The 72,089-nt window shown below is 39.4% G+C and overlaps 1 protein-coding gene across 1 annotated transcript; it reads right to left on the bottom strand.

The window, feature by feature from the left end:
- Positions 1-29,818: 29,818 nt before the first annotated feature.
- Positions 29,819-71,792, bottom strand: LOC113446788 (chondroitin sulfate proteoglycan 4-like). Its single transcript, XM_026716597.2, has 10 exons — positions 71,369-71,792; positions 59,977-60,140; positions 54,676-58,215; positions 53,401-53,871; positions 52,484-52,660; positions 45,455-45,653; positions 43,849-43,980; positions 38,659-38,831; positions 36,336-36,519; positions 29,819-33,710 (listed from the first exon to the last, which is right to left on the bottom strand). The coding sequence occupies exons 1-10, from the start codon at positions 71,442-71,444 to the stop codon at positions 31,675-31,677; spliced, it is 7,152 nt and encodes a 2,383-aa protein (XP_026572382.2). The 5' UTR covers positions 71,445-71,792; the 3' UTR covers positions 29,819-31,674.
- Positions 71,793-72,089: the final 297 nt, after the last annotated feature.

Genomic DNA, 72,089 nt, shown 5'->3' with positions numbered 1-72,089 from the left:
GAAGTCCGACAGCTCCAAAGGAATCGAGACAGCAGGAGCGGCGATATCTTGGCCAGCGCAAACATGCCTCAGGTGGTCCACACATTGTAGGCTTGGAAAAGAAATGGCGTTCTGCGACCAAGCTACCAACGGATCGTGCAAACGCAACCAGGACATTCCGAGCACCAAAGGGAGATGAAGGTTCGAGGTGACATAAAAACTTATCGCCTCCTCATGATCCCCAATACTCATACGCACTGGCTGAGTAGCACAGCGAATGGGTCCCGACTTGAGTTCACGCCCATCTACGGTTTCCACCTTAATGGGTGGGTTCACAGGAATCAAAGGAATTCCAAAATGTTTAACAAAAGCACAGTCCATAAAGCTGGTTGTAGCCCCTGAATCCACCAGCGCAACGGCAGGAATTCCTTCCTTCTGGGACTGTAGGAAGATACAAGTGTCCAAAAGTAAATGCCGAGGAGGACCAGGATTTACTTCGGCAATTTGGGATGGGGGTGGAGAATGTGCCCGACCTAGGGTTTCCCTGAGGTCGGGCCTACCCCGTTTCCCAACGGGCCAGGAGTGGTTTCAGACACAGGTCGGCGAGTCCTTCTCCGAGTGTAGGAATTTGCAAAATGTCCCGGACCCCCACAATAAAGGCACAAGCCTTCCTGGAACCTTCTCGAACGTTCTCGCACCATTAAGCAAGGGCGGAGTGCGCCTAACTCCATCGGCTCCTCAGCATTAACCGTGGGTTGGAAAACTCTCAGTGGCGTGGGTTGTGCACGAGAAAACGAAGATGGTTCCATATCGAGCCGTTTGCGTCCACGTTGTTGTAAACGAGCTTCAATTCGTAAGCACTGAACTATCAATGCATCCAAAGTTAAAGCCCTCTCTGCATGGACCAGCTCATCTTTGATGGCATCAGACAAGCCTTCCTGGAATGCAGCCATATGAGCTGGTTCGTTCCAGTTGGAGTCCATACACAGCAAACGAAATTCTGCCACGTATTCCTGCAGGGAACATTTCCCCTGATTAATGTCCCGTAACCGTCTGTCCACAGTTTGTATCTTAATTGGGTTCTCAAACATCACTCTCATTTGTTGAAGAAAACCCTGGAAATTATTCAACAACGGGCTATCTTGAACTAACAAGGGAGTAGCCCAATTAGCAGCCTGCCCGGTTAATAAACTGATCATAAATCCTACTTTAGACTGGTCAGTTGGGAAGTCTTCAGGCCTCAGAGAGATAAACAATTGGCATTGACCCATAAATGCCGGGAACCTGTCCATTTGCCCAGAAAATTTCTCCGGCATGGATACTGGGCTTTTCCTCACAGGAGGGTCAGTGGGAACAGCAGCAGGGCTTGGTAAGCTGGAAACATAATTCAGCAATTGTGTTACCTGATTCTGAAGCGTCACATTGCTTTGCAGTAGCTGATTAATTTGTTGTTGTTGCTGCTCTACCAAACGCTGCAGTTGATTTGAATCCATCTTGCTTTAAAGATGGTTTGTTTGGGCCAGAAACAATAATGTTATGACTCCCCTTCGAAATTCAAACGAACAAAACAGAAAGCAGCCGTTTCACAATTAAATCAAACGGAAAGAAGTCTTATTAGATAACGGCTGGCAGAAACCACAGCATAAATCTTACTCTGTCCGGCAAACCAGTCCTGGCAATAAATCCTTAGCCTCAGAGCTCTTTGCTGTAACGTCCTCACTCAAATAGTCATTTTGTTTCTGGCGAAATGCACCAGCCCAGCTGTGTCCTTTTATACTCATTAAGGCAACGTGCTAATTTACTGACTTGCTCTTCTCATTTGCTCCAGCTGATTTTGCCTTTTCAACCGTCTTCTATTTTTTACATTTAACCACAAATTTTCCAAGTTCTCATCTCCACTAGAAGACTCTCTCAAAACTTCCCTGTCAGCCATTCCCGGCTGTTCATCAGATAAAGAACCAGAGGAGATCAAAGGTCCTGACAATTCTAATACATCAGGTCTGTCGTCCTTTGTCACGTCCATCTCCTCATCCTGGTTATCAGTCCAATCAGTAAGCCAGGCTGGTTCAAATTGTTCTGACGTAACCTCTTCACTTGAACTCATATCAATCACAGGAGCTGAATCCAAGCCCGGAGCCACAACATATGAAAGTGCAAAATTGGGGCATATCTAACCATGAGAAATGTGTAATACCAGGAACTGAATCACAAGACAGAGAGAGAGTGTTACAGTGGGAGGAAACACAGGACTTCTTCAGGGGAGTACAATACTGTCTGGAATGTGATTCTCGTTAATCATCAAGATGTGGTGTCACAAGCTAATGAAAAAGTTGTAAAAGTTTTGCTAACTGAATCACTTCAGTACCAAAATGTTTAATTGAGGTAATTGAGGAAAAGACTGAAAATGGTAGTAAACCAGTCATAGGTAATTTGACTGGTAAATGTAACAAGTCACAGTGTTTGATGCACATCGTATAAAGTCATGTACTGAATTCAGTCAAACACTTGCAGCTGAATTTGTTCAGTTTAGAATTATGTTGGCCCCAACCAATCTTTGTTTTTTTTAATACAAGACATGAAATCTTTTTTTAAAAAAAAATTCAAGATTCTTGGCCAAAGTTTGGAAAGGTCATATTTGTAGGGAAATGCTTTTTTTAAAAAAATGAACATATTTTGGTGGTAAATTTCAGTGGGAATGAAGAGCTTATGCACCAGAGCCAAATTCCTTGGGGGGACCAATTATACTTGGCCAACAAAAAATTATATTCTGTTCTGTTCTATTCTGTTCATGGGTGTGTTGGAAGTCCCCTGACATTGGGGACCAAGGGAAGCCCATGCCTTCCACGCTGTCAAATCCTTGCTTACATCCAACGCAGTACTAATACAATTCAATCAACAGCTGCCTTTGGTTCTAGCTGCAGACGCTTCCCCTTTTGGCATAGGGGCTGTTTTGAGTCATAGACTACCAAATGGTTCTGAGGCAACCATTGCCTTTTTCTCCAGAACCTTTTCTTCAGCCGAGCGCAACTACAGCCAGATTGACAAAGAGGCTTTGTCTGCAGTTCCTTCTGTCAAAAAATTTCATGAGTTCCTCTATGGACACCATTTTGATCTAATCACAGATCACAAGCCTCTGTTAGGCCTTTTGTCTGGTGAAAAACAAACCCCTCAGATTTTAGCCCCAAGGATGACCAGATGGACTTTATTTCTGGCTGCCTATTCATACACGCTGGTTCATCAACCCGGAAAAATCCTTTGCCATGCTGATGCCCTCAGCCGCTGCCCTCTGCCTGTTCCTGTTGAAGATCCTGCATCAATTAATGCGATTTTCAAGATCAACGATCTCAATCTTCCCATCACTGCCCATGACATTGCTACCCACTCCTCAAGGGACAAGTTCTGGACTGGGTGGGAAGGGGGTGGCCAGCAATTCCATATGCCCCTGAATTCCTGCCTTTCAAGACTCGCCAGCAAGAACTGTCATCTCTGCAGGGCTGTTTACTGTGGGGAACGAGGGTAGTCATCCCTTCCAAGCTACAGGGCCCTGTTTTGAAGGTCCTGCATGAAGGCCATCCTGGCATTGTCAGGATGAAGGCCCTGGCCCACAGTTACGTGTGGTGGCCAGACATGGATGCCCAGATCTCCAGCTGGGTTAGCACTTGCCAGCCATGCCAGGCTACCAGTCCAGCTCCACCCACATCTACTCCTGGCAGGTGGAAAGATGCTGGGTCCCTTGGTCACTGCTGCACATTGACCTAGCCGGCCCTGTGCATGGGCGAACATTCCTAGTAATAGTAGATTCCTTCTCAAAGTGGATAGACCTGGCCCTGCTGCCCTCAACAACCACTCAAGCTGTTACAAAGGCCCTAACTAGGGTATTTGTTACCCATGGCCTCCCTGACACCATTGTGTCTGACAATGGCCCCCAGTTCTCCTCCTGCGAATTTGAGGTTTACTTAGCCAATCTAGGTATCAGGCACGCCCTCACAGCTCCTTTTCACCCTGCTAGTAACGGAATGACTGAAAGGGCAGTCAGGTCAGTAAAGGAGGCCCTGGAGAGGTTTGGCCCAATTGACTGGCACTCCAAACTTTCTAGGTACCTGTTAACCCAACATACGACCCCCTGTGCCACTACCAACAAATCCCCGGCCGAGATCCTTATGGGCAGATGCCTGAGAACCACCCTGGATAGGCTACACCCTCACTATGCTCCAGTCACCCCCCCGGGGATCTGATAGTCAGGCCAGGGAGTTTGCCCTGCATGACCAGGTCTATGCGCGAAATTACTCAGGCCACCCTTTATGGGTGCCAGGGCAAGTCATGGCAGTAACTGGGCCTAAGTCCTATAGAGTCTTGCTGGAAGATGGCCGTACCTGGCGCCGGCACATCGACCAACTGAGAAGGGGCGCTGGAGAGTGGCTACCGATGACCCCTGTTACCCGCCAACCGAAACGGACCCACCGACACATGCTGAGACTCTCCTGGGGCACTCTGAGCGAGCGAGCCTATCAGGACTGCCGCCCGATCCTCTGCCAGAGTTACCTGACAACGAGGCTCCAGTTCCTTCGAGCTCCGACGTGGCCCTGGAAGCGGAGAACTTCTCCCCTGCTGCAGTTCCACCTGGACTAAGACGATCTGGCCCCCTGCGCAGACACCCGGCTGACTTGAGAAACTACGCATGTTCCTGGCCAGGGGAAAGGAGTGTTGCATTCAGCAGACTGACCCGCAGTCTTCACTCTGGTCTGTGCTTCTGGTGGGAGTGCAGACCGCTCCCATTGGTTGATGCCATGTGACAGCTGGCTATAAAAGGAGCTATCAAACGGCATCAGCTGTTGCCGCCAGCTGACTGCCTGTTAGCTCCAGCAGCCGCGGCAACCCTTTATTCGCTGAATAAAGTTACCTGACTGTTCGCTCCGTGTCTGCCTCAGTGATTACTGCCGCTCTACAACAAAAGACTTCAAGGGTACAAAATCAAAGGACCTGAAGTGTATAAGAAAGGGGTTTTCCTACTCATTTATTAGATTAATCCCAGGAACGCTGTAGGACTTTTTACTTGCCTTCCTATTAATAAACTGATTCTGTCTTCCAATGCAGTTCACCAGTCATTTTCCAGTAAAATCTCCCAGCCAGGAAATTTGAATCCACGAAGGAAAGAGCTTTGCCTTTTTCCTTAAGGTGGGCTTCAATTCCCAGATTACCTAGCCATCTTCTCATGCACTGTTTTATAAAGGTTACAGAGAAAAATGCTATAAGACTATTTATGCTAATAGAAACAAATAGTGAGCAACAGTTCCCATGCATGCCAGTTTCAGTAAGAAAACCGTTCAGTCTCTACTTGTACCTGTTATTTTAGTATTTTGCAGTTTTAATTGGGTATGTTAACCCTTTTGCTTAAAACACAAACCCTGATTTTGTCTGTGATGTGTCCTCCAATGCATTTAAACAAAGCTCACATATTAATAAAGCCCTAATCTATTCTATTCTATTTCCACAAAACAGTTTCAAAATAATTTATTTCCTTGTTCTTTCTTTCTCCTTCACCTGGCTCAGCTGCTTGGATTATGGATGAAACGTGGCTAAATAGACATTCTCAAGAACCAAAAGTGGCTAGCAAGATTTCACCAGGAAGACAAGGCAGCCCCTGTCTCAAATTTCAGGGAGATGCAGATGGGGAGGCACAGAAAGCTAAAGATTAAAGCCAGTTGGCAGGAAAGTCTCTCTCTTGGGGCTCTGCTCACTAACAAAAGCCTTGGTGCAATGCTAGTCAAAACACAGGAGTTTGTGAAGAGATGAAAGGGCTGAAGTGCGATTATCTTTGTTGCAGAAAGAGAGAGATTGTGCAAACAGATGCATTACTTAATGTGAGTCATATTTGCTATTATTGGGCTTTTCTGCAAAAATCCAGGGGTGTTTTCTGGCTCTTGGGCCAGAATCATGGAAGTAGCATGCCACATACTGCCTGCAGTCACCAAATTGGGGGCTTCACCTGGAAATCTTGCAAGATCTGTAGGCAAGAACAGGGATGGAGAGCCGCAACTATTCTTGTTCTTTAAAACAAACAACATTTTGACAGAACATTACTGTATTTCATTGTTTTAAAATGCACATAGAAAGCAAAAGGGGAAAAGTGTGACCTGAAGGCCACAGTAATCAAAGCCAGGATGTCGTGAAAACCCACAAGGCCAGTATTTGGGGCGGATGGCAAAGAGACTCGGTGTTGTAGAGCGGCGGAGGAACGAGGCTGAACCAGGGTGCAATGTAAAAGGCTTTATTACTATGAATAAAGGGTTGCCGCGTCTGCCTTCTCACTAGGCAGACTAGCTAGCGACAACGGGCTGGCACTGCTCGACAGCCGCCTTTATAACCGGCTGTCAAACGGTGCCAGCCAATGGGAGCGGCTGGTGCTCCCGCTCAAACAGCGGACCTGGTTGGGGACTCCAACCAGTTCCAAAGACATAACACTCCTTTCCCAGCTGGGAGCATGCGTAGTCCTTCAGGTAAGTTGGTTGTCTGCGCTGGCGGCCGGAACGTCGCAACCCGGGCAAGCTGCTGGCTGGCGCCAAGTCCTCGCCCCAGGCATCGTCTCGGAGGTTGTCGGGAAGTGGGTTCGGTCAGGTGTGGTGCTCTGTGAATTTGGTAAGTCCACATTTTCGGGCTGACCTTGGTGAGTCGCTTGGTCCGGCCGGCAGGCTGGTTCGCTTAGGCTGTTGGCTCGATGTCTCTTGTTGACAGCTCGGACCCTCCAGCAGAGCCTCCTGGTCGATGGGGTAGCTCGGATCCTGCAGGAGCTCCCGACTGGGCAGGCTGGTACCGGCAGGGAGTCCTCGGTGCTAGGAGGTCGGGTTGGGTTGGTATCAGTTGTGTTTTTCCATCGTCACGGAGCTGGTCCACGTGTCTGCCACAGGCGTCCATCTTCCAAGAGGACCCTGTAGGATCTAGGACCTGTGACTGACACAACTTGACCTGGTACCCACAGAGGATCCCCTGCATAATTCCTGGCGTACACCCGGTCATGCAAGGCAAAGTCCCTGACCAAACTGTCAGATCCCAAAGGGGTGTCTGGGCAATAGTGGGGGTGCAACCTGTCCAGGGTGGTCCTCAGGCGTCTCCCCATCAAGAGTTCGGCAGGGGATTTATTAGTAGCAGTGCATGGTGTCGTATGTTGGCTCAGGAGGTAACTTGACAGTTTGGAATGCCAGTTTTCCTGGCCAAACCTGGCAAGTGCCTCTTTGCTGACCTGACTGCCCTCTCAGCCATCCCGCTAGCGGGGTGAAAGGGGGCTGTAAGGATGTGTCTGATGCCCAAGTTGGCAACGTACATGCTAAACTCACATGACGTGAACTGGGGGCCATTGTCAGACACCAGTGTGTCGGGGAGCCCATAGGTAACAAAGAAGCGGGTCAGAGCCTTAACAATTGCTTGAGTGGTTGTCGAGGGTAGTAGGGCCAAGTCTATCCACTTGGAATAAGAGTCTACTACAACCAAGAAGGTCCTGCCATGCACTGGTCCAGCCAGGTCGATGTGCAGGCAAGACCAAGGACCACTAGCACTCTCCCACTTGGTAGGCGTGGCTGCTGGTGGGGCAGCCCTGGTTTCTTGGCAAGGTTGGCATGAGCTTACCCAGTTGGAGATTTGGGCATCCATGCCGGGCCACCAAACGTAGCTGCAGGCCAGAGCCTTCATCCTTATGATGCCCGGGTGGCCCTCGTGAAGTACCTTCAGGATGGGTACACGAAGAGTGGCTGGAATGACTACCCTTGTCCCCCACAACAGACATCCTTGTAGTTTCGACAATTCCTGCTTACGGGTTTTGAAAGGAGCAAAGTCAGCGGTGTATTGCGTTCCGGCCACCCCTTCCCACCCAGTCCATAACTTGGGCAATTATTCTGTCTTTTTGAGTGCGCAGCAATGTCCTCGGCTGTAACCGGCAATTTAAGTTCGTTAACTTCAAAAATGGCATGAACAGGTGCTGGGTCTTCGACTGGGACTGGTAGGGGGCAGCGACTTAAGGGCATCGGCGTGACTCAAGTTTTTTCCAGGGCGATGCACCAACTTGAATGAATAAGCGGCCAAGAACAAAGTCCACCTGGTCATTCTAGGTGATAGTACCTGTGGGGTTTGCTTATCCCCTGATAACAGCCCCAGGAGTGGTTTGTGGTCAGTTATAAGTTCAAAATGGTGTCCAAACAAAAATTCATGAAACTTTTTTACTGCAGCTACTGCAGCCAAGGCCTCCTTATCAATTTGGCTGTAGTTCCTTTCTGCAGTAGAGAAGGTCCTAGAGAAGAAAGCGATTGGTGCCTCGGAACCGTTGGGAAGCCTGTGGCTCAGAACAGCCCCAATCCCAAAGGGGATGCATCCGCAGCTAGGACCAGGGGAAGTCTTTGATCAAATTGGATTAAAACTGCATCAGATGTGAGTAAGGATTTGACTGCCTTGAAGGCATGGGCTTCCTTGGGTCCCCAATGCCAGGGGGATTCTTTGTCTAACAGTCTGTGTAAGGGTTCAGCAATAGACGCTTGTGCGGGAGAAATGAGGCGTAAAAGTTTAGTAGCCCCAGAAAGGCTTGGAGTTCCGCTTGTTGGTTGGTGTAGGCGCCTCATGGATGGCCTTTACTTTGGATTCGACTGGGTGAATGCCAGAGGCATCTATCCTATATCCCAGAAAGTCCACTTGTCTAGTGGCGATGGCGCACTTCTCCTTTTTAAGTTTGAGGCCATGCTGCCTAAACTTCTCTAGGACTGCTCTGACTCTCTGTATGAGCTGGGGTCTGTCAATTGCTGAGACTAAAATGTCATCGAAGTAAGGAACAACCCCTGGGAGACCTTGGAGGATCCTTTCCATGAGGGATTGGAATATACCCGGGGCTACACTTACGCCGAATTGGAGCGTTTGCACTTGAATGCCCCTCTATGTGTGACTATGGTTTGTAACTCAGCTGTCTGATCATCCACAGGGAACTGTTGGTATGCCTGGGACATATCTAATTTGGCAAAGATGGTGCCGGGTTCAAGGTGTGTAACAGGTGTTGAATAACAGGGACAGGGTAGGCGCTGACCTGTAGATAACGATTGAGGGTGGTCTTATAGTCTGCGCAGATTCTTAAACTGCCATCTTTCTTGAGCGGGGTGACTATGGGGGTCTCCCACTTGGCAAAGTCAGTTGGTTCTAACACCCCTTGCTTTAGTAACTTATCTAATTCTAAATCTAACTTTGGACGGATGGCGAAAGGCACCCTGCGTGGCTTAAGGCGAAGGGGAATGCCTGGGGGTCCACAGAGAAGGAGATGGGGTGCCAGAATAACAACCCAGCTCGCTGCTAAAAACATCAGAGTAATCTGAGAATAGGGCGTCTACGCCAGAAGTTGAGACAGCATGGACCCCAGTTACACTAAGGCCGAGGGAGGGGAACCAATCTAGCCCCAACAGACTGGGGAGGGCACCATTAACAACCACCAAAGGCAAATGGCCTTTAAAGGCTTGGAATTGAACTAAAAACTTGCCTTTCCCGAGGACAGGATGTTCTTGCCCTGGTAGTCCCGCAGTGTCAGGTGGCATCTCTGCAGCTTCTTCCTCGCAAATCTGGGATGGATCTTCTTTAGGGTTTCCCAGGAGATGATTGAAAGTGCAGATCCTGTGTCTACTTCCATCCTGCAGGGCTTACCTTCTAAAGAAACAGAGATAGTGATTTTATTAGGAGTCTGGGAAGTTTGGTTAGCGTGGTAGCAGGTATAGCAGTCCTCCACTTGCCTTTGGAAAGTAGTAAGTGGTGGAGGTCTTTGAGGAAAAGTTCGCCCTGCTTGGCAGATTCTAGTGAGGTGGCCTTTCTTTTGACAATTCAGGCAGATGGCGTTCTTAAACCTGCAGGATGCCCTAGAGTGGGAGCCCCTGCAAGCTAGGCAAATGGAAGGTTGCTTGGAGGCAAAGTTGTTTTTCTGCCCTGCTCCTACCTGTGAAGGCTTTTGTTGCTTAAGGCGGTTAACGTCTGTTGAGTCTATGGGGTCTTCTTCAATGGAAACTTCCTCTGAATGGATGGTGGAACTGCTGGGTTTTACAGGAGTTCCTTGAATTTCAGCTGCTGATTGGGCAGAGAGCTCAGCAGCTTGGGCTTCCTCCACGGCTAAGGCTAGGTTTAAGTCCTTTTTGCTAGCAAACGTCTTTGCAGCCTAAGGTCTCTAACCCCACAGACGATCTGGTCTAGTAACATGTCTTCTAGGTAGTCTCTGAAACCACACTGTAAGGCAGCTGTCCTCAGAGCTGCCACATACTCGTTAATTGACTCTCCCTCAGCCTGTTTTCTGGTTCGGAAAGCGTATCTTCTGGCTATCTGGGATGGCTTAGGTGAGTAGTGGTTGGAGAGGATCTCTTGGAGTTCATCCCATGGGACGCTCCTGATAGCGCGAGGCGCACTAGTGCTATAGCGGTGTCAAAACCGCAGCCCCACAGTAGCTGAGGAAGTAGGATTTTTCCTGTGCTCAGCAGCATCCGCTAAACCGATGGCATCGAGGAAGTAGCTGAAACGATTTTTATATGAGTCCCACGTTTCCTCGGCTGACTTGAATGGCGGGAATGTCGGATTGGCATTCATTCTGGAAACGGCAGTGCTCGCCTCTTCAGTCTTGATTCAAGGTTCGCGCTCTTAGAAGAGCGCTTGCGGCTGCGCTTATCCGGCGGTGTCTGCCTCTCCGGCTACGGAGGCTTTTTGAATTTCGCGCTTTTTTTTTTTTTTGAGCGTCGGCGGCTGCGGCTTCAGCGCCCGTGACTTCGCTCTAGTGACTACAGCTCAAAGCCCGGAGGCTTTTTTGAATTACGCGCTCTTTGTGAGCATCGGTGGCCTCAGCTCTTCGGAATCGCACTACTGGTAGCCTCTGATCGCATCCCACCTTCGTCGCCAGTGTTGTAGAGCGGCGGAGGAACGAGGCTGAACCAGGGTGCAATGTAAAAGGCTTTATTACTATGAATAAAGGGTTGCCGCGCCTGCCTTCTCACTAGGCAGACTAGCTAGCGACAACGGGCTGGCACTGCTCGACAGCCGCCTTTTATAACCGGCTGTCAAACGGTGCCAGCCAATGGGAGCGGCTGGTGCTCCCGCTCAAACAGCGGACCTGGTTGGGGACTCCAACCAGTTCCAAAGACATAACACTCGGGAGATCTTTGGCTTTTTATTGTGTTAATGGCTCATGCCTATATTTTGTTTTGTTTTGTTGCCAACGTCTTTTGGGAGCTCTATTTTTCAGAGGTTTGCTGAGGACTGTTTATGCTGGTCTGTGGTCTGCAAACAGCCTTGCTGTTCTTTACTGTATTTTTAATATAGGGGAGTGGAAAATGGATCTGTTTGGTGTTAACATGCACCTGAACACAGCAGTCACATTCCAACAGTGCAGTTGGTACTTGACTTACAACAGTTTGTTCAGTGACCATTCAAAGTTACAACAGCTGAACCACTGAAAAAAGTGAGTTATGACTGTTTGTCACACTGATGACTGCTACAGCATCGCTGTGGTCATGGAATTTATATCTTGATGCTTGAAAACTTCATATTTATGACCGTTGCGTTATCCTGGGGTCATGTGATCGATCCCCTATTGCGATCTTCTGGCCGGCAAAGTCAGTGGGGAAGCAGGGGAGGGATTCTACCAGTTCATACCGTGTCAGGCGAACTAGATGTTAAAGTTACAGCTGGTTCGGCAAACTGGTATTTCAACCAACCGGCTGGCCCCACCGCTCCCAGGAGTCTCCATGTGGCCCATTTTCAGTGGAGGTAAGTGCAGGGTCCTTGCAAAGGGGGAAAAATGGGTCTTCTGAAATCCGGAAACAGGCCTGTTTCCAGCTTCTCGGTGAGCCTCCAGAGGCTGGGGGAGGCTGTTTTTGCCCTCCCAGAGGCCCGGGTGAAGCCTCTGGACCCTTGGGAAGGCGAAAATGGCCTTCCCCCAGGCTCTGGAAGCCCACCGGAAGCTGAAAACAAGAAGTTCTGGTAGGCCCCGCACACAGCAACTGGGCAGCAAACCAGTTGCTGGGATTTTTGAATCCCACCCCATGGGGAAGCCAGATTTACCTAACAACCGTGTTACTAATTTAACAACTGCAGTGATTCCCTTAACAAATGTAGCAAGGGGGAAAAATATCATAAAATGGGACAAAACTCAGCTAACAAATTTCTCACTCAGCAACATAAATTTTGGGCTCTGTTGTGGTTGCAAGTCAAGGACTCCCTGTGCACTGGCTGAATTAGCTCATTTTCTGGGTTTGCATTATGCATTAAGTCATGTGTGTCTACAGCCATGTCTTGTATTCATTAAAATGGTGGAAGTAGCATTGTGCCAGCACGCGACGCGTCTGGCCTGCAGGCCACGAGCTTGACTCTCCTGGACTATGTGATTTGACTGTGCCAACTTCTGACATCAGTTCCTGCTGAGGTTAAGTGAATCACTGTGGTTGTTAAATAACCACGTGGCTGCCACTTGCAACCTTCTGCTGGTTTCCTCATTGACTTTGCTTCTTATGAAAATTACAAATAGCTAGCTGTGAAAGTTGCAAGTGGCGATGGTGTGACTGCAGAATGTTGTGTTGTAACTGCATGCCACTTGCCAAGCACCCAAATTGGGATCACTTGACAGCAACCTTGTAGACTGGAGGTGAATCTCTTTTTTCAGCACTGTCCAGACTTTGAATGATTGCTGAATGAGCAGCTGCTAAGTGAGAACTGTTACTGTTTAGTATATGGTCAGAATCTAATTGGTAAAGTTTAGTGTAAAAACTCTGCCAGCAACTGAGAATAATCTCCTTTATTTGGAATTGAGTTGATGAAATTCTAACGACATGCAAACATGCATAAGTCACAAGTTTGAATACACGATATGTACAGCACTTCGTGCATTTAGTCACACACTCAGAATAATTTTAAAAAGGTGCACATAGCTTCTTAATACAGTAGTACATCACTAAATCATTGTGGACCAGAGGTGGTACTCAGCAGGTTCTGAGTAGTTCTGGAGAACCAGTAGCAGAACTTTTGAGTAGTTTAGAGAAGCCGCAAATACCACCTCTGAGTGGCCCCATCCCCATCTATTCTCCGCCTCCTGAGTCCCAGCTGATCGGCTGGGTCTTCTTTTGTTGCCCTGCACAGCAGAAGGGAGCTGGAAAGCAGGTTAGTGGAGTGGAGAGGGAATGGGGATTTTGTGTAACCTTCCCCCAGGATTGGGGAGGGAATGGAGAGTTTACAGTATCCTTCCCCTGCCACACTCACCAAGCCACGCCCACAGAACCGGTTGTAAAAAAAATTGAATCCTACCACTTAGTGGACTCAACTTTAAGGCCTAAGAAAATTTAAGATGTCATTCTCTGATAAACAAAATAAAGCCCACCACCACCCAAAAATAAGCATCAAATTAATTACCAGCATTTGTTCCTTCACATACTATAATATGTATGTAGTATAACATCCAAGTAACATAGGTTACAGTTGTCCCTGCAAGGAATACAGTATTGCTTCTTTCTATAAATTGAGAAATAAAATAATCTGATACAGTTAATTGTTTTAATGAATTATAATTAAATCCATTATTAGGTTCTCTTTCAACATCTTGGCTTATATTTGACAAAAATTTGAATCAAGATTATTTCATGTCATGATAATATTGTCAGTTAATACTGGGAATTGCTCAAGAAATTTTATCCCATTTTAGAATTAGATATAAGATGGGACATAATTACAACATTTTCTTATATTCTTCTCATAATTTCTTATATCCTTCTTATATAACTTCATTTTGGTTCAAAAAATATATAACTAGCACAGGAGAATTAACCTTGTGTAGAACAGAAACTACATGGAGAATTGCCATTTTTACAGCAACAGAACAGAATCTGTTGCTGAATATATAAAACAGGCAGCTCTTCATTACTTCTCCTGGCATTGCAGATTAAAGTATAAGCACTGATTCTCTTTCATCAGCCTCTTCCACATCAGCAGCTAAAAACTGCTATCTTAAAGAAAACTGAAATCAAAGCTTATAAAGCGAACAAAGCATCTCACTTCGCTTAGCTATTCATACATTTGCTCAGGGATGCTGGGATCTTCCCTGGAGCTCCTTTCTACCTCTGAAAGCTGCCAGGAGGAGTAACTAGAAAGAAAAACATGTGGATGTGAACGTAGCTGGGAGCCTGTGACAGCTGTTTTGTGTATGTCAGTCCTAATAAAGGCAGCTCTCAACAATTAGTTACAAGACAGCCGCATTGTGCCTCTGAGAGAGAGAGTGAAACACAAACCAATTTGCAACTCAGATATTTTATAACTGAAATGGAGGTGTAGCCATGCTGTTATTATGAATTGTGAGGGCTGTGTATGCACCTGCCTGCTTGCCTGCCTACCTGCCTGCCTGAGTTTCAGTTAACTGGACCAGCAAAAAGTATTTTGAATAACAATAAACCAGGGTAAAAATGTGATTGCAATATTCTTCCCCCTTCCGTTCCCAATAACTGTTTCCAGACCAAAATTGCTCATTGACCTCATCAGTCCACTGTTGAGTCAAACTCCAGCATCACCAGAGAAAGATCACAGGGAAGATAATATGGACTAGTGTGAAATAACTCCCCTCCCTGACCCCCATCCCCAACAAGGCGTCCTGTTCTTATTCCAATATTATATATCAAGAACAGTTCACTAGAACAACAGAGATACATCCATCTCACATGCCACTAGCTGCATATGTAAGTCATTATGTTTTTGGCACAGGAGACTTACTCTTCAAATATTTGCTGATGTGGACTCACACAGGATATTTTTCAAAAGGAAGGCTGGTGTGTACATCAGTTCAATATGCTGAATTTGCACTGATGTGGGCTCAGCCAAGGAAACAAGTTGCCTTCAAAAAAGTTTATATGTCTAGTTTTACTGGAAATCCTTTTCCTTCCTGCTCTCTAGAAAAAGAAAATCAGACGATGAACTAAAGCAGTAATACTTTACAACCTTACATCGCACGGAACTGCAGGCTTTCTCTTAGAGATGATGCTTTTATCTCAACATATTTTGCTTTCTGTCAAGACTTTGGGATGCAGCTGCACAAATGCTTTGGAAAAGATCAGTGCAGATTGATTGAATTGCCGAATGGGTTACCAGCTTCAAGAGAAGAAAGAAGATAAAAAAATCCATAAACTTGACAGCCACCATTACATTCTCTTTCCATATCCAATTTTAAAATTGTTGGATGTATTTATTAAAAAAAATCAGTGGTGAATGAAGAAGTGATTGGGGACTTGGAGGGTCCAGAGACTAACTTGGGACTTAAAAATGTTCATCCATGCATTATTCTATTTTCAGAAATATATAAAAGTCTCTTAATTAAAGTCCTTTCATTCTTTTTGTCATAAATTCTAGGAAGTAATTTTGGTAATTTCTACTGAAGATGGACTTATTTTTTAAGGACCAATTTATTTTTTCCTTTTAAGAAGTTTAACAAATTGAAAGATAAAAGCATACATTTGGCTCTGAAATCAGTCCAAGAGGCTGTGAAGGATTTGTTCCCTACTACAGGGTATATTTTATAATGTCTCCTGGAACAGCCCTCCTCAACCTGACACCCTTCAGAAGTGCTAGGATTTCCCCTTCCAGAATTCCTATGTAGAATGAATGGTAGGCAATTTGGGAATTTCTGTTGCAACTGGAAATCACCATGTTAGAGAAGATTGCCCTGAGGCCATTACACTTCAATATCTGTTTTCAAGGAAAAAAATTTGCTTCACCTAGTCTTGGAATGGAAGTGGACAAGATTTGGAAGAATTGTGGCTGCATTCAACATTTTAGGTAAAATGGAGAGCCTGAGAGAATGTGTGGAGTGTTCCGGACTAGCAGGCTTGAAAGCCTGCAAAACGGATTGGTCCGCTGACAGCGGATCGTGATTGGTTGCCTCAGACTGATCCGATTGGCTAGTTAACGGGCTGCCGCGATTGGTCTAACCAAGCGCGGCAAACTCAAATCACCGTCATTGGCTGCCTAGCCGCAGCCAGCCCTATATAAGGGACTGCTGCGGCTGGGATATTTCGCTCAGATCTGAAGTCACTAATAAAGAGCTGTTGTTGCTATCTGAGTCTTGTCTCCATTCTTGGACCCATCCTCCCAGATTTAACATGGAGTTATAGCACCAGAGCAGAAGGTTGGAGGGCACTTAGCTTATCTCTGATAGAGCTATTTTAGAGCTTATATTTTAAGATTTCCCAGCTCAAAGCAGAAGGCTTTGCCATCTGTAGCAGCATGCATGTTAGAAGAGTCTTTGAAGTTAACAGAAAGGAAACTCGTGGACTATGCGCAGTTTTGGAACCAGACATTTTAGGGCTTAAAATTACAGCCTATAGGGTCCTGAGAATATTCTCTAGACAGCCAAAACAACCATACTGATGGATCATCGAACCAATCAACCCAGAGTTGCCTTTTGTGGTACAGATGACCAGGATCAAATTATCCTACTTCAGGCACTCAAAGCTAGGACTCAACTCTCTGGAAATATTCCAATGCTGGGAATGGTGGGAAGAAAGAGAAGAGGACAATCGACAGCAAGATGGTGAAAGAACAGGTTAGGGATGGAACATCATGGAGAAAATCTACGTATTTGCTATGTTAAATATGATTTGATGGCATATAATCAGTTGAGTAGGGATGAGCAAACGTTTTCCTGTTAAGGACCATTATACTAGTGGAGAAAGATACTGGCGTTAGACAAGAGATAACTGGGTCATTGTATGATGAGGACAGACCCAAGAATTGGTGAGATGACTCATTCTCTTCCTTTTCTCTCTGTTAATTTCTCTCCCCCCCCCCCCACAACAACTGGTGGGAAGAAACTGATTACTTTTACTAATGATCTGATGATTTACAAAGAGATTTTAAAATTATTCTGAGGGTCACAGGTTACCCCTCCTTCTTTTGAATCTTTCAGTTGGAGTACAATTAAAGAAATAAGGCTCACTCTTTTGCTGTCATTTAGTGGTTGCCGGCCTTTTGTAGCCCAGACCTGGTACTCTTACATTGAAGAATTTTACCTTTACATCAATAACTTTTCTGTCCCAAAACAGAACTAATTTACCATTGAGAAGTCACAAGATGAAGAAGCTTGTCTGAATCATAGCTTCCTGTCTGCTACTTCATAGAACAAAAGAGAACAGAACTTAAGGCTATGCATGCTCAGAAGATGATTCAGAACTGCTTCAGACTATATACAAGTACAAAAACAAGCACTTCTAGCTGTTAAATCTTTTTTTAAGACTTACATGGGAGCTTGAACACAGATGGGACTGCTTTTATTAGTAGCAGAGAGGAATTGTGCTTACACAAGATCTAAAGCAGTTCTTCCAAATTATTTTTGGAGGAAATACAAGAATATACTTTGATAATCATCTGTCTGATCCCAAACACAAAAATTGCACATTCAGCCATATCTATAGTCTGAAAATATAAACCTAAGTAGGATGAATGCAACTAATTTTCTGACTTTAAAAAAAATCAAAAGTAACATTTTATCACTTTACTCTTGAAGTTCTTTGATCTAGATATCCAGAGAGCTCTCTTGTCCCACCCACAAATATCTAAATGCATATTTTGTTTCCACATTTTAACCCTTAATGCTACTTGCTTCCTCCTTTTGTTAGGTTTAATATTTATGACATGTAAAATTGTTTCCAGGAATGACCCTCTTTAAAACAGCATTGACCTGAGGATACAACTTAATTATTCATGATGGTAAAATATGTACCTGCTTAAAATGCACCTAAAATAGTATTTAAATAGGCCCCAGTTTAAAAAGCAAGAACCCCTATTCGATCGTCCTTCTTCAGCAAGATATTTTCCAAACTAATCATATATTCAAAAATGGCAGAGTGAGAAACCTGGCCTTTTCTACTAATATTCTTTAAGGATAGAGTGACTTGGCGTGGGAAGTCTATGTAAAGAAAAATAGACTAGTTCTCAAAAAACCTGCTAGATCAGTGTTTCTCAATCTTGGCAAATTTAAAATATGTATACTCGAACTTTAAGAATCCTCCTGGCTGGGGAATTCTAGGAGTTGATGTCCACACATCTTAAAGTTACCAAGGTTGAAAAACACTGCTCTAGATACTAAGAAAAGCAGCATTGTGAATTCACACTGGTGAATGAACAGAGTAGGGACAAACCAACTGTTTCCATCAATGATGTTTTTAAATTGGTAAAATATGAAAGGAATGGCAAATATTTTCTGGACAGCTGAAATGAAAGCATTTCAAAATCCTTTGAACATTACTTGTCATTTTTCACATGAATATGTTACAGTAACTCCAGAATTTCTAAAGACAATATCTGCATGCCGTTCCATTTGACAAAGCACCTTAGTCTTGCCTAAGCTATGATTACAGCTTCCCTGTTATATTTCTTCCTGTGCTAACAAAAACCGATTATTTCCCTCCCAATTACGCAGTGATTTTGCAGGGCATCTGAAGGCATCCTCCTTCCTTGAAGGAAGTCCTCCTGGGACTTGAACTCCATGAAGTTACTTTTTTCCATCTAATTTTGAAAAGAGTGCCTTTCTCACCCAGCTTTATTCCCAACCTGAATGAGTTAATTGAGTCTTTTCTATAGCAGCACAGTGCTCTTCCAGACAAACTATAACATTAAAAATTGCTTTTGATTCCACACGACCATGTTGGAAACTCTTCTAAAATCCAGCTGAATCTCTGGGGTCTTTGATGAGGCATTAACATTTTGTTTTGCACTTTGCATTAATTGATTGACTAAACTATGCCTCAAACGAACTACGTGTTGCAGCCCCGACCGTTTTAAAAGAGGCATATGGTTCAGATTATCAGTTGTGCCATAAAGAGGAATCTTGCAGAACGTTTCATAAGAAAACAGCAGCTTTCTGCTAGAAACAAATTCAATAAATTCTAGTCAATCATGCAACTTTCTGGAAAATATCTAGTGTAACATATGCTTTATTAATGTTCCAGAGTATGTTATCCAAAAGGAAAGGATAATTGGAGGATCCTATGGGCAATTTATTGTTCACATTTTTTGCAGTTTGTTGTCTCTCTGTCCTTGTAAAACTCTTTTTTTTAGAAAGGGTAAAATATTTTTAACTCTGCAACAATGTTTTATACTGTTTTCCCAAGCTGTTTAATTTAAATGTCAATGAAATGTGGCAAAGTTTCAAATATTTCTTCCTGGTTCTGCCAACTTAAATGGGAAAAAGCTGCAGCTTGCTAACTTTACTTGGGCTCTGTTATAGATAGGATCCAAAGGTTTCTGCAGAAGAGATGGAAAACAACAGAAAAGGGCCACATGAGATCCCACAGATTACTGGCCTATCCTATCTCTGTATTCCCAACTTGAACCCATCAGATATTTTGGACCACAAGTCATATCAAACTCTATCAGCAAGATTAGGGATCAGAAATATCTGCAGAACATTATCAAAAAAACACCCCAAGATAATGGCCACAAAGCTGTGGTCCAAGTTTTTCTGTTTTTTTAGGACTGTTATCACCTCCATATTGACTCTGCGGACATCTTTTCTAGAATGATACTATAGGACAGTGTTTCTCAACCTTGCCAACCTGAAGATGTGCAAACTTCAACTTATGCTGCCTAGAGAATTCTGGGAGTTGAAATTCATATATCTTCACACTGCTAAGGTTGTGGAACAAATTTGTTATTGTTGGGAGAAATATCCTTCTGGGTTCAGTTCCAAGTGGGGAAAAAGACACTGGAAACATGGAACCTATTTAGAAAGATGGTTTAATGATGAACAGGACCACATGGCTTGGAGCTCCTGGGCGAAAAGGGAAGGGGTGCTGAGAATCCCTTGGTTTCATATCCTCTGTTGGGCCCCACCCTAGTGTTTCCTGTTCCTGTGTAAGAAATGTATCCCGTTGGCTGTCAGACTCCCAGGAGTGGGAGTCTTAGCTAACTTTGTAGACTTTGTCTGGACCACATGGTTTCACCTGAATGCTGGCTAATGCAATCTTCCCAGGTGCCATGTGGTGAGATGGGTAATCCTATCATTTCCTGAGGGCCATGTCTTCATCCCATCAACCTGGAGCTGAACTCGGGGGCAGGGAGCTGCAGGAAGCTGCTTTCTCCTTTTCTTAATCCAGGGTAATATAATATTCTGCCTTTTTAATATTTCCTAGAATATTTCATTCTTCTAGGAGAGGGGTGGATGCTAACTTTCTACATTATGAATCAAAAATAGTCAATACTAGACATTTTAATGCATGAGGCAGACATTTCCTTCTGTGTATGAAAGCAAACTTACTAACAGTTTACACTTTTAGTGGTAGAAATGGTTTATATAGGATTTTCTAATTAACCTAAAGAAATCTTGGACAATCCATATGGATCCTTCCAACCATCAACAACCGCTGGCTAAGATGAACACCTCAGAGATTGCAACATCCCTTGGCAAAAATATCTAAGTTGCCATTCCCCATCTATTTCAAACCAAAGTTCTATCACAAAGAGGTTATTATTGCAGCAAAAGGTAGACTGAAATCTCCACATATGCCTTCTTGAACACTAAAAGTGCCCCTTCTATCTATTCACATATAAGTATCATAAGAATCATATAAGTCTCATAGGAGTTTATATGAAGTATTTCAAGTATTTCAAATATATGAAACACAGGTTATTTTCTTTTCATTTTTTGAAGTTCAGGATTTTGTCTAGATTTGCAATGTACAATGTGTACATTATTCAATTTCTTTCTTTTAGAGTTCAGATAATTGAGATATTGTGCTTATGAATTATAGCACGCCACTAGAATATAAACTGAGAGAAAACCCCACTTAGTTTGGGCAATGAAACGTCTGCAAGAAAAGAACCAAGCTCAAAGACCACAAGGACCTCTCAATTACAGCCTCAGCTACTGTATGTTGGCTATGAGCAATTCCTAAAACTTAAGTGAACATAATTCAGTGATACAGTTAATTATGAAAAAATATGTTTATATCTTTTAGAAAGCAGGCCAAATGACAAAGGATTTTCATAACCTGCTACAACTCATGAATATAAGCAGCAGGCAGGAATTTCTTATGAAAGATGTTGGCAATCTTACAAGGATGTTTTATTCTGTGACTTATCAAATAATAAAAAGTCTAGTTATCCAGGACTAAGCAATACATATATATTACATATATATAAAGTCCATAGTGTCTGTTGATCCTTGGAACTAATGTTGTAATGCCTGCTTCCTTTTATGCCTACAGTAAACTTTGATCCTGAGCACTTGCTGTTTTACAGACATCTCCATAACAAGTTCAATATCAGCCAGTGGCATTCCTGGACAACAGCCAGACAATACAGCAAAATAAAGATACTCCTGTCCTCAACAGCTCTTTAAATATTTAAATTATATTCAAATCAGTGCTGGCTAATTCCAGCGGAATCAATTTTTATAATTCTTCATCATTTAGGAATCGAGAACTATGTTTGTTTCCCACAATAAGTATCCAATGGGAATTTGGAGAGATTTTAGAAAATTAAATTGTCCACTCCAAACCACAGTCTGGATTAATCGGTTCTGATGGGAGCATTGCTATGGCTACTGCTGCCAAATAAGTCCACTGAAACTCAAGGGAATTTGTGGATTGGCTATCAAAAATTCTCTTAGCCAGAGAGCTGATACTTCACTGCAGTCATAGCCTTAGATATCAAGAGGTTGGAATTTATATTGACAATAAATATGACAAGCGTGTTAGCTGTCCAATTCTATACCAGCAGAAAAAGAAATAAGAGAATATTATTGTGAGATTCTCTTGGTGTGTAAGAGTTTATGTAAAGTATGAATAATGGGGATTCTAGCATTGTTGTCTTTTGCAGTTGGGATATCTTACCTTCATACCTTTACAGTGTGAATGTATTTTATTGAGATATCTATATCCTGCTTTCTCAGATAATCTAGAAAGGGGTAAATGATAAGGAAAAACTATGCTCTACGATTGAGCAACAATAAAGCAAGATGAAATGTCAAGTTAGAAAACAAACATTAACCAATGACCAATGCTAGTTTAGATCATCCTTTTTAAAGGTCTGTGGTGAAAATATTTTCTACCTGTTGCACAAAGGCTAACACAACTCCCTAGGTAGGATTTCCATTACTGCAAAACCTCTTTCAAGAGACATCTGTCTCAAAGGGCCACCATTATATTCCTAATGTCAATTCATGAAGCATTCCTGACATGCTCTCAAGTTGCCATAGGCAAGGGGAATGGGGAATCAAGCTTCTCAGCTGCATCGAGGAACTTGCACTTCAGTCAAAACAAAGCATATTTCAACCGGCACAGTCAAAGTCATCTCCATGCAGACCCACAATGGCCAGAGGGAGTGGCTTCTACAACCCACAAAATTGCTTTGTTGGGGAATGTGACTATGACACATCTTGGGGGAGGGGGAAACAGAGTCAAAGCCAAAGTGTGAATTAAATGAGGTCAGAGTTTGCTTCACTTGGTTTGTGCCGACATGAAGCTCCCAATAAATAACTTGATTACTTTTGATGGTTGAGGTTCATGATTCAATTAAGGCTTCGGTCAGAACCCTGACACCTAGCTCTTTTCCCTTTACCATTTATAGCAAGTTGATTTGGGAATCAAGACTGAGAAATGCAAAATGTCATTTTGTCAAACAAAGACTACTTTAAATTTTACAGATAAACAAAAAAAATTAAAAGCAGGGTTACTCCGTGAATATACTGTGCATGTGTTTTTTGGTTAAGATAGTCTTACTTAGAGCTTTTTGCAGCAATCACATCATACTTATTTGCATATTGTCCATTAGATATTGTATGTATGAAGATCTGTATATTGCAAGAGTCAGAAAAAGGACTGTGAAAATATCTACAGAACCCTCACTTCCTGGACATGAACTTTTCAACTTGTTCCCTCAAGGCAACCCTGTAGGACATTGCACACCAAAACAACTAGACACAAGGACATTTTTCTCACCATGTCATCACTCTGCTAAACAACTAATTCCCACAACACTGTCTTTGCCATGAGATATCAAACCACACAGTAGGGCTGCATTGATGTTATCCTTCTCATCTTTCCTATTACCTATTCCTTTAGCATGCTTTGACTATAACTTGTTGTTTGTATTTTATTATTTATGTTGATTTATTTAGTATCCTATGATGATACTTTATTTAGTATCCTATGATGATCACTGAGTGCTGTACTTTATGATTTATGATTGCATTTTATAATTATGATCATGATTTATCACTTGTTACTTGCACGTACACTGAGAGCTTATGCACTGGAGACAAATTCCTTGTATGTCCAATCACACTTGGCCAATAAAGAATTCTATTCTATTCTATTCTATTCTATTCTGTTCTGTTCTGTTCTGTTCTGTTCTGTTCTGTTCTGTTCTACTCTACTCCACTCCACTCCACTCCACTCCACTCCACTCCACTCTACTCTACTCTACTCTACTCTACTCTACTCTACTCTACTCTACTCTACTCCAGTCCAGTCCATTCCACTCCATTCCATTCCATTCCATACCTGATGTACAGATAACAACTAAAGCCACTAAATCAACCAGGGTAGTCATTTTTTCTTTAACTGTGTGGGGTCCCACATTAGCTCAGCAATGTGACATGTGGTGGAATAGAACTAGAAGTTCAGTGCAATGGCAGGGATGCCAGTCGAACGCCATCTACCTCCATGTTGCGGTTTTGCTTTTGCTCACTTTATTTCAGCTACTGGCAATAGAAGGACCACAATTGAGGCCAAAATTTATGTTGCTAAGTGAGATAGTTGTTAAGTGAATTTTGCCCCATTTTATAACCATTCTTGCCACAGTTGTTGAGTGAATCACTGCAGTTGTTTAATTAATATCACAGTTGTTAAGTGAATCTAACTTTCCCATTGACTTTGTTTGTTAGAAGATCGCAAAAGGTGACCACATGATCCTGGAACTGCAACTGTCATAAATATGAGTCAATAGCCAAGCATCAGAATCTTGATCAAGTGACTATGGGGATGCTACAACAGTTGTAAGGGTAAAAAAGAGTCATAAATCACTGTTTTTGTGCCATTGTAACTTTGAGTGATCCCTGAACCAAGTATTGTAAGTTGAGGACTACAGAAGAAAAGTCTACATGAAATAGGTCATATCTAGTTTGGCCCTGGGTTTATATTATTATAAAGCATGCACTGTAATGTTGAGATGGTAAAGATCATGAAATCATTCCATTTGTTTTCAGTGAGAAAGTGATGCAACTCTTAATGTTAATTCCACCTTTGATACCATGGGTAATGGTATGTAGTTAACATAAATGAGATCTTTGCTGGTTAAAAATTCAACATCCTAAGGTCTCCATTATATGCATTTCCCCATATTTGTCTACTTTTTACGCATTTTCCTGTAATTGTCTACTTTTTGTGGTTGTGCTGCTCTTGTTCATCAACCCTTTTCTTAAATTCCCATTGCTGACATTAGCAGAAATGACAACATATTAGCCACAACCCAGAACCACAGAAACAGTTCATGTTTACTTTCCAGCCTTCTCTGCAGAGTCAACCTCTGTACTATAAATATAGTAGTGGTTCTTTTATTGAGTGTTATGTGTGGGTTATCTGAGTCTGAAGAAATTCAATTATCCTGATCAGAGTTATGTGGGATGATGGGAAGAGGTTTAGAGTTGATGGTTACTACAAAGAAAAGTAGATAAATTCTTTTGCTCCTAATTATTACTCCATAGAAACCTTCCTTTGTGTTCAGAACAAATGTGCTTCCTGGTCATCTTATAGGCTATGATTCTAAATGTAAAGCATTAAAAAAGCAGAGTTGATAGTTATCAGAGAAGTTCTGTTTTTGCGGGATTTGTGCTCAAGTATTTGGAGGAAAAGGTTATATTTCCTAAACTGCTGCCAATTCCAAATAATGTGTATCAAAAGCTGTTGATTAAAAGGCTGTTGTTTGGGGGCTTCAACGTTCTGTATGAAAGTTTTCAACCCTAAATATGCTACACACAAGAAGTGCGAGTTTGTAAAAGGCAAACATTTCCTGTCCAGCTATCTATGAATCACTCCGATTCTATAGACTGTATTGCTAGTTTTATCATAGCACTGATAAAAGTTGGTTTTGCTGATTTGGATATTCATGAGAAGTCTGTTGGGAGGGGGTATCTTTCCTTTATTAACTCAATAGTTTTCATGGCTATTAAGGCTATTTTGTACCTCGTATTGCTTGTGAATAGCCATGAGCTGAATGACACAGACTCCTATCATTCAAATGTCAATTCCCAGTTCTCAAACAAAGCCTAATTTACTTTGTTCTAAACAGAAGCCCTGGGCATCTTCCACAAAAGAGAATGGCTTTTCTATAAATTTGGAAGGGTGCCACTCTTCCTTTTCTTCATTGCTCCTTGACTGGAGATGGCAAAATCTATGCCTACTTTTGAGACAAAAAGCGGATTTCGTGCGTGTAAATCGTTTTGACGGCTCTGTCTGTCATGTTACTCGTCTATTCTGAGTAACTGATCCTTGGATAAAATATCTACTTTTTAAAACTGAGAAGTCCTCAATTATGGTAAGGAGTATAAACAAACTGATTTAACCTTGTAAGCTCAACATTGTGACTTTCAGTTTTTGTTTCTGATGAAAGAGTTTAAACTGGAAAAACGTGTATCTTTACAATGTTTTCAGTCATGTGGTTGTATGATGTTAGAACTTTGGGCTTCTGTTGGAGTATAATCACAGTTGCAGGGCCCTACCCACTTACATGGAAGACGTCCATGGTCCTCCAGCAATTTAATTTGGAGATACCATGCTCATCATCCCATTATATTTTTTATTGATTTATAATATAAAATACAAAAGAAAATAATAGGGAAAATAGTGGAGGGAAAAGGGAAGGGAAAATAATAGAAAAAAGGGTGAAAAGAAAGAAAAGGCATTGACTTCTGATACCCTTTGGTGCAGTAGAATAATATAATAACATCAAATCTCAACTTTTTACTTTTACATAATGGTATATAAACTAGCCATTTCTATAACAACAAAACTATCTAATTGGTAAAGCCTAAAATCAACGTTTTATTTTTTTCCACACACAAAGTCCAGAAGTAAACTAATTTTTTATTTAATCAAAACAGTTAGTTTAGCCAACTCTGCTAACTCCATAGACCTTTGCAGCCATTCAACCATTGTGGGAATCAAAATGTCCTTCTATTTTTGTGCATAAAGCAATGTTGCTGCCATCAATATATATAACATCAAAGTTCCAAATTTTTTTGCAAGTTTTTTCCCCATTAAACCCAAAAGAAAAGTTTCTGGTTTTACCTTTATATTAACTTTGAGAATCTTCTGTATTAGGATTTGAATTCTAGCCCAATATTTCTTTGGTTGGTCACATGCTCACTATAAGTGATAAAAAGTTCCTTTACATTTGCATTTCCAACATTCATTTGAAATACCTTTATACATTCTTGACAGCTTATCTGGTGTTAAATACAGTGATACATAATCTTATGGAAATTTTCTTTTAAGTTATATTTTAGTGTAAATTTTAAACCTTCTGTCCGCATATTCTCCCTTTATTCAAGCATTACATTATATCCAAAGTTCCTTGCCCACTGAATCATGCAATGCTTTACACATTCATTTTCCAAATTCAATAACAACTTATAAACCTTAGCAATAGTATGTTCATCACTACCACACAGTAGGATTTCCAATTCATTTTTGACAAAATTGTAAATATGTGAACCAATGGCAGACACATCCTTCTGATTGCACACCATCCCATTATGTAATAGTTACTGATGTAGATATGTTAACAATTGCTGCCTGTTTCCAAACCATTTCATTCATCTGCAAGAAAGAAGTGGTAGTTTGCTAGCTCATGGTATAAATATCTGCAATAGTTGCAGTAGCACAAAACAGGCAAGGTTTTTGCAGTCTTATCTATTCCCCTTTCTTGAAGGACAAGCTCTCCATACACCAACCTGACCCCTATCTTCTAAATGAGTCTACTTTTTCTGATAAATGGTACAGGGTTCCATCTCAATGACAATATTATCAACCATTACTCCTGTTGTTTCTGCAGCTACAATGGTGGAGGATTTCAAAATGTCTTGATCCCATTCCTGCTGTCAATAGACCACCCATGAATTAGTATAATTGGCGCTAAAAGACAACAATCCTGTTCGGCCATTTCTCAAGAAGGGATTAAATGCTTTAATTATTTGCATGATAAAGTTATCTCCTAGGCCAGGTAAGTATATTTCAACCTTTTTCCCCCCTTTTCTTTTTCTTAAGTGTCCATTGTCCCTCTTTTTACAAAAGAAGAGAATCTTTATCAGAGGAAGCCAAAGATTCTTAGCTTCGCATTGCAGCTACGCATTCCTACATTTCATGACAGTCTGTAATTTTATGCCATCAAAGACTAGAAGAACGCGTTAAACATTCCATAACCACGTATCTGCCATAGTCTTGCAAGCTTGAAAATGCTTGTGCCATCTAACTGCTAACAAAAAAAATCTTTGAATGCTGACTCAGTGTCTGTGTAGACTCATACAGAAACGAAAATGTTTTCAAAGGGTAGAGTGCAATGAGATAATGATTTAAAGTGGTAGTCTTGATTTCCAATATGTCAATTCTTGATATGTTAATTCTGCCTGTAGTTTCAAATAATTCGCAGATTGCCTATCTTGTGTTTTATTTTAATCACTGCTTAAGATGATGCAAACAAAAAACACTTTATCTCCCCAGATTTCTCCTAAATTTCAAAGTGCATAATTATGTGTAATTATTTCCCATAGAAACATGCAACTATCTTTCCTACAGAGGCTGCAAATTTATAATGATGTTTCTATAGTCGCAAGCAGACCACTTGACTGGAAATGTCGGAAGACAAAGCATATACAAAACAGTAGTTCTTTGGTATTCATTGTTAATTGGTTCCAGGAGGCTCAATGAGTACCAAACAAATTTTTCCCATAAAGAGTAATGCAGTGAGTCACAAGGCAGCCGACACTGACAAGTTTTAGAAAAGGTTAACAGAAAAATAAAGCAAAATGTGTAGCTATTTGGACTAACAGAAGGAAGAAGACAAGAGGAAAGAGGAAACAAGCTAGCTATCAAAGGGGAACTAATCTGACCTCAGAAAATGCACATTCTTCAGGTCCAGGGATCTCTGCAGGGTAGCTAAAAAAAAAAGTTACTATGGAAATCTTAATTATGCCGTGTAAAGAGGTTCTCGCTTTTATTCACTCCAAGTCTCCTTTAGTCAAACTTATCCAATGTGTAAGAAGTTTAGCTCTATTTTTCTATGATGATGTAATCATATATATCTATCATGTCCTTCCTTAGCCACTCTTTTCCTAAGAGTTTTCCATAAATGAGAGCTGCGCTAGTCCCAAATCTTTTTATTTGCACTATTTTGCATTGTTTTAGCACAGCAATTTAAGTGACTGAAAGCAGCATAGATAACATTTTGTGTGTATGACACGCATTGTGTGAATAGATTGGGGCAGATAAGCTGCTTCCAAACTTTGACCGAGTACCTGCACAAAGGCTGAAAAAATATAGCTCACCCTTATCCTGGATATTCAAGAGAATACTCAACTTGCTTTCGTTAACCTTTGGTCTCCTCCTAGGTCTAATGGCTAAGAGGAAATAAGTTCCTGATAAGCATTTCCTTGACTGTGAAAAAAAGAAATCAAGTGGTTTTAAGATTTGATGTAAGTAGTTTTTGCCAATTAGTTTATTCCTGGTGCTGTAATGATTATTCTGCCCCTAACAGCTGCAGGGATATTAAGTTTATTGCTTTATTAAGATAAACAATGCATTGCCTTTTCTAACTTGGCCTTGGTCTTCAAAACTAAGTCTGGTTGGATTTATTTCTTGGAAAAGAGACCACCAGGAATTACCCATGCTGTAGGCTGGATTAAGAAATAATTTTTTAAAAAAATCCCCAAAGAAAGCAATTTGAGATTGCTTCAGTATTGTTTCCATGAAGTCTGCATATTTATTTAATTATTTAAAACAAATAGCTTGTAATAAACTCTGGACAGCTCCCAATCAAGTTAAAAATATATAAAATCATATCTGAAACTAAAATTTAACAGATCAAAAAATTAAAAACCACCAAGACGTGGTGTTAACTTAAACGTCTGATGGGCAAATTATCCAATCTTATATCAACATTTGGAGGAAAAGCTAGATGTTCAAAGCGACATGGAAGGCTAGGAAGACAGAGGCCTGTTGAAGATCCATAAGACAGGAGCAGCCACAGAAAAGGCTTGCTTTCTAGATCTCATTAGATGGCAAAATTTAAGGGAAGGATCCAGGACATTTACTTGTCCTACCAGGTCCTGTTTGAGGTGGTAGGACAGTTAGATGTCCTTAGGGAAAGGAAGTCCCATAGGTTACCTGACCCTGTGCCATATAGTGCTTTGAAGGTGATGACCAGAATCTTGAATTGAACCTGGAAAGAAACTGGAAAGCAATGCCGATAGCATAATGGTGTTACATGGGCAAAACTAGGAGCCCCCAATTATTGAATTATTGTTGCATTTTGAATCAGTTGAAGACCTTGAAGATGGTCTTGAAAGGCAGCCCCATGTAGAGTGCACTGCAGTAATCCAAACAGGCATACATGTACTGTATCTATGGACTTTTACTAGAGTTCAATTCAAAGGAATCTTTATTTTTCCCTCTCCAGTTTGACATCCCATTCTGTGGAGATTATGATGTGGAAGTGTCAGGCGCAAAAGATCACGTAAAGTTCCAGTTAAATGATTTATTACTAATCATATCTATGCACAGTAACCTGGTCAACAAATTGTTAGCACTATCTTAGAGCTGGATAAGGTTCAATGGAATTCAAGGGGGATTGGACTTGGTCCATTTGTGACTTCATAGACTGATTCTAGACTGAATCCTCTTTTGATTCCGCCTCCTGGTTTTGCCATTCCTTCTCCAACAGGAAGTCCAGCAATCATGACTGCATTGTTTTATGCAATAATTACATATTTGAGAAATATATAAATCTAAGTTGATGTACACTGAAAATATATGCGAAGCACTTTAGAGTACAGGTAGTCCTCGATTCACTACTGTATGATTAACAATGGCTCAAAGTTACAATGGCTTCAGAAAAAAATGACACATGACCTATAGTGGCACTTAACAGTTGCACCACTCCTGCAGTCATATCAAACAACCATTTGCACCACCTTGTGGTCACATGATCACAACTCAGGCTCTTGACAATCGTTTCATATTTATGTCTGGTTGCAGCATCCTGTATTCACATGACCATGATTTGCAATCTTTGTCATTTCCAGCAAAATACACCTATCTGGGAAGCTGGATTTGTTTAATGACTCTGTGATTCATTTAACAGCCATGATAAAAATTATTATAAAATTGATTCTGATTGGACTCACAACAGTGAAAAATTGGGATGAAAATTCTAATCCCAACTGTGGTTGTATGTTGAGAACTACCTGGAGTGTGGAATAAATGATGAATATTTAAGTATATAATTCTGCACATTTCTTTTAGTACTGTGATTCTTTTATAAATCTCTTGAAAACATCCATTAAGCTCTACTCCAGTACTAAAAACATTCATATCTCCTTTTTTTCTGATTTGCACAAAGCTTAAATCTCTCAGACAGTGTGAAGTCAAGGAAATAACACGCAGTTTAAGCTTTTCAACTTACAAGCAAACAGCTTAATAAGCAGTTACTATTTTTCCCCCAAGTATCTATAGTGAAATGCAGCAAAAGAACAAGGAAGGAGTTCACAAAATGGGGAAATGAATAATACAAAAGGAAAAAAAAAACTTTCACCACAAAACATTCCTCATAAATCATTTTATAGCAAGGATTCCACAGACTACAGTGAAATAAGCTCGCTAATGTAACTGAACCATCTTGGCAGTTGGGCAAGAACTGCACATTTTATTTTCATCCTGAAATGAATTTTGATGAATCTATTTTCTTTGTATGGACTAGTATGTTTATAATATGCATTGACTAGATTTCAATTAAGAAAAATTAGGAACAGTGGTGAAACATTCAAGGAAAAATTATGCATTTTCAGATGAAAAGCTATGCTATACCTTTTAAATATATTTTAAAATCTCTCCTTTATTGCTTTACAAATAATTCAAGATGGCAAACATATCTAATACTCCTTCCTCCTCATATTTCCCCACAACAACAACCCTTTTATTAATCCCCAGATTGAACTCTGACACTGGGCAGTGTTAGCCTGCATTACTGCATTCTAATCACTGCGCCATCCTGGCTGAAATTTACTATTAATTTCAGCATTCTATGACATTAAAATTTTCAGTTTGCCAACACTTTTACAGACATCCATAAGCCGCACCTTATGGGACACCTGTTGTATATTTCATTCATTTCTCTTACTTCCACTGTGAACAACATAATTGGACCCAGATTAATTGATTGTGAAATTTACCATTGTCCTATCCTGTCCTGTCCTTTCCTGTCCTTTTCCTTTCCCTTTCCTTCCCTCTCCTTTTTTGGTACCTCCTAATCAGGAGTCAATTCCTGGCAACTGCCTGGACATGCTCCTGAAGTTTTTTTGGCAAGGTTTCAAAATTAACTTATGGACAATTAATTATACAACTAAAAAATTAAATAGGTGCAGTACAAGGTTGAATAGTCTTTATTGGTTTCAATGGTATATTATACCCAGTATTGATTGCATTTCAATGTTGGGTGGGTTTTTCGACAATGTTGAATAATTTCTGGGTCAAGGCTGGACCAGGTGCTTTGCAGAAGACTTACAGCTGGATCTGGAATAGCTGGCATTGGATGAGACTGTTCCTGCTGAAGGGATACGAATGGTAAAACTGATGCTTTGTCCATGCTTTTTAAGAGAGGTGTCACTGTGACAGTAGGTATTGTTAAGCTCCTCTCTGCAGAAAAGCTTGAACTGTTGAAGATTACTGGTGGCTGTTCTAAAATAAGAGGTTTTGCCTTCTTTGATCTATGGCACACTAGGAAGATACAAAGAACAATGGCAATTATAATGAATAAAGCAGCCACAGAAGAAAGGGGTACTATAATAATCAACCAGTTCCTGCTGCTCAATGTCAGAAGCCAGGTGCTTTCAGACTGTGTTTTTATTGTGGTCACAGCCCAAACAGATATTCCTCTTGTATTATCTTCATCAAACTGTGTGTCTTTCTGATGCTCCCAATGGTTTTGGTCAGGCCTGAAAGTCTGTGCTGGTACATCTGTGTGTGCACCATGCTTTGGAATAAACACATGTTCGTTTTCTGTAATGTAAGTTTCTAAAATGTCAGCAGTAGTTAAAAAAGGCACTTCTGGAGTAAACACCTGAACCAGTGAAGGATCCTGTCGCACTATGACAAAGTGGAACTCACCAATGGCAGGCTGAACATGGTCTGCTCTAAGTATAAAAGAAAAGGAATCATTTAATACATCAGTATTTGTCATATTAGCACTGGTTTCAAGGTAAATGACACCCATGTCAATGTCCCTTTTTGTGAAGAGAACTAAGTTCTTGCTTTCAACATAACTCAATGATCTCTTTGAAAGGCTTCCATGAACCGGTGACATTATGACTTCAAAATGAGGGTTGCTTTTTGTCAGGGTGGCTAACTGTGTAGCATCCAAATAACTTGGGTTGAGCTGGTAAGACATCCTGTTGGGAACAGTCACATTAAGAGCCATTTGCAAAAGAGGTTGTACTAAGATCTTCAGCACTTGTCCTGTTAGATTACTGTCTGATGAGAACACTGCAAATTCTAACGTATCACCAAAAGCAGTGAAGTCTGCCATACAGTACAACAATCTTGCTGCATATAAATCTCTCTGGTGAAATGTAGTCACCTGTTCATTCCCAATCAGAAGATTCCCATATCTAAAAGGCTTTGTGACTTCAAACCTGATTTCAGGGTTCTTCCCATTTGTTACGGCCGAAAGGTGGACATTTGTAACAGCAACTCTGTCCTGTCCCTGGAGAAGAACCACTTCTGTTAAGTTAATCAATGTGATGGACACCGGTATCACATCAAGCTGGAAGAGTTTATACTGTGGACGGTGCTGCCCATCGGTCACACTAAAATAGAAAACCCCTGAGAAAGGGCTCCCATCTTGTACAAACCAAACGTTGCCATCATTAATATCAGCTTGTGTGAAATTTTTGATAGACTCATTCAAACGAGTCCACAGTGCTAAATGTCCATTTTGGGGATCAGTTATAATGGTATATTTGATCTCTTCTGGTGAGTTATCCAAATCGTCAACATTTAGGTTATCTGGTCCCAGAACTTTTCGATCTCCTTGCAAAACATTCAAACACAGCAGTTTTGACTGTAGTTTTGGAACCTGGTCATTCACTGGTACAACAGTAATATTAAATGCCTCTTCTAAAACATCAATATTGGGTTTCACGGTAGACTTGCTTTTCTCGTTTAGCCACACAGCAAAGATAAAGTGATCAGTGAGTGATTCAGAGTCATCATGAACATAGGTAATTCCAAATTTGTTAATGATATACTGGGAGAAATGGGGTTTGTCTCTAGTAATATTTCGTTCTCCCACAACAATTCTGCCATGTTGAGGCAATGCTATGACTTCATACCACACTTCAAATGAAGAACGCTGTGTCTGGGGTAATTTAGAGAGTAGGTTTGAGCCATCCAGCTTAGTGTTGTCAATTAGAACTTTGCCACCTTCCTGGACAACAGCACCTGCAAACGAAAAAAAACCCTTTCAATAGAAAATTTGGAGACTGAATATTAAACATAATATTGTGTTGCGACATCAAGCAATCCAACTGGGCAAGGTCATCCACTGGTTACTTGTGAGTAATTCCAGTGGACAGAAAACATTACAATGCAATTTTTTTCTGAGTAAGAGCAGAACTAGTTCTGACAAATGTTGGAAAATTACCATTTGAATAGAAGAAAAAAAGCAGCTATGTTTTGCAACTGGCACAGAAGAATCAAGGAACACATGCAAAGACAGTCTTCTGATTGGTAGACAAATCTTACAATTAAAGCAGCCCTTTTCCTTCCCATTGCAGAAGAAAAGCAAATTGGGTAAATGAAAATGGGGATGCAAATGGTGGCATTTCAGTGCCAGCTGGACTATTTAAAATATACTAAGCTGGGTTGGCTCCAGAACTGGCAATCTTTTTCACCCCTGCAGACCAGGTAATGCATATTCCAGGAGACAGGTCTAAGCTATCATAGTTCCATTCTACAAACAAGGTAGGAAATGCATGCAGGACGTGGCTTTAGGAATTCTTAATAGGAGCTCTAATTTGGGTTAAGTAAAGGAGAAGAGGGGGACATTCAGAATAGAAGAGTCACCATCCTTCTGAGCCGTAACTCTCCAGCCCCACCCATAAAATGCCTTGGGAATTTTGTCCTAGAGTTGTTGTTTTTTCTGAAAATTCCCCTGCAGGGTCCAGCTCATTTTCAGTCTCACTCTTTCTTTTCCAGCTTTGTGCTTTGAAACTGTATCCCACTGGGTTGGAAAGAATTGAAAGATGAGAAAACTGGCCTCCACACTGTATTGAGTTGCCAAATATTGTAAATTGAACTTTTTAAGGAACCTGTTTAGAAAAAACAGGATTGGGAGAATAAGTGTTTTGGCAGTAGAATGTTGGAGCTCAAGAATATCTCAATCCCTTTCTGATTAAGTAGCCTGCAAGGGGCAATTTGCATAGTTATTTGTGCAGTTAAAATCAGTTTGAATTCTATTTAAAAAGCTATAAAAATTGGGTAATCCTCAATGGGTTGTTATTAATACATTGCATGAAAATACATTAAGCCAATTTGACGGAACATCTATGCATACTATTCAATCAAATCCCAATCTCCAAAGGTATTGAGCCAAATGGTGTATTGCCTCCTACTCTATTTAATTTTTTTTAATAAATGGCATAGTAGCTTTTTAATTAGAATGCCATGCCTTTAAGTTATCTCATAAGCTGCAGACCATTTAGTTTTAGGATAGTAAAGGACATATTGAAGAAAGTACATGTTCTCTAGCCTGGTAATAAAGCTTCTACAGTGAGGGAAGCCAGAGCAAAAAAAAACAAAAGAGAACTCCATTTACCAAAAATAGTGCAGGAGACATTAATCCCAGAGATTTGACAAATCTCAAGGAAGCAACTTCCAGCAAGCTTCTGACCTGAAGCTTCGTTTAGATGACAAAGTATATTATTATTTTGCTTTTATAAAATAGATTCTGTTTTCATTAATGTTTCCTGTCCAGCATCTGAATGATAGGGAAGGCTAGCAATATTGTTTAAAAAAAAACTAAGAAAGAAACATATATATTATATAAACGGAATTCAAATGAAACAGATAAAATAGTTTATATCTTTGGGGAATTACATTTTATTCTTTTTATTCTTTTAGATCTAGTATAGAAAAAAAACACTAAAAACTCATCAAATGTTTTTGATTCCCTTATGTACAATTATAAAGACTAGCATCATTTAAATGCCATTGAGTTGAGTCTAATGATGGTGACTACATGGGTAGAGTCACTCTCTCAATCTGTCTCCATTGATAATCCATAACTTTTCCAATAAAACACTATTAACCTTTTTGACCTGTCCATCAATTTTATTATAAGGATTATAGATCACCGTAAAATGTTTTTGTTTTCTTTCAAAGTCTGCCATGCGCAATGAAACAAGGATGTCATCCATTAAGGCCAGATTTCAGTTACAGATTTACAATACTTGCCTAAACTAATACTTTCCAGATTATCATTTCTAACTCTTCCAGGTGGTTTAATTTATGCTGGGGGGAAAACAGTTGAAGAAGATATGCACAAAAATGTGAGCCCTCTTCTCAGCTTTTGAGATTTTGAGACAGTGTTAAAGTTGCTGTTAAGGATGAACACTTTGGAGAATAACTCCTTATCATCTTAGAAGATGGGTAGACAAGCTAGATTTATTATCCTCCTAGTCTCCTATGTACAGTCTGTATGTACTTTAGAACAATTCAATGTTTTTCCCTATTTGGTCTACTAAAAGGATAGCATCCTTATTATTAAGTATCTTATTATTATAATATGCTTGTCTTTCTGTTTAGAAGAAATTGAATCAGTAGGCCATATATTACTTTGATGTTTATTCTGCAACATATTAATTTATATAGCTCCTTTTTATATAAAATCCAGGAAAAAGAACATAAAAAGTATAAATTATATATCTTTTTTCAGACCAAAATATGGAAGTTGTCTATAATGTTGATGAGGTTTCTTCAAAGTATATGATTCTGAGATAATTCCATGAAGCCTACCTTGAGGTTCTTGAAAGAAGATCATATAATATGTGATTACACATAACTTACCTATGTTGGCAAGTAGCTGACTGTTCTGATTATGTGCTCTAATATCATAGGATATATTAATATGGAACACCTGCTGTCCCAGAGAAGCTGGTGGAGAAGAGACCGTAAATGTAAAATAATCTTGTGTGCTCCAATCAACTGATTGTTTGTCTGAATGCTCATAGATGATCAATCCTTTATCCACCTGTACAAAGGAAAAAATGCTGAACTTGCTGGCAGTGAAAACAGTGACAAATACATTTTTATTTAGAGATTTTGTTTAGTAAGAATGAATATTTCATACCTTAATCAAAACTTGGTGTTAAAATCGGTAAACCTGTACAAGTGTTATAGGCATCCCAGAACCATAAACATCTTAATTTTGTGGATAATTTTAAGACTGCAATCACAATTACCTTGAAACAGATTTAATCTACGTTATGCGTGCTTACACCATAAGGAAGGCTGAGTGCCAAAGAATTGAGGCCTTTGAACTATGATGCTGGAGAAGACTCCTACAAGTCCCTTGGACTGCAAGGAAACCAAATCGGTCAGTCCTAGTGGAGATCAACCCTGCTTGTCTTTAAAAGGCTAGATCCTGAAGATGAAACTCAAATCTTTGACCACTTAATGAGAAGGAAGGATTCACTGGAGAAGAGCCTAGTGCTGGGAATGACTGAGGGCAAAAGGGAACCACAGGGAATGAGGTGGCTGGATGGAGTCACTGAAGCAGTCGGCATGAGCTTAAATGGACTCCGGGGGATGGTAGAGGAAGGAAGGCCTGGAGGAATGTTGTCCATGGGGTCGCGATGGGTCGGACATGACTTCATGACTAACAACAAATGTGTGCCTACAAAGCTCAGAGATTAATTCAAAATTTCTTTAAATAATGACAATTAAAACATTTTTGCCAATTATGATCATGGTTACAGAGAGCAAAAATCTGAAAAGGAATACTTTTGAGTTTTAGGGAATGCAAAATTGGATGTGGAAAGCAGTTATTTCACTGCATCTTCAGGGAATAATTGGGATGGGTGGGTATTATTGTTGTTGTTATTGTTATTATTGCCAAAAAAAATCTTCTTTTCCAGCACCTCCTAGATCAACAACATTCAATCCAGGAAGTACTGAGAAGGGGAATAAAACAACAGCACAAATTATTATATATATGAGGTAAATAGCTGAGTGGCTTGATATCTAGGCTGCAATCTTATGCATGTACTGTACCTGAAGCTGAAAATTCTTTATTCTAAAGAATTATATTTCATATTTTATACAATACTGTATTATTCTTGTGTATTGTGCATACTAAATTGTAAACCATCTGGGGATCATTGCACCAGAGAGAGAAATATCTGCTGCTACTTAGGATCAAACAGTGAGACTTCTTCACCTCTAGGCCACCACAGTGCTCAGATTGAAGTGGTATATAAATGTTATAAAAATATCTGGGACAGCCCTGCTGGTGAATATTTAGTAAAAGCAAATATTATGTACAGACTTATTGAAATAGGTTTCATAATTAAACTTCATTTCCTATTTATAAATGTGGCTCACAACAAATACAAGTTTTATTTCTAAATCATTGGCTCACTTCTAAATCTTTCTGTACCTTTCCTAAGTTTAATAATTTATTTGTTTGTATCCCACCTTTATTATTTTTGCAAATAAGTTAAGGAGACGAACTATTCAACACATCTTCCTCCTATTTTCCCCACTACAACACCACCATGTGGTGATTAGGGCTGAGCAGGAGGGACTGGTTCAAGGTCACTCAGATGGCTTTTCAAGCATTAATCAATATTGACAGTAGCCACCAAACCCACTCCATAGTAAGGAGCAGAGGTGATATTCAGCAGGTTCTGACTAGTTCTGGAGAACCGGGAGCGGAAATTTTGAATAGTTCGGAGAACCAGCAAATACCACCTCTGACTGGCCCAGCCCCCATCTAGTCTCTGCCTCCCAAGTCCCAGCTGATTGGCTGGGTCCTCTTTTGTTGCCCTGCACAGGAGAAAAGAGCTGGAAAGCAGGTTAGTGGGGTGGGGATTTTGTAGCAACCTTCCCCCAGGAGTGGGGGGGAGAATGGAGATTTTGCAGTATCCTTCCCCTGCCACGCCCACCAAGCCATGCCCACAGATCCAGTAGTAAAAAAATTGGAATCCCACCACTGGTAAGGAAGCTTTTCATATTACTGTTTTCAACTGCTGACTATTTTGAAAGTTAAAAGAAATATCTCCAAACATTTTCATGTTCCACCTAAATATCATTCTAAAAAAGATTAAGCAATGAAGAAATATTTGTAAATGAGGCGTGCTTTCAGTTTTCTAAGTAGATGAACACTTACCATAGATTGTGTAAAACTTGAAATATCCTGTGTGTTATTTTCGGAAAATATACGGATCAGTCTTCCAAGTTTGGGGGAATTTATAATTGTAAAAGCAATTGTTCTGTTTTCTACCTCAACCGCATCATTGGTGACAGCCTTCAGATTGTGGGGTGTAATTGGTTTCCTGGAACCTGAATAATTATAATAATAGTGCAGAAGGGTAATATTGTCAATACAGTTTATGATCTTCTTTAATCTTAAACTCTGTCTGCCCTTGAGCAGTTGCATCATTCAGAAGCAGTGCAATCCTCTAAACATTCTTCTAGAGGTACCAGTATTTTCAACCAAATGTATAATTTCAAATGAGTGATCTCATAACAAAATATTATCCTATACAGAAAGCTCTTTGCACCCAAACATCTAGCATCCAGAGAGAATGAGAATATATACATACTAGCTCGGTACCATACTTCACTACAAAACTATGTGGTTGGGTTAATTTTTTAAGAGGAAAATAAGGAGAGAAAAAAAAATTATGCTTTTGCCTACCAGCATCCATCAGTATTCATCTGTCAGTGTGTGAGAGAGTTGAGGGTGGTTTGGAAACTGAAACAATATTTGCTGTGTGAGCAAGAAGGAGTAAGCAAGGAGCCCGGGCATGGCTTAGCTCAACTGTTCTGTACTAAAGCTGCTTGGTGTTGTGAAACTAAAACTGAAACTGAAAGTCCTCTCCTTGTGTTTGGCATTTGGAACAGATTTCTTTTCAGGTGGGAATGGGGAGTAGAACTCCTTAGCATCAGAGCGTGTTAATAATAAGATATGAAATGCTAATGCTCTGATGGTCATTTAGAAAAATCCTATCTTATTGAGCACCTAGAAGCCAAGAGGAACATACGTGTCAAATTTCAAATTTGTAGGCTTTACAGTTCTGGAGATTTTGTGATGACGTGTAAGTGGTATTTTGCTTTTGTAGATAGATAGATAGATAGATTATACAGCACACACAAACACACACGTGTATGTGTGTGTGTGTATGTACATACATACACACAAGCTTTCCATTCAATTCCCTCATTTATATGGCCTGGGAAACATCAAACAACCTACCAGTCTCCCTATCATGACCCCAGAGCTTCTCTGGTGCAGGTAGAACTATTTTTTGGTATTTTAGACATTAGATGTGGATGGATTAAAATTCTCTTCCAAAATAAGGCTGTTCCTCTCCATTCTCAGTGTAGATATTGACATGCTATGCAGCATGCTATTCTAATGTAGGCCTCATGCTGACAGAGGTTGTGCTCTATAATTTGAAGTGGTATAATATGTAGTTTCTGCACTTCGACCCAGCTCTTTATGAATGATCAAAACAACTCTGTTATTTTACAAATTTCAATCAGGCCAGAGCTTAAAAGAATTAGATCAACAGAAGGGTTTTTAAGCAATATTCTTACATTCTTTCACTGAATGCAAAGGGTGAAATCAAATACGATCTGAAATCAAATCACAGCACAGTTCCAAAAACCTATGAGCCATAATGCATAATTATGTTGCTGCTAACATTTACATTTGTATTTATTTGGATAAAAAGTAAATGTTCTGAACTTTATGCTCAGCAGGTAGCAATAATGGAATGGATCAAAAAGGTCACCGAGGAAACTCATCCAAGCTTGGAGAAAAGACAATAAAAACAAAGAAGGTTAAAAAAAAACCAATTTCCTAACAAGGACATTTGGAAAGAATTTTTTAAAAAAACAGCAATTATTGCATTGTCTATAAATTCTGGTTAGTTATTTTTGCTTTTATATGGAGAATGGTGGAACAGACATAACACATGTCTCCAAACAGAGGGTTCCTGAGACTCTGGCTAGGAATTGTTGCAGTGCCAGCAATAGTACTGGCTGTCTGGTTCATGTTATTTATATCTATCTATATTTACTTATTATTGGATTCCTTTATTTTACAGACTTTCGGGACCCGGTGATCAATTTGACTCTAAGAGGCATACAATGAAGCAATAAAATATTGTAATAATAACCAACAGAACTCAAATACTGTACAGGAATATTATAAAAACATGACAATTATTCTGTCTCAAATGCTGTTCAAAATTATTGTAAGTTTATAATAGTTTACAAATGTAAACGGTAAATATATCAATTTTATCTCTGGAATGAAGGAATTCCATAGGAGGGAGTTTTTGCAGAAATTGCATGACTTTGTCCTCTTCTGCTGTATTTCTTGGAGGTGGGTGTTTGAAGGTAGTCCATATAACCATATAAAGATGTTAAAGCAGCAGCTTGAATTGCACCCAGAAGTGAATTGGCTATAGTATTGATGCTAAATAGTCACCTTGAATAATTCTGGATTGCTCCATTATTTCGACTTCAATCAGATGGATTTCCTATAACAGGAGTGTCAAATTCAAGGTCCACAGGGTGCTTAGATCTGGCCCACGGAGCCAGCCTGGAAACAGCAAAGGACCAGCCCAGAGTGCCTCTTCCAGCAAAAATTAAGCTGGGGAGTGTGTGCTCCATTTTCACTGGCAGAAGGCTATCAAAAGAAACTAAAAACAAAACAAAAGGAGAAATGTTTCCCCTTTTGCATTGGAGCATGCAAGAAGGGACAGGAAAGGAGAAAGAGAAAGAGGGAAGACAAAGAAAAAGAAGGGAAGAGGGGAAGGAGATTATAATGGGAGGGAAAGAGGGTCTCAGGGAAGTCCTGCCTTAGCACTTGGCCACCACACATGCCTCCATCATTTTTATTTGTTTTTTTTGTTTTTTTGTTTTGTCAAGCATGCATCTGATAATATATTTAAGTATAAACATGATAATTAATACATGAAATAGATACGAATAAAAGGGAACATTAAGACAGGGACGGCAGGCACATTGGTGCACTTATGCATGTCCCTTAGAGACCTCTAAGGAATGGGGTGAGGTCAATAGTAGACAGTCTGAGGTTAAAGTGTTTGGGGTTAGTGGAGGAAACCACAGAGTCAGGTAGAGTATTCCAGGCATTGACCACTCTGTTGCTGAAGTTGTATTTCCTGCAATCGAGTTTGCATCTATTGTGTGCTCAAGTATTGTTGAGTGATGTTGAGAGCTGGCCATGCCCCAATGGCCACGCACCCCCCAGCCCTCTGAGGTCAAACACAACCCTGATGAGGTCCTCAATGAAATCAAGTTTGTCACCCCTGATTTATAGCATATTGTAGTAATCCAATATAAGTTAATGAGAGCATGAGTGGACTATTGTCTACAGCAGGGGTCCCCAACCAGCGGGCCGTGGACCGGTATCGGTCTGTGGAACATTTCCTACTGGGCCGCCGGTTTGCTGGGCGCCGCCATCTTGTTTGACGAGAAAGTGCTTCTGGGTGAGCTATTCCGGTTGGAAAGCGGCGTTTGGTTCCTGAAGGAATCCTCGCGCCTTCGTTTCATCGAAGTGGGGGGCTTCGAACAAAACTAAGGCGTGAAGATTCTTTCAGCACCCAAGGCAAGGCAAGCCGAGTGACCGTCCCGAAGCCATCCCGAAGCGAAGCCCATCGACAAAGGTACAAAGGAGGAGTTGAAGGTGGTTGGGAGAAGTGGGGGACGGCTGGATGGCCGGTCGCTCAGCTCGCCTTGCCTTGTCATGCATGCTGATGCTGGTACCAGGCCGTGGATCATTTTGTGATGCCAGTACCGGGCCGTGGCACAAAAAAGGTTGGGGGCCACTGGTCTACAGTACCCTAGAAATGGCGACAAGGGGAATGGCAGCCAAAAATGGTCATCTGACCAGTCTTCACTTGCTGTTCCAACAAGAGGTGCATACTTGTCAAGCCCCAGATGGACCAGACCAGAAAATCCACAGGAAGACTAGACCTATACTTTACTGAGATTGTCTATAATCTTGCAAATTTGATTGTGGTGTTCCTCCCCATCCTTCTCAGTGAATTAGGGAGATGTTGCCTGAACTGCTTCCAAATATTTCCTGGGTCACAAATAATGTTTCAACCCTCTTTGTCCAGGAAATGGCTCTTGATTATTTCTTTTTTCAAAACCATCTCCCTTACTTTCTATAACACCAGAGTTTTATCAGGGAGAATAAACCTATCAAGAGTTAAAGTTGATATTGTTCCAAATTTAACTGGCTTCTGAATCAGAAGCCATTCTGTCTTGCTTGGGTTAAATCACAACCTGTTGCTTCCCAGTCCGATCCTTACAGCCTCCAGACATCAGGCCAAGATTTCCATCACTTCTCTCAATTGGTGTAATGTAGAGTGTATCTATTTACCTATCATCTTATATCTCAACACACTGAATGACCTTCAACGGCAGGTTTACACAGATGAAAATCAAACCTTATTATAGCTCTTATTATAGTATCCTAAAGTTCTACTTTTCTTTACAGTTGGAACCAACTGCTATGAAATAAAGCCAGCAAAGTCCACGGTTTTTGTTATCAACATTACTTCTGTCTCATCTGGTTTTAATTTGAGCTTGTTCTCTCTCATCCAGCCCATTACTGACATTAAGCAATATTCAAGGGTTCTAGTTATTTAGACAGCTAAATCATAAACATTCTGTGACTTTGGGCTCACTTTCTCTTAATTTAATATCATAAACATGTTATGAGACTAAAAGGAAGGAAATCACACATGCCAGCTTGAAGATAAGCAGCCAATAATAAACAAATTGTAAGGGAGAGGTCAGAAGACTATGTATGACAGAATGTTTTCATGTTTTAAAACAATCTTTAAAAGATACCAGTTTTCCTTAGTTCTCGATTATGAGTATCAACTTTGGGGGAAATGTTGGCATAAGGGAGCAAGACACAGCCTTTAAAAATGTACCAGGCCTAGCTTGCTTATAATTATTTTCACTTCCTATGAATATTCTTATAAAAGACCAAATGTCAAAATGAGGATTAAAAGCATTAAGCCACATGTCATATATGAATCACAAATTGCAATTTGCCACTGAAATTGCTAAACATGTTTTTCTACCACATCTGTACTGCTGAAATAGTTTCCTAACAGTTTTAATCAAGAAACCATATAAAATAGGTTCACGTAATTTTAAAAAGTAAATACTGCCTAATCCTGATTTAGTTGGACATAAATACATTTTGGCATTGTTTCTTTTTCAAAAAGAATAAATTAAATATTGACTAATCATCTTATTGTTTATCTTAGTTTATTCCAAATAAATCAAGAATATAAAGCCTTACCTGGAAAAATTTCTAATCTGTTATTATTTTCAAGGCGAATAACCAAATTTCGAGCTGTGATACTAAATATCTGGCGAGGTGCAAAGTTTATACCATCTGTAACTTGAAAACTGAAACCTCCAGACATTGATCCTAGAGAAAAGCAGGGATAGAGTGGTGCAGTGGTTAGAGTGCAGTACTGCAGGCTACTTCTGCTGACTGCCGGCAGACTGCAATTTGGCAGTTCAAATCTCACCAGGCTCAAGGATGACTCAGCCTACCATTCTTATGAGGTTGGTAAAAATGAGGGCCCAAATTGCTGGGGACAGTATGCTGACTCGGTAAACCGCTTAGAGAGAGGCCTGTGAAGCACTGTGAAGCGGTATATAAGAAGTGCTATTGCTATATAGTCATAAACAACAGCAATAATAATAATAATTTAAAAACATGTAGAAATTAGCTTGCAACAAATAAATACATTTAATTAAATTTAAATCAAGAATGATTTTTTAAATTATTTAAATCAGAATGATTAGATCTTCAATGCAGTCTTTTTGTACTGATAACCAACTTTGGGTCAAGAAATTATTTCTGAAAGTAGGTCAAAATAAACATTGTTCCTGTTGAACAGGAATATTTTCAATCAATACATTATGGTATCTGTATGCATTGGCCAAACCTACAACTGGCTGCTTGTTGTGATTAGTAATTAAGATGATTTTGGTTCAGTATTTGAATTTGACTGCATTTCTTTCTTGCATTAAAACAATGTTTCAGGGAGCCAGATAAATCCCATGAAAAAGTAATAAACAAAAAAACACTGGCATCTGGAAACTGTGGCTTGATTTGCATGGCTGCAGTTTGCCAAACTGTGGTTCACCGCTTGCGCTTCTTATTCATCAGAATTATTCTTCTAGAATTGCTATGTATCCTTGCATGCCTATGTGTTTCTGCACATGCAAATATTGCTCAGGGAAAAATATATACTAGTATTAGCCATAGATCTTACTTGTACAGTAATCACTTCATTTCATTTGCATTTTAGTAGAAAGAAAAATGCTTATGCATATTTCTTATCTTGGTGTTTATCTGTCTTGCTCCTGAGTTTCTGGTATGGACTTTCGTCTATTTGTTTTATTGAGTGGGGTAGGAAAATATGTAGGAAAAATTTCAGACCATATTAAATCATTTGATATTCTCTGAATTAATGAATATGAATTTCTGTTAAAACAGCTTTCTTCCTATCGCATCCACAAAGAAAACCAGTCATGGGTATAAGAGCAATGGTATGCAACGGAAATAAACTTTATTTGCATGCTTTTATGTTTCTGCTCCTACTCAAAGTGCAATCCAAACCAAAGCTCTACTTTCATAAAGTTTTATGAAGTTTGCTTTCTGAATATAAAATATAAAAGGATTCTCCTTGCAGCTAATATATTATATACTAAGTCATGGAATTACCACAAATGCCATTCAATTCTAGCTCTATGTAACTTATTTATTAAAGATCCCAGAAGTATAAAATATGTAGTTCTCCTATTGGATTTGACTCTTAACTAGGCTATTTTTAATAGAAGCAAAAAAATAATTAACTCTAGCATGAAATTTCATCAACAGTGCAAAATACCTGTATGGACGAATACCACCTGTCCTTCTTCAATATGAGCTTGGGTAAAATTAAGGATATTCTTGTTTGGAGAAGACTTGAGTGCCAAATGGCCATTATTGGGAGGAGAAACAGAATACAATAATTCTGCTGGAGAAGAATCTTTATCTTCTGCCAAGAGTTCATTCGTTGTTATTTCAGTGACTGAACCTACCCACACCTTAAAGAAAAAGAAGCAAAAAGAACTGTTACTCAGATTCTGGCTTTGTTGTTAAAATATATAGTCTTGTAAACAAAGCTGGTTGAAAAAGTAGCTGAGCTTTGCTGATATATCTTTTTTAATAACTTTTATTATAAAAGTTTTTCAAAATAATTAAAAACAGTACCAATTTTAAATTAAAGATGAAAGCTTGAACGGGAAGGGAAGGAAAAGGAAAGGAAAGGAATTGAATTCTTTTCTGATATATTTCTTGAGGATTTCCTATAAATTAGGATACACAACATGGGGTCCAGTAGAAGTTTTGTACTATTAAAGCAACTTGCTGACTCTAGGTCTGTGATGGCGAACCTATGGCACATGTGCCGGAAGTGGCACACAGAGCCATTTTTGCCAACACACGAGCCGTTGCCCCAGCTCAGTTCCACTGCGCATGTGCACATGCCTCCCACCAGCCAGCTGATTTTTGGGTATCTGCCGTGTATGCACAGGGGCGGGGCACATGCGAGAGGCGTGTGTTCATGCGCAGAGGCAGATAGGAGCACGGGGAGTCACATGTGCATGCACAAGGGGGCAGGGAGAGCACAGAGGGGGTCATGCATGCATTGCATTATGGCTGTAGGCAAGTGTGTGCGCGTGCCCGCACTATCGGCACGCGACAACAAAAAGGTTAGCCATCACTGCTCTAGGTATTGGGAACTACGTCCAGAACTTAGAGAAAACAAGTTTCTGCCTTGTAGCTAATCAACAAGAGTTTGTTACTGTAATAACAACAATGGTATCCAACTAAATAAGATTATTAAAATAAGGCAAGCAAACAATGTCCGGACCCTTGTGTGAAAGACTTGTGAACATAGTTTAGTTCTGGCACACAGAATAAATCTCTGGTCTCAAGAGGCACCTTGTTCTTTGATGTTCAGTTTGCATCTGACTATGATTAGTACATCAGTGGAAAAATCTGACAATACTGAAACCTACCAATCCCACTGTTGCATTTAAAACTCATTTCAAAAGATTTCAACTAAATATCAAACCACATCCTGCATTAATTCATATCTAAAGAAACATGGCATGGAATTGCATAGTCTGTGAGCATACAAATATTAATGAAGATATGAGAATACCTGTCTCAATAGTATCAGTACTTCCTTGCACTTTGAAGTACAGATGGACCTATGATTAAAGAAATGGAGAAATAACTGGGATAAACTGGTGTCAGCACTTAGCTGCCTTTTGCTGACCTGGCTCAAAAGAGAGACAGACGCCAGGCTCAAAGAATTTGGAAAGGTGCCCAAAAGTCATAATATCTTGGACATCCTACTGCAACTTTCAGATAGCCACTGGATATTGTACATAGTAAGCATGCACCTGCTTGCACAAACACACACACACACACACACACACATGCAAAGTAACTTTCCCAGTCTTTAATGTTTCTGCTGTAACAGAATTCTTCCTCTGTATCAGAATTTCAAGACGATTCAACAAGGTTTCGTTCCTATGTTTATATTCCATGCTTATACTGTTTATTTACAAATTCATAAACAATTTAATTGGGTAAGATCTGAATAGGTATGCATTAAGTTATCTAAATTTCTATATTTCCTGATACTCTTCTATTCACCAAACACTGGTTTGTCAGTTGGAACAAATTTGTGAACAAAGTTAGATGACTGCTAAACACTTTTTTTACCCCTTTCCAATATGTGCTTTATGCATAAATCTAAGTCTCATATCCTCAACATCGCTTATTTGGATTCCTGAGGAGCTTAGTTTACACATAAATCTACTCACACATACAAGGTACGGGTATATATTTAAATCCATTCACACCTACAAGGTAAGGAAATATATCTAAAGCATGTTTGATTTGATTGCTTCTGATGAAAAACTGAGAAAATTAGTAAAGGAAATTTTGATTAAAAATTCTGAATGTTGGACAGTTTTTTTTTATAATGTCAAAAACAATCCAAAAGAGATTTTTGTGGGGGACAATAGAAAGATGTGGAAGAAAAACAAAGTGCAATAAACAAGAATGAAAAAATAATTACTGCAACTATGGAATGTATGAGGGATAAAATAATAATTTCCCAACAGAATAAGTAGATATGGAGTTGTGGAGATTATGTGGAATAAAGTAAAAAAATGCTTGATGACATAATAAAAAAAGCTGTAAATGAGGAAAAATCATGCACAGGTAATCCTTGACTTACAACTGTTCATTTAATGATAGTTCAAAGTTACAATGGCCTCAAAAAAGGGGATTTAAATCTTGTTCTTGCACTTATGACCATCACATCAACCCCATGGTCATGAGATTGAAATTTTGGGCATTGGCAAATGACTTGTTCAATGTGTATCTGATTGCTGTACTAGACAATTGGAAGAAATATGTGACTGTTTCACTCTACGAACAGAAAGATAGTAAGAAGGAATGCAAAAGCTACTGATGAGCATTAGTTTGTAAGTACATCTGGGAAAACGTTGGGCACAATTGTGATCAAAATGGAGGGGAAAGCCTAAAAATAAGGAGATAAATTGTAATAAAAGTAAAATTATCGCAACTGTACTGAACGTTGCTAGGTGAAGAAACATATATAGATGGTTTAAGAAGTGCAAACACTGACAGAAAAGTGATGAGTTGTATGTGGCCTTGGATGAGAAACAAAGATTTGTAGAAGAAGAAACAATGGTTATATAGAGAGAATCCTTCTGTCTACTTTGACAGTGAGAGATTGGTAAATCAGGAAAAACATAAAAGATTGCATTGCAAACAGGGTACGTAAGAAGTGCTTGTCATAAAACATGAAAAGGTAATGACCTACAAGGTCCCATCCAACTCTGTTAATCTGTTAACTTATTGCCAATTACCTTGATCATAAAAACCACTGAAAGTATTGAACCAAGGCCCTTTAGGCTGCAAATAGTAGTTTGTCTGCTCTGTGGTTACTCAGACAGAGGTGATGGGAAAGGTAACCTAGTGAGAACGATATGTCAACACTGTGGATTCCACACATATGCTTGTTCTTTAGAAAGATAACTCACATGCTAGGTTTTTATCATTTCCTTTGCCATTAAATATGTCAAATCTGAAACTGAAAAAATGTTTCACGTAATGCACATATGGAAAATGACATTTAACAAATGTTATTCTCTTATTGAATTTTTTTTTTCTTTAAGTCACATGTTACAGGATGTTGACCTTCCTAAAAACTTGTCAGTGGTTACATTTGATCTCTTACTCAGCACAAGACAGTACGGTACCCAGAAACTGAAAGCAAGCTGCAACACAAAGAGATGGAGATCCATTTAAAATCCATTTTAAGTTATTCAAAGAGCCATGGGGGAAACAAGTCATATACATATTCTAAACAAGGTTATATTATACACCAAAATATCTGCGCAATCCATCCCACAACATTCAGCAATGATTTAAGGGAAAAATTATCATGTGAGAATGATGCATTACACCCTTCCCCCATCCTCACGGAAGGCTGCTTCTAGAAGAAATGAGTCATGCCTTGGTCCCTCTGAAATCAAGATCTGAGATGACTAAATCCCAGCCGCAATGACTAACTTCAGCCCAGTCCAGGCCCTAAACATTCCGAAAACGATGGTGAGGTAAAAGGTATTCCTCCAGCCCTGAGCTTCAGTTTAAACTGATCCACTTTACACATGCTTAGAGTATTGCCTGAATCTTTCAAAATAAGCTCAAGTTATAGAGCTGTGCTCTTTTATGGATTACTGCAATATCACATACAGGTAATCCTCAACTTACAACAGTTCATTTAGCGACCATTCGAAATTACAATGGCACTGAAAAGAGTGCCTTATAACCGTTTTTCACACTTATAATCGTTGCAGCATCTCTATGGTCATGTGATTAAAATTCAGATGCTTGGCATGTGATCTCATAATTATAACGCTTGCAGCGTCATGGGGTCATGTGATCACCTTTTGCGACCTTTTGCCAAGCAAAATCAACGGGGTAGTCACATTAACAATTGGGCTACTAACTTAACTGCAGTGATTCACTTAACAAATGTGGCAAGGTCATAATATGGGGCAAAATTCACTTAACTGTCTCACTTAGCAACATAAATTTCAGGATCAATTGTGGTCGTACATTGAGAACTAGCTGTAAATGTTACTCCAGTGTTGTTTCAACAGACAAATTAAAGAGGTTCAAATTGGATTTAACAAAAAAAATATTACCATCTTCAGAAGCTGATAATAAAATAAAAGTAAAAAAAAAATGTGTGTGCATACCAGAAAACTTTACATATTGAATCCTTACAAATAAAATCAGAGCTTACTTTGCCAACAGAAGATCTCAGGAAGCAGCTTGGAAAAGAAAAAAATGATTTACCATCACTGAAATGCTCAAAATATTCACACTGTATGCTATCCTATCTTCATAATGTGTTATCTGTTTAAGAATACATTTTATTTTCATTTATCCTAATTTTGTCTTGCATATTCTCTATTACTTTATGATTTTCCTTGATAAGATTTGAGAACACCAAATATTTGGCCTAGATGCATACCCACTTTTTATTTAGCTTTTCCATTTCATACTTTCATTTTGAATTGTTAATATTAGCAAATCCACAGCTCTGAGATTTTTCCCCCTTTATGCATGTTTCTAAGGATCACACTCTGATCTTCATTACTAAAATGAACATAATGCTTAATAATGTTTTTGATAAATGGGGAAACGTCCATATAATTGAAATGGATCTCCCCCTTCTGGTTACACTGCAGTACTTGTGCTAAAAATCATGCCCTCTAAAAATACTACTACTTTTGCTCATTTTTAAAATTTGGGCTAAAGGAGGATCTTTACTCAGAAAATAAGAGATAACTAATGTTAGTATATCTGTGACTAAAAGACATTGGATAGGTATCTCCTAAACAATTTAATGCCTAAGGATATTTTTGGAAAAGTAACTTCAAAATACCTACCCATCAGGTAAATAGATATAAAAAGAAAAAGTCAATAAGAATTTGTTTCACACACCAATGGACTAGTTAATCCTGTAACCCATGAAAAGGAACTTAATGACTATTAATATTGTCCTCTATCAGTCCCAACTAGTCTGGACAAAGATAATGTGGCTTGGCTGAGGCATAGTTACTTCAAGCTATCAGAAAGCAGTCGATACATTTTGGCAAGAATTCCAGAGGAAACCTATTCACAATGGATTACTCCTATGGCAATCAGTAGGAAAAGAGAGCAATGGGAAAAAGAATAAAGAAAGTAATGCTAAGGACTTTAATTTAAATTTAAATTTTAAAGGGGGGAGGGGGAGAAGAACATTTATCTAATAATCGATGTACAATTTTAGTTACTGAAGTGTATGTATAGGTAATGTGAAGATGACATTAACAATGTGAAAATCTGGTCCCATTCCATTTGTACCTTCTCATTCAGAACTCATTCAAGGAGACTATTTGATTGAAGTTATTTGCAAATGTTGGAAAGTTCCAAATAGGCTCAGAATTGTATGCACCTGTTGTTGTTTTTAAAAGAGGTAACGAACACTCCAATGCTGGAGACCTTCAAGAAAAGATTGGACAACCATTTGTTCAGGATGCAATAAGAGCTCCTGCCTTGGGCAAAAAATTGGGCAAGAAGACTTCCAAGGTTTTTTAGCCCTATGATTCTATGAATTAATTGATTGAATTACCAATCAAGAGACAATTCTTGAATATAATAACGGGATGTAATGTTTCCAGATACATATTACATGAAAAAATCAACTTTCAAACATTCCAATGCAGAAATGGAGAGATAATTCTGCCCCTTTGCAATGTATTTGTTCAAATTAATTATTTTTCATCATTTAATCCTGTTATTAACTTATTTTAAACAAGATCAGCTATATGCTGGCAATAGCAGCACAGAATTGGGATGTGAGCATTAAAAATAAATCAAGGACACAATGAAAATGCATTACTGTCTGCCTTGTCTTTTTCGCTGTCCCTTGGATTTCTTTTAAATTCAACAGTAGTAAAAGTGAAAACTGTCCAGATGTTTTAAACATTGGTATAACCTCTTGAGAGAGCCAATTTGGTGTAGTGGCATCAGGATAGGAAACAGAATACAGTCTAGTATACCATAGGCACAAATCCATCTGGGTAACCTTGGGTCAGTCACATTCTCTCTGCCCTAGGAAGGAGGCAATGGCAAAACCACTTCTGAAAAAACTTGCCAAGAAAACCGCAGGGACTTCTCCAGATAGTCTCTTAGATTTGGGCATAATTGAATGGGAAAAAATATAACCTGGAACAGCAGTTCTCAAAATGTGATCTGTGGATCCTTTGGAGTCCCTGAGTACCTTTCAAGGGGTCTACAAAATTCAAATATTTTAAAATTTCTCAGTTTCCATTTCCAATATAGTTAAGATTGATAGATGTAAAGCAAAGTTCTATGAATTTAAAGTAATTTCACTTGTTTTCTGATAAATTTAGTCAATACCACTCCAAGAAAGTAACCATTTGCAATTCACCCATATTACGGTGGCTCAACTATAATCCAGATTAACTCTTCCTATTAAGAATGTTTAGAATACCTTCTTCTAGGACTTGGAAATCCTCAATCATTTTTAAGAAGTCCTGAGATCAAAATGTTTAAGAACTACTGTTCTAGATAATCAATGGCTATTCAACCCAGAGACAAGTGCTATTTTTCAAATATATATATGAGATACTTCTAATAATGTGTTGATTACCTTTGTTTTTCTATTTGCACTTCACCTGTTACAAACAGAAGACCATCATGTACTGTATAACCAGTTAAACATTTAGATGTTGAATTCCTCAGAACATACCCGGAGTGGTATATTTCTCTTTATAATGGGAGCTTCATCATTTATTGGTGTAATTGTTACAAATATGATCTGAGGCAAGCTTTGCTTCCATAGTTGTGTGCAGTTGGCAACCATGGTAAAATTGTCAAGTAGCTGTTCACTGTCATCATGAACATAGAAGACCAAACCATGTTCTACCTAAAACAGGAGAGTCACAAAATTTAAAATGCATCCACTTTAAAAATTAAACAACAAGCATGTAATCACTCCAGTTGTTGAACTAGCGCTACTTAATCTAAGCACATTATTTTTCTTTTTGAATTACCTGCTATATTACTTTAGTTTAGTTTAGTTTACTTTATTGTCATTGCACAATAAAGTAACAATGAAATTAAATGCCATCTTCAGTATACATTATGACTGAAAATAAACATAAACACACGTCCTTCACATTCTATACATTGAATTGGAAACCCCTGATATTGCATTAATATTCACTATACAGTAGAATTCAAAAGAGCTACTGCCTTGGGATAGAAGCTGTTTTTCAGTCTATTTGTCCTTGTTTTTATTATCCTGTACCATCTGCCAGATGGTAGGAATTCAAGAAAAGGATACCCAAGATGAGGTGGGAATGTTTTGAACTTTCTTAAGGCAGTGGGCGCTATAAAGCTCTTCCAAAGAGGGGAGAAAGCAACCAATGATCTTCTGGGCAATGACGTTAACCCTCTGGAGTGCTGTCCTATCTGCCACTGTCCAATTGGCAAAAGTGGGGACTTATATACAATAGTGGGGACTGTACATTCTCTAAAAATAGGGAGGTTCTTGAAGCCTGAAGTCCAAAAATAGGAAAGCTCAAGGTTTAATTGTTCTATGATATATGATTTCAAAATCTAATTATAAAGTTAAAACCAGAAATGTACTTAGAATAACTTTACCTGTTTTCTGGTAAATTTAGTCAATGCCATTCCCCAAAAATGAGAGTTTGCAATTCGTCCATGCTTTGGTGGCTCAACTAGACTGAAGTCACAATTAACTACTGCAAAGTGACTATTAGAAATTTTTAGAATATCTTCTTCAAGGACTTTTGAACCTCCTTCAGCAACTGTGAAGTTTTGTACTTCTAGTGGGATCAGCTTTGGAAGGATGTCCACAGTCACTTCTATTCCACTGACTGTCTGGATGCCATTGGTCACATCTAAGGAAAAGTGGTCTTGGAGTTGGTTGGAGATGGTCTGTATGTACTGAATAATACCATCATTGATGTCTTGTTGAGTAAAAGACAAAATTGGATTTTCTTCTGCTGCAAGGTAGTTTTTGTCTGATATAAACTTCCAAAGATAGCCATAGACTGGAGATGATCTTACTTTGAATTCTATCTCTGAGGGCGAGCTGTTTTCATGCACAGCCTTAAAAATAATAATAAGACCAGATCATTAAGGACATAAAGATGAGTGCTGTTTTTCTAAATATGACTTTTTATATTTAATCATTAATAACAATAGCATTGAACATTCCGAAGGTTTAGCTATGTCCCTTCAGGTATAGATGGTCTCCAAATTCTTTCAATCTCTCTGTCTGTCTACCTATATGTCTTTTTTGCATGTCCCACCTCACATTCTATAACCACTACCAAAAATTGGCAGTATGGTTTGTCATTTTGAGATGGGAAGCATACAAAACCTTTACTATTAAATAAGGGTTTAAAAAGAAATAAGTTTAAAAGATTTCTTGGTGGTCTCTGAGTTTGCTTACAAATATTTCATTACCCAACTAGGTAATATGATCAGTGTTAAGTGAGTGTGGAGTTTGCCATTTATTTCCACGTTAGAAGTTGCTTGATTAAAGCATTGTTTTCTGCCTGATTGTTTGATCACAGATTAATGATTTGAATATTATTAATCACACATATAAATATATTTATATACTTCTCCTTAGATTGAAGAATCTCAAAAATAGCTTTCAATAACATCAGCAATAAAGTAAATAATAAATAATAAATTAAACAATATAATATAATTTCAGTAAAGTAAAACATATTCATTAAAAAAAGTTAAGGAAAAGAAAATACACAGATGCTCTTCCAATATTCAGAGTTGGAAGGCTCAAATGAAGTAATTTACTGAAATATTTTACTGAAATCAAGGAAACACAATATAAAAAATATTTAAAATATTTGCTATAGATTACTACAGTAGATAACTTCCTCTTACCAGCAAGTTTCCATTACTAATTTGAACAGGTTTTCCTTCTTCAACCAAAAGGCTGTGGTTATGTAGGATCACTGGTGGACGCTGATGACTTTCCAAATATATCTGAATCTTCATTTCAGCATCCAAGCGGAAGCCTTTAGCATAAACAGTGAAGTTCAATGTGTCAATCAAATTATTGCTATCATCATGTCTGTAAGTCACGAGCTCCATTTTGAGATCATGCTGAGTAAAAGTGGTCACTGCTAAATTATTAACAAAGATTTGTCCGTAATTTGGGGAGAAAAATATCTCAAATCTAATTTCATAATCACTTCTAATATCTTGATTTGTGGTAGCGCTTAAGTTAGTGGTGGTAATCACTGCTTCTTTTCCTTTCTGGATCAATAATCCTGTATTGTTTGCTAGAAGGACATATGGTTCAGAAGCACTTACTTCTAGCAAAGATGATGTATAATGTTTCCCATCAGTTACAAAAAGCACAAAACGACCATAACTTGCACCTCGATGAACAAAGAGGACTTGCTTTTGTATAAGGTCCTCTTGCTTGAACTGATAGAATCTAGATGATGTTTCATTGACAAGAACCAAGTCTCCATTAGGAATTCCACGCCTGGTGTATAACAACTGATTATCATCAAAATCCGTATCAGGATCGTGATAGCAAAGATCATCCAAAGTCAACAGTTTTCTTCCATTCTGAACAATGTGGAATACCTTATCCACTACTCGTACTGGTTTTTCATCATTCTTCAGGTGGATAGAAATATTAAATTTGATCTCTACTGATAATGGGTACTCTGTTTCCAAATCTTCTTCTCCAAATTTTATGGCAGTTGCAGTGATATGAATTTCATCACACTGTGTCTCTGAGTCATCATGTATATACATAAGACGTTCTCCATATATATCCTGATTAGTGAAACTACTAAGATTGTTGTTACTTTCTGGGGAATCAGAAAAATTAATAAGCATTAATTTCCCATGTTGAGGACTTTTTGTAACCTTATACTCAAAAGTCGTATTACTGAAGGTGTGCACAAACAATTCTGATTTTGTTATCAGTGATCCTTCACCTTCGGTAACAGTAAGACCATTGTTTATCAAAATAATGTTTTGTGGGTTTGTTTTGATCTTGATTTTGAAATCATAAATATTTGATACCACATATTGGGTACTAATGAAGAATCGAAATGAATCGAGACTTTCTTCATGGGATTTCCTGTATAATTGATACTCTACTCTACAATCAGAAATATTCTGTTGGCTGAAGCTGGAATTTATTTGCAGTGGGACATTATCAAGCAGAATTCTTCCTTTCTCAGGTAAGGATTGCAGCTGGTAAAAAAATTCATTTTCTGACAAGTCTATCTGTGGAATCACCACAAGAAGATTATTAGAATTAAGATACTCTCTATCCGATTTATTAATAACTAATGGTGCATATTTTAGTAAATTATAAGTCAACCATTTTACTCTAACAGCAAACAGAAACTCTTGGCTTATATTACTACCGATGATAATTTTAAACTTAAAATGTTCGTGGACATTATCTTGCTGAATTGTTTTGAAGGTAGAAAGATACCTCACACGACCACGTTCAATGGATCGTTGAGAAAAAGAATTTGCTTTTTTCCATTCTCGATTAGTATGCCTCCTTTGAATTTCTCCAAAAAAGGGTTCTTCTGTGATTTCATATCTTATCTCCAGCTCTTGTTGAAAAGCATTTATTTCTGTGGCCAAATGGCTAAGTGTTATCAACACTGGGGTGCCTTGTAACACATCAATTCCCGTGTTGTTGACTAATTTATAATCCAGGGGTACGGCCATGACACGCAACACAACTGTGTTGCTGACTTTCTCCCCATCGCTTGCTCGCAGAACAATCCTGGAATTCTGAACTCCAGTATGGACAAAGAAAATGTTACCATGTTGTAAATCCTCATAGGAAAAGGTAGTAATTGTTTTCCCAGGAGTCTTGGAATTTTCTAGAAAACCCACATCTGCATTTGAATTTCCAAGGGCCGTAATACTAAGATCTGCAGCACTTGTGTCGTTGTCCACAATATTTACCAAATCTATGCTCAGGCATTTCTTGGAGTGTTCTAAGAGAAGAAGTAAGTTTCCATTTGGAAATATGAGTTCTGGAGCATCATTTACTGATCTCACTGTAATAGTAAACATATATTCATCATTTCCTTCGAGATACAGAGGCATCTTCCTTTTACTGCTTGTAAAAACAGAGAAAGTGAAATAATCATAGTTTTCTTCAGAACCATTGTGAATGTATAAAACTTTGCCTTGCCACAAATCTAGCATACTAAATGTGAAGTCTTGCTTTGACACAACATTCAACCTCAACTGGCCGTAAGAAGGGGGTTGTTTAATTCTAAAAAAAATTTGTGACTGACGAATCCCCAGTGCTTTGAAGTCCACACTAACTTTAATGTGCTTAGATCCAAGAAATGTTTGCCCACCTTCTGACACAATCAAGTCGTTGACAAACAAAAAATGGTCATGGCTTTCTTTCCTAAGCAGTTTAGGAGCAACAGTACCAACAACAGAAATGGGAGAGGCTGTTTTCATAGCCTGCTTTTCTGGTGCAAAATTAGGTGTTGTGCATCCTACTGAAATATCCTTAGTCACTAGAACATTTTTCAAGGAATATTTTTGGGGACCAATTACCAAATCTTTCAAGCAGCCTCTGAAAGAGCCGCCTTCTCTGTACCTTCCAGAAACTGAAGCTAACTCTTGCTTTAGCACTTCTGTACGGAATGCATCATTTATTCCACCAACATATAAGGCCCCTTTAAGAACAGGAAGCCTACTATGAGAAGGCAACGGAGCTTTCACAGTTTTCTTTTCTAGAGTGAGTTCAACATATTTTATGGAAAATTTTAGTCTGATAACGTGCCACTGGTTATCATTGATAGGGCTAAGAGAAGAAAGTTCAAGTCTATTTTTACCTATTCTAATGTGAGCTTTAATGAGACCATTTTCAATTTCCATTGCAACAAAGTCTCCTAGGGGACCAGAACTGTAGATCAGCAATCCCCTCTGAGCTGTAGTTTGCACTGAATACTCCAAGATGCCTCCTGCTTGGATGTTCCAAAGAGGAAACGAAACATAGGATTTGGAACTAAAAAAACTTAAGGGTTCTTCTTCCCCTGCAAAAAATTCATTGCTACAGCTCAGTGATACTTCGTGAATGTTTTTATTTCTTGCAGAAGATTTCAGGGAGGTTAAGATATCATGGTTGTTAAAGATCACATCATTAATACATCCTCGGAAATTAATTGGTGTACTGTTAAGATAGTGGACATCAAGGGTACCTCTCCCACCAATATAGAGACCATATTCAATGTTTAGTTCAAACACTAGGAAATCTGGCATTATTGCACTAGTTTGATAAGTTTTATCAATCACTAGAGTAATATTTTCTCTTTCATGATGAATTTCAAGAAGATGCCACTCTAAATCATCAAGTTGTGAGTGCAACTGGGAACAAAGGATCTGTTCATTTGTGCGAAAGTTGATCCTCACCTGTAAAAGAGAACTGAGTTTGAATCTTCCAAAGAAAACAATGAAAATATGTTCAAAACTATTCAAAATAATTGCATACACATTTCTTCAACCAAATTATTGATGAACAAAGAAAATGTAAAATATAACTCTGAATTCAGAATAAACTATTATTTTCCATTTCATCCAAACTCTAAAAAGGTGGTATAATGTTAATTCAAATGTCACCAAACCATGGTTTGTTCAATAAGTCAGATTTTTTTTTATTAATACATAATACTAAACCATTATAGCAAGGCTGATACATCAAAGTAAACCCCAAATAATAAACCAAATAGGCAGTAAGGAAAATGATCAAATCCATAATCACAGGCAATCCAGGTAGGCAATCTGTACAAAAACCACTTAGTTCAGGTGTGATTTTAGTTTGTTAAAAACCAAAATGGAACATGTATCTAACCATTAGTTAGTTAGGCCTAACTAGTGCACGGTAAATTATAATGTGAACATTAAAATTATATTAATGTGATAACATCTAAAATTACAACAAAGTGATATCTATAATTTAAATGAATTACAGTTAAATAGAAAATGTTGTGAAAAACGGACTTATTAGGGTCTGATAGATCTTCTGGGCCTCTGCACAAAACTTAGCTACATGTAAAAAAAAAAGGGCAGTTCGTGAGCAGCACCTGGGCATGGACTGAATCTGGGCAAACAGGATATCTACTAACCAATCTGGCTCAAATGTCTCTATAAAGGCAGCAATGAAGAAGAATATGTTCTGTAGTTTCCTTCTCTCTGGAATCACAAAGCAGACCTTTTCAGGCAATGATATTGTTTATATTTACCATCCAATACTGCAGAGGGCAAAGCATGACATTGGGCAAGAGAGAAAGCTGGGTGTTTCTATGTTGGCACCATTGATACTAGTACAAGAAAACAGAAGCCTTTCCAAGATCTGCTTGCTTCTCCCTATCCTTTATCCTTTGCTTCTAGATTCATTTCATCTGATCATATTCCATCTCCATCCAGAAGGAGAGTAGCCTAGGTTTAAAAAATTAGATTCAACAGCCTCTTGATCCATGTGGCTTGAAAATTATCCTGAAGGAATAATGGTGTTAGTCCTTGAAAACAGAATTTAACCAAAGGGTTATAAGAAGCTAGACACACTCTTCTTGACTCGACTTCTATCATACCTGTCTCCAGTCCTAGATATGAGTTTGAGACACATCTTTAGGGCTGTTCTAGAATTAGATTGTACCCTCTCCAAGTGAAACAAGAAACTGGGGAATCAACCAGAGTCCAACAGAAAAGTTGGGCTAACAGTTTAGTCTGAAAGAACTGAGGCACAGCTTGTACATAATACCTTCCCTTAAATCCAAAAAAGTTGAAGATAGCCTTGGCAGATCTTAGTGGAATGCACGCCTAGTCTCAAATACATGAAATCATTTGTTCTATTCTATGGTCATTGATGTTCCATAAATGGAGCTTCGGGTTTTTTTTGGCAAAAGCCATAATCTGGGTGTTCTGATGATGTTGCAGTATTAGATGAAAGTTCTCAGAGCTCTTTTAAGGCATATTCATGATCTGAAAAGAACTACAGCGTCATCTGCACATAGCAGCAAGGCAATGCTCTCATTCCCTGGTTTATGGGGCTAACATCGCAAAGTTAAACAAAATGAGGCTTGCATGAGCCATAAATATAATTAACTGTTAAAAAGAGAATGAGAGAAGGATCAGATCTAGCATAAATTACCTGTGCAAATTTTATAATCTTACCTGTATATTTCCAGAATTTAATTCCACCAAAAAATAATCTTCCTTTCCAGAAGCAAGAAAAAGCAATCCATCAGGTCTACTTGTCTGAAAACGTAATTTCAGTGATGTTTCAGACAGTGTTTCAGCAACCTTTAATTGTATGTAGCTTTCACCATAAAATGATGCTAAAAAGCAAAGAAAGTTATTGTAAATTCATGATACAAATAGTTTATCAAGTATTTGGTCACAGAGGCAATGACAGAAAACACTATCAACCATCTTGTGTCTCATATGGTGTCTCTTGTGGCCACCTGGATTGGCTCTTATACTACAGTTCAAAGCCTTGTGATTGAGATCCATTGGTTAACTGAAGAGCTCCAGGAGATGAAAAGAATCAGAAGACACACCTGAAGCACCTTTGGATGAAAACTAGAAGTGATCTGATCAATACAGATAAGTAGCAAGGATTACCTTTTAGTAATAAAAAATGGCAAAACATCAATATTTCTATGCCCTTACAGATCTGCCAATAGCCAACAGCCTTGTTTAGGAAATTCTAATCCGTGTTGAACAGGGAGGGCCCTAGGATCTACAGGATCTTTGTGAGGAATCATCTATAGGGACTGTGAGGAATTTATAGGGACTTTGTGAGGAATGTTCAGGCTGTCTGGAAGATAAAGTCACTCAGATCTGCTGAATTGGTTGCTGACTAGAAAAGGTGCCAAGGTGCCTATACCAGGCTTTGTGGTGCGATTATTGGTTTGAACCCATGGCTCCTTAAGAAGTGGACAACCAGACACCCCTGAGTCATTAAAATAGCCAGAAATGTGACTTGAAGTTGAGTCCATTCTGAAGGTTTTTCCTCTTTAAGGAAGAAGGTAGTACTCCTGCTTAATTAGATTATTGTTGGATCTCCTCAAGAGACCTTCCTTGTCCTCGTTTCTTACCTTCCTCTTTAGAGAAGACTTAGAAAAGGTGGTCAGCCTACAATTAATAAGAACCTTGGAGGATATGGATTATGTAAACCCATCTCACTCAGTTTTCAAGCCAAAATGTAGAATGGAGGCAAACGTGCTTATGTTTGTAGATTACCTGTAGCAAAGCTGGCATGGATGTGGTGCTCCTTGACCTCTTGTTAGCTTTTGATACTGCCAACCACAGGATTCTTCAGAGCTAGCTCTGGGCCTTGGAGATAGGTTTTTAAAATGGTTCTCTTCATTTCTACAGGGCCACTTTCAGTCAGGATGCCACAGAAGCCAACACTTTCTCCCTTTTTATTCAATGTCTACCTGAATCTTCTGGATGAGGACTAGCATTTTGGGGTTTAGTATTATCAGTATGGTCTCCAGGATGGGGTAGTGAGGCCATAGAAGTTTGTTTGTTTGTTTGTTTATTTTTGTCAATTGCTTACAAGATAATAGGTATAAGTAAAAACATAGTTATGAATACGTGGATACATATAAGAAAAATAAAAAAATAAAAGAAACAATAGGACAGGGACAGTAGGCACCTTGGTGCACCTATGCACGCCCCCTACAGACCTCTTAGGAAAGGGTTGAGGTCAATAGTAGACAGTCTAAAGTTAAAGTTTTTGGGGTTTGGGGAAGAAACCACAGAGTCAGGTAGAGTATTCCAGACACTGACCACTCTGTTGCTGGAGTCGTATTTCCTGCAATCAAGTTTGGTGCGATTAACCTTGAGTTTGTACCTATTGTTTGCTCTTGTGTTGTTATGGTTTCCTAGTAGTTGCAGGATTTGTAGGTTTGGATGGGAAGAAGTCATCTCTGCCTCAAACCTACAGAGACCATTTGGACATGAATCTTTAACCTTGGATGGGATAGCACATTCCCACTGAAGAGTAGTAAACAACTTGGACTCTTCCTGGATTCACAATTCTTGCTTCTTGAGTAGGAAGCAGTTGTGGTCAGGAATGCATAGCTTCATCTGATGCACTAGTCACAACATTTCTTAGATCAGGAGATCTTTCAGACTGACATTTATGCCATAACCATCTTATGGTTCAACTGCTACAACATAGTACACATGGGGCTGTCCTTGAAGACCACTCAGAAGCTTCAACTGATCCAGAATGGAACAGTGAACGCAGTGACAGAAATTCCTCAATGTGCCTATGCCACACCTCTGTTTTGTAAGCTGGGTTGCCACTTTGTTTCTGGGTGTGATTCAAAATGCTAACCATGATCTATAAAACCCTGCATAGCCCCCATAAGCAATGCTCCTCTGTCACAGTGCCTGCCTTCTGGAATGAGGTTCCTCCTGAGATCTGGCAGATAGTAAGTATTCCAGAAACCTGAAAGACCTGGCTGGAGAAAGTTAGAGCCACTATGTATGTTGCTGTTGGCCAGATTCGCCATCTTGCTCTATTATTTTTTTATCTGGATTGTACATTGTTTGTTTTTATTCTATGAGCTGCCCAGAGTCAATAGGAATCAGGTGGTGTTCGGGTCAAATAAATATTTCCCCTGCCATTTCATACTTAACTCACGACAATGTTTTCAAGAGCGGAATTTACCTCGTATGTGTGCCCATATCCCAAGTTTTAGTCCTATTCATGAGAAGTCCTATTCATATAAACTGGGCTAAATAATTACAATCATACCTGCCATGAGACCTAAACATGTTTTTCAGACCACCCCTTGAAATGCTGAAAGATAAGGAAAGGCCGCTTTTATTCTCTTTTTATTTGTATTTAACAGACATCAATCTGGCCATTAGAAATAAAAATGAAACATATAATAGAGGGTTTTTTTGTCTGAACATATACAATCAAGGATTTTTGTTCAAGTAAGGACTGTCTTTTGTTCAAGAAAACCACAACATATGGTAAGATAGCTGGTGTGGGACCACTGCAATGCCTTTTTAAATGTGAGGATGGAGACCACTTTAAAGCTTAAGAGATAAAGACAAAGCCTCAAAGTGAGGTTCAAATCCTTGTGATTTTATGGAGATATTCATGTAGCTTTCTTGATAATGTTGAAGTGTCTTGCCTGGGATGCTATTCTGACTTGCCTGTTTACCCTCCCTCCAGTTAGTCTCCATCCAAATTCAACCCTGCTTAGGAGTTTTTGTTTTTGGAGTTCAAAGATAGCTAGTTGCTACTAAACAACCCGGTCACTTTAATACAGTACTAAAAGTGGAGACACAACCTAACCCCCCCAAGACTTCATACATTCTCCTCTTTAGGCTTTTTAGACTGATAAAAATATTTTGTATTCATATGGTTCAACAAAGATTTTTAAACACTATAGATCTAATCCCCACCCCCACCCGCCGAGAAGGCTGCCCATCGCTTGCATTCTGAAATAAAATAATTCTCAACCTTTTTCTGAACTTGAGCAGCAGCTTTCAGATTATGTGAGACTGTAGAAGGAATTGAACAAGAAGTTGCGGAGTTCGGTTGGCGAATCTGAAGACTTATTTATGATAATGCTTTATCTTGAAAATGGAAGAGAAATGTATCAAAACAAGATTTAGGAATGAGAAAACTCTTTGAAGTGAGAACGGAAATATGCTAAGAAAGAAAAAAAAGTATTGATCTTGTTATGAGATTAGTAAAGTATATCTTCCTATACATGTAAAATAGAGGTCATAAGCTAAACATTTCTCAATCTATGTATTGCCATTGCCCAACTACGTTCCAGCACAAGTAAAGGTTTTGTGCATACGGTTTTATCGGTTCTGAATGACATGTATTTGATGATGCCATTTTCTCAAAATGCCAAGTGTTTACTCTGGCCCAGAAGACATTGCTAATAACCCTTTTTGTATTACGTGAAGTTTTCTGAAACAGCCTCTTAAACCTTGCTAAATATAGAAGCTCTCTGGTGCTCTATTACAAAAGCTGTCAATAACGCTAAAAATGCAAAAAGAATATAGATAAATATTTGCAGAATTCAAATGCTTGCTAACCTTTCCAATGCTTGGGAAACAATCAGATGAAGTGATTGAAGTCTCACCAAGCTAAAGATTACAAATCTGAAACCACTTGTGGCTTCCAAATGCCTTTTTGTGGCCACTAAACTCTGATAGTTTGCCAGGATTTTGACGAAAAAGAAAAAACACAATTGTTTTCCAAAAACTAGGGAGAAGAGTGGAAACTCCAGCCCTAGTCATTTGTATGACATATGCCTTGCTTATTTTATTCTACTACCACTGGAGTTTTTAGCTCCTCCAAAGCTGCTAATAGCAGCTTTTGGTCATCAAAATCACAATGTTTGTAACTGTGGCTAACTGGATATACCACAATCAGTTGGGTCCACAAACACACTAAGTTGTAAAGCTTGTTTTGCAAATCACATATTGGCTTGGTGGACATGTTAATTCAACCAGCACAATATGGAGCTGTTCATAACAGACCAGAAAAAAAAAAGCTTGGGCTCATAGAAGATAGCTTGGTGAAGAAAACTTAAATGTGAGCCAACTGTGAAAATAAAGCATGCTCTACATTACGGATCAGTAAGGAATGAAACTGAAAACACTGGAAGGTTCTTACAAAGAAATGGTTGTATTCACATCTGGATTGCCATGCACATTTCTGTTGAAAACATTATTATTTTTTTAAACAAGTTTTATTGATTTTACAAACAAACAAACAAAACAAAACATCATTAAACATTAAAAACATAAAACCTCTTTCCATTGTAGATCCTTACAAGGCAGGTAACATATTGCTTTATATCACGTACTTATAATTTATCCCATTTCCATATAAACATGTAAATTCCCTTTACCAAATTCCACATTGTTTCTCTTTAATCATTATTCAATCATATTTCCTTTCTGATTTATCTGCTATCCAGTCATCAACTTTATATTTTCCTCTGGCTTGTTTATAATTATTCTCATCTAGTCTTCCTCCGAGGTTTTATTATTTAATTCTTAATTAAACACACACACATAAGACATAGACATAAAAACATAAAACTTTCTTCTAGAAAGTAACTTGGCCCCAGATTACCACTTTTTGTATGGACTTCAATTGAATTCATGCTCTTCTTATATACCATTACCCATCTTATTTACCATTCTATATCTATTATATAACTCCTCTCCACTTTTGCCTCCTCTTAATTCTGTTTTATATATTTAATCTTGCTTTAAAGAAAAATATTTTTATATCTTTAGTCCATTTCTCCATTTACATCTGTCTCATTTCCAATTTAAGAAAGAATAGTTTCCCCTGGAATCACTAATCCGAGTATGATGCCTTTCTATCATTCCCCTAAGTTAAAATTTAAAATAACACCTAAATCCCAATCAGATTCTGCTTAGTACATTCTACTATTTCAGAAACCAATACTACAATAATAAATCCATAACAATCAACACATTAATCCATTAAACTCTATATTCAAACTAATATTTTAAACATTCCCTTTAGTATTTTATTAAAACTTATTATCATTCATTATTAAACCTTTTAAAGTTATACCTTGATATTTTAGTCTTTTATTAGATCTTTAAAAGTTCTGATTATCTACTTATAATACAAATACCACTATTACAATACTCATGTGTACTTTGCAGAATCCCCTTTTTTAAAAAAAAAAATCCCATATATTACCCATTATCCCTAAAAAATTTCCTTTTCTCCATCTTGTCTTATACCTTTGTAACTTTTTCCCCCTTTTCCCTTTCCTTCTTAGCCCGCCTAAACTTTTTACCCCCTCCTCTCCAAACCTCTGCCTTCTTAATTTCCCCTTTCTGTTGCATTCCTCTTTCCTTTTGCTTTCTAGCATTCTGTTGTTTTTGCATCTTCTTTTTCTCTTTCATAAACATTTTTTTTTTTCTTAAGTCCTTCCTTTTCACTCCTCTCTTTCTCCTTTCTTTCTTAGTCACACCGTTTAGTTCATTAAAAATGGCTTCTTCTTCCTCGGCTTCTTCCAGCTGTTGTTTAATTTGCTGACACATGACAAGCGCCATATCTAGAAAACAAAGGGCTTCTCCCATAACATCTTTGCCTTCTTTCTTTATTTTTAAATATTGTTTTTTTAATTCATCAAGAGATAGAGCCATTTTGAATTGTTTCTTCTTCTCTTTCTGTATCCTCTTATTATTATTAAGCCAATCAATTATTTCCAAACTTAAAACAGTTCCCAAAAGTCCCAAAATCCCACAGTCATCAAACAGTCCAGGCAGAGTACAAGCTTCTTCTTTTTACAGTTTCTCTTCTAGGAGTGTAGTCAAATTAGGGAAAGCAGAAACGTCCAATCTGTGCTTTAAATCTTTCTTAGAATTAATTTCTATTCTCTTTATCTTCAAGGCATCTCCTCCAGCAAAATCTCAGAGTAAAGATTTGTTTTCCCAAGCCTCTCCCTTCCCACTTATAACAAAGGAGTTTAGGTTTTACCTTCTATCAAAAGGCTGGTTTCCCTTGTCCATTTGTTAATTCCATAAGGGAGGAGAGTAACTTCCCCTTTTCGTCACTTTTCTTCGCAGCTGAAAACATCAATCGGGAACATTATAGCTTCCAAGTCATTACTTTCCCAGGTGTTAAATATGTCCTTAAGGTCCCAGTTCGACCAAGAAAAAACTTTCTTTAAAAAAAAAAAACTCCTTCTCCCTCCTGCGCATTCTTTATCCAATTGCCGGCTTCTTTATGGTGGCCATAAAAGACCACCGCTGCACCGTCTTGAGAGAAGGGGGTTATTGCCAGCTGGGGGGGGGGTTGCGACGCCCCTCACCCCCGTCCGGATCCCCCCTTTCTTCAGCTGCCCCAACAGGGCAGCCTTAGCCTCCAAATCCGTCAGGATCAGAGGCACCAAGGCAGCTAGCACAGCAGGGATTGCAGAGAAGGCGAATCCCTGCTGTCACCGAAGCCGACAAACCGGAAGTCTCTGTTGAAAACATTATTATAGAGCAAGGGAAAGTGCAACAGGAACAATCAAAATGATTTTCAATGTCTTCTCTATGAAAAAAGAAGAGAGCATTTTGGCTTGGGAAAAATTGATGGAAGGAAGTATGACTGAGATATATAACCCATCTATTTAGCGACCATATGAAGTGACAATGACAATGAAAAAAGTGACTTATGACTGGTCTTCACATTTAAGGAAGGGGAACTTACCAAATTTGCAGATTATACTAAGCTGGTAGGAATAGCTAACACCCAAGAAGATAGACTCAAGATCCAGATGGATCTTGACAGACTAAAACCCTGGGCCGTATCTAACAAAATGAAATTCAATGTAGAGAAAAGTAAAGTCCTACACTTAGGCAAGAAAAACCAAAAGTACACATATAGAGTGGGTGAAACCAGGCTCGATAGCAGTAACTCTGAGAGGGATCTTGGAGTCTTAATGGACAACCAGCTAAATATGAGCCAGCAGTGTGCAGCAGCAGCCAAAAAAGCTAATGCAATCCTAAGTTGCATTAACAGAAGGATACAATCAAGATCAAGTGAGGTACTAATACCACTCTATAAACCCTTAGTAGGACCACACCTAGAATACTGCATCCAGTTTTGGTCACCACATATAAAAAGGATGTTGAGACTCTAGAGTCTAGGAAAAGTACAGAGAAGAGCAACCAGGATGATTAAGGGACGGAGACTAAAACATATGAAGAACGATTACAGGAACCGGGCATGGCTAGTCTAGTGAAGAGGACAGGGGAGACATGATAGCAGTCTTCCAATATTTGAGGGGCTGCCACAGAGAGGAAGGGGTCAACCTATTTTCTAAAGCACCTTAGGCCAGATAAGGAATAATGGATGGAAACTGAGCAAGGAGAGATTTAACCTGAAAATAAGGAGAAACTTTCTGACAGTGAGAACAATCATCCAATGGAACAGCTTGCCCTCAGAAGTTGTGGGAGTGTCATCACTTGAGACTTTCAAGAAGAGATTGGACTGCCATTTGTCAAAAATGGTGTAGGGTGCCCCGCTTGGGCAGGAGATTGGACTAGATGACCTGCAAGGTCCCTTCCAACTCTGATTATCTGTTATCTGTTAAAACCATTGCAGCATCCTCACAGTTAAGTGATCAAAATTCAGGTATCTGGCAACCAGCATGAATTTTTGCAGTGTTCTGGGATAATTTTCAACTTTTCCAGCTGGCTTCTTACAGCAAAGTCAATGGGAGAAACTGGATTTGCTTAATGACCATGTGGTTCACTTAACAACTGCAGTGATTTGCTTAACAACCATTGCAAGAAAGGTCATAAAATTGGTCACAACTCACTTAACTGCTTTGCTTAGCAACAGAAATTCTGGCCTCTATTGTGGTCATAATTGGAGGACTACCTCAGACATGAACTGGAAAAAGTAGTTCATGTAATTTTTCTCCTCTTTCTAACTACTAAAACTAGAGATAATCCATTGACACAGATAGTAAGAAATTTAGAAATTTACTCTTCACACCTAAGTACCCAGTGGCATTCATTTCAAGATGTGTGATGGCCACCAAGGTTTTAAAGAAGAGGAGAAATTCATGGAGAGAAAATCTTTCAAGGGCTATTAGTGTTAAGCCACAATGCTACTGCCCAGTTAAGGGCAGCATACCTCCAAATGCCCGTTGAAAGGAGATCCTTCCTTTTTTGTAAGTGCTCCAGAGGCAACTGGTTGGACCGGGTAAGAAACAATATACTGGATAAAGATGGATACAGGCCTGATCAAACAGAGGTCTTTTTATGTAGGCCTAGCCATTCACTCTACAGCCCACTGTTTCTTAATCTTGGCAATTTTAAGATAGGCAGACTTAAACTCCCAGAATTCCCTAGCCAGCAAGCTGGCTGGGAAATTGTAGGACTTGAAAGCCATCTATCTTAAAATTTTAAAAAGCAGATCTGGAATGTATTTAGGGATGGGAGAGAGAAGCGGCTGTCAACAGATATATACAGTGAAAAGATTTTCAGCATATTACAGGCCTGTAGTCATAAATCAGGCACAAGGTGAATAATCCAAATCCCATTAGAGTCAAGTGAAAAAAACAATTATTGATTTCCATGTTCTGGTTTGTTTGTTTCCAGATTCTTCTGATGAATTATGATTCGAAAACATGCATGCATAACATAAACACTAATTTACATTCTGCAGTTTATTTTTAAAAATGGTAATAACTTTTCTATCCTCTGCAGGCCAGTAATTTTGAGTCATGCCTTTAATATTGTAAAGTTTAAAATGGTTTAATTTAGACCAGAAATCTGTCCTTATAATGCAATTTTCCTTGAATGACAAACTCAAGTGGCCTATAAACCAGTTCACACATAGTAAACAAATATCGTATCAAACTTTTCCACAGATCTAGCAACAATCCTCGACAAGTCTTACATACATGTTACTCAGATTATTATTGTTATTGTTATTATTATATAATGCTAAGATCATCAAACAAATCAACCCAGAGTTCTCACTAGAGGCATGAATGACCAGGTTCAAATTATTCTACTTTGGAGACATTATGCAAAATCATAGCTCCCTAGAGAAGGGTCTCATGCTAGGAAATATGAAAGGAAAGAGAAGAATAAACTATCAGCACCAAGCTGGATGGACTCAGTCAAAGCAGCCATGGATGCAACCTTTGGGAGATCTGAAAGACCAAGTTAGGAATAAATTGTCACGGAAAAATTAACCAACTGTTATAAGAAGCACAGAAAAGGAATAAGAAATAGAAGCCAAAGAAATTAATGTTACCAGAAAAGAAAATATAGCTAAAACTAGTTGATATTAACACCACTCACTGTACTTCTCCACTAGAGTCGTACAGTTATTGGATTTGAAGGGGAAAAATATGTTTTTAAGCCAGCACTGGCACTCTCTTTGGGCCTTAAAGGAGTTATGTCTTTTCCTGGGTTTACATGACAGTTGGGTGGGCTCAAAAAAAAAAAATACACATTTTGTAAAGTGTTATATTGTGCTGTCCTGTTGATCTGTCTTGAGTTGCCAAGCTTGGGAAACACAGCAGAACTGAGAAGATAATAATAGCATAATCACAACCAGTTATGCTAATTGAAGCCATTGAAGCATTAAAGGCCAAGGTTTGTGGTTACTGGAAGATGACATATGCAGTAAGCCGACCTAAGCCACAATTTTTGTCTGGTTTTGTTCATCATGTTGTGTGGGTGTTGCCATTCTGATCTTCAAACAGTGATTTAGGCTCAGGAGGCTGTTTCACAGCACACATTTGCCCATAGTTAACTTATCCTGGCTTGCTCAGTTTCTTGGATTCCCACAAGCCATAAGCCAAGAATTCAGCATAGCTCATTAGAGTAAAAAACAGTTATTTTCGGGTTAAGTAAGTGGTGTGAAATGCTCTCTGGTGATTGATCCAATGCTCAGGAATGCATGCTCAGCACAACATGGAAATAAAGAATGGTTGCTGGAATTGGGTATGTCTAGTTTGATGAAAAGAACGACTAAGGGTGACATGATAGCAGTGTTCCAATATCTAGGGGGCTGCCACAAAGAAGAGGGAGTCAAGATAGTCTCCAAAACACCTGAGGGTAAGACAAGAAACAATGGGTGGAAGCTAATCAAGGACAGAAGCAACCTAGAACTAAGGAGAAATTTTCTGATAGTTAGAACAATTAATCAGTGGAACAATTTGCCTCCAGAAGTTGTGAATGCTCCAACACTGGAAGTTAAGAAGATATTGGACAACCATTTGTCTGAAATAGTATAGGGCTTCCTGCCTGAAAGAGGATTGCGCTAGAAGACCTTCAAAATGATTAGATTAGATTAAACTTTATTGTCACTTTGAACGTATACTCATCAGCGTACATTAAAATGAAATTTCGTTGCATACAATTCTCAAAGGGTCACCATCTCCAACATACACTACAAGGTTCCTTCCAACTCTGCTATTTCAGTCTACCCAGATGTGCACTCATCTGGACAGCATAATTTAATGAGTTATGCTGACATTTGTCCAAAACAGGGGTCTTCAAACTTGACAGCTTTAAGACTTGTGGACTTCAACTCCCAGAATTCCTCCTCCAGTCGTGTTAGCTCAGGTATTCTGGGAGTTGAAGTCCCCAAGCCTTAAACTTGCCATGTTTGAAGACCCTTGGTCCAAAAGAACCAGTAGGGGTTCCTTCCCCTTTTAGATTTTGTTTGGTTGAGGAATGAATCCTTGCCTACTCCGGCCCTTCGAAAGGCTTTGTTTCTACCTCTGCCTGCCTGCCTGCCTTCGCCCCTTCTCTCTCCAAGCGCTGCCGCCGGCGCACAGGTGGCGCCGTCCTGAATCCAGCCACTCACAGCCGGGCCTCAGGCGCCAACTCTGGCAGCCTGGCCCATCCTTTGCAGAGGCAGCCGGTCCAGCAAGGAAGGAGGACCGTCTCCCGGGGCCCTTGCGCGCCCAGTACTTTCTTCTTTCTCCTCCGCAGGTATCCGCTGCGCTTCCAAACGCCGCGCGCTCGCTAACCTGCCCGCCCGCAGGCGGAAGTCGAGCCATACCTGCGAGCGCCTCTCGACTCCTGGCGAGCATCAGAAGGAGCAGCAAGAAGGCTCTTGAACACCAGCCGGGGGCCATGCCGTCTTCTCCCGGGGTCGGAGGGCGAGAGCCACCGGCGGCCTAGAGTAGCAGAGGCCGCTTTCAGGGCCTGGATGGCGGGGTTCCGCCTGCCAACAACTGGTGCTCTTTGCTGGCGCGCTTGCAGTTCGGGTCAGGTTACACCGAGGGGCGAGGAAGGGGGGAAGCTAGGAGGAGAGCAGGGCGGGCTCATAGTTGTCTTCTTTCTAGCTGTTGCAGTTGCCTGTCCGAAGGCTCATTCTGACCATCTCCACCTGAGATGACACAGCAATATATTATTGATAACATTTGACAGAATTGCAGTCTGAGGCTACAGGGCAGCATGTCGTCTTCCCGGGCACACCTTCCCCTCTCTCCCAGCTCTGAAGAAGCTTCTTGGATGAGAAGCAAAATGTCTTCAAAGAAAAACCAGAAAGTCCAGTTGCCTTTTGAAAAAGCACCTTTGAGAAAACGAATGGTTGTTAAATTGAGGAGTACCTTTACATTATTCAAGTGTACCTCAAACAGTCCTTGGTCTAGATGACTAGATACTACTGTATGAGATAGGAAGCCCAACATAGCTGGAAGGCATCTAGTATAGTGAGCTGCTTTCTGTACACCTTCAGTTCCTTGAGAATATTATTGTGTATATAGGACCTCTTTAAT

The sequence above is a fragment of the Pseudonaja textilis genome, chromosome 2, assembly GCF_049901715.1.
Source record: "Pseudonaja textilis isolate UNSWEBS1 chromosome 2, rPseTex1.2, whole genome shotgun sequence".
Taxonomy (NCBI): Eukaryota; Metazoa; Chordata; class Lepidosauria; order Squamata; family Elapidae; genus Pseudonaja; species Pseudonaja textilis.
This window is presented reverse-complemented; position numbering and strand designations above follow the sequence as displayed.

Excerpts from the sequence above, each read along its gene's own strand:
- LOC113446788 (XM_026716597.2), bottom strand. The coding sequence starts at position 71,444 with ATGGCCCCCGGCTGGTGTTCAAGAGCCTTCTTGCTGCTCCTTCTGATG. Across the intron at positions 45,654-52,483 it reads AGAGAAATATACCACTCCGG|GTGTGGGTAGGTTCAGTCAC; the intron begins GTATGTTCTGAG and ends TTTTTCTTTAAG. Across the intron at positions 43,981-45,454 it reads GGTGGTATTCGTCCATACAG|GATCAATGTCTGGAGGTTTC; the intron begins GTATTTTGCACT and ends GCTTTTCTCTAG.